Source organism: Papio anubis, chromosome X, assembly GCF_008728515.1.
Source record: "Papio anubis isolate 15944 chromosome X, Panubis1.0, whole genome shotgun sequence".
In the NCBI taxonomy this organism is placed as follows: domain Eukaryota; kingdom Metazoa; phylum Chordata; class Mammalia; order Primates; family Cercopithecidae; genus Papio; species Papio anubis.
Genome location: NC_044996.1, coordinates 70,472,319 through 70,544,407, shown reverse-complemented (window position 1 = coordinate 70,544,407; position 72,089 = coordinate 70,472,319).

Below are 72,089 nucleotides of genomic sequence, written 5' to 3'. Positions count from 1 at the left end.
TCCCCATCTTTTCAGATTGGCTTATGTAAGATATAAATCTGACCGATTATTTTGGCTATATATTCTAGGTGGCTTTTAAAACATTGAGCTTTTCCAAATCTGTGTTTTTATTTTTAGTGTACCCCAGGAAATTAAGCTGTGCCATGTTTTATCAATGCCTTAAGATAGGTGAGACATTAACCACTCACTTGAGATGCAGCTAGAAATTTTGGGGTGTTAGATATGTGTTCCATTTTTTGTCGAGCTTTATGTCAGTAAGTTAATCTGTGGTAAATTCCTGCACTTACACTCAGATGTCACACGCTTTCAACATGTTGCTTTGCTCTTTGTTGTTACCAAGAGCTTGGAATATGCCTTCTCTGTCTGATCTCAGAGACAAGAGAGTTAACTGGAGCCGTGGCTATCTCTGGCATGAAGTGGCATGAGGTATTGTGGGAGGTGCCCACATGCCAATTCAGGGTGATCTAGGACTTTTGCTTGACTATTCCCTTAGCTCCCAGATGTAGGATAATTAGTAGCCTGACTGATAGACAGCAGTTGAAAAAAAATTCGGTGTTTGGTGTGCAGTGAACCCCTTTCAGATTGAAATTGCAAATGGAGAATTTTTGCCTGTTTGTTTAGCATTGAGCCTAAGGGAGAGCTGCTAGAAGTACATCTATTTAAAAACTATCTTTTTGTGCTCTATAGTCTAGAAAGACTCATAAATGAAGATCCCTTTCCACTCCCAGAGGTAGGCAATAAAGGAGGCAGTTCTTCAGGTGAGAGTTATAAAACTTCGGGTCATAATGCATGCTACATTCTTTCTAAGGAGAATCTGCAGACTTGTTTTTAATCACCAATGAGAGTTGGAGGAGAAGGAATGAAAAGTGCCCACATGCCTTTTAAAAGACTCCCAGAGGTCTATTGTTTACCTCCCCTGTCTGCTACCAGATAAAGGCTAGTTAGAAACCTGACTATTCCCTAACACATGGAAAGGGTGCAGACAAAACCCTTCTAGGAAAAAACAAAACAAAACTGGGAGGTGAAATTATTTGCCTATTTTTTTCTGTGCTTTACCCTAAGGAATAGCCTCTGGCATTGTTAGTGTGTCCATTTAAAATCACATTATTCTCTAGGTCTATGGAGACTTGTAAATGCCAAGACTCTTTTGCCCCCAGAGCTAAGTGATTAAGGATCCAAACGGTCTGAAAGAAACTGTAAAAGTTGTGGCACTGTAAATATGTGCACTGAACTCTTTATTTCTAAGGAAAAAAGGAAACTGGGAATTGGAGATTTTTTTTTACAATAACGAGGCATTTTATCCAGGCTGGGGTTTGTGGCAAGAATGTGTCTCAGATTTTCTTATCTGTTTCAATATGGCTATTTTTTAATTTGCCTGGTGTGTAAGAGTGGAATTAGTTTCTGGTTTTCTCTCAGAGGTAATTAATCCACATGTAAATGTTTATTTGGTGCATCCATGGGGGCAGAAAATATCGGAAACCTCTTATTTTACCATCTTGATGACATCTCTCTCAACGTCAATTATTATTCAACTCTCTCGAAAAAAAAATTCTTCCAAGTACATGTAACAAGGTCAATATCACCTAATACTAAAGACACACACACACACACACACACAACATATTATAGGTCAATATTCCTGATAAAAATAGCTGAAAATGTTCTCAACAGAATATTAAACTATCAGATTCAATGGTACATCAAAAGAATTGCATACCATGATAAAGTAAGATTTATGCCTGGGATGGGAGTATGGCTCAACATAGGCAAGTCAATCATGTGAGACACCACAATAACAGAACAAAGAATAAAGTTCATATGCTTATCTCATTAGATGTTAAAAAAATACATTTGACAAAATTCAACACTTACTCAGCATAAAAACTCTTAGGAAATCAAGCATATAAAGAATTTACATCAACAAATAAAGACCACATATAAAACATTCACAGAAATATTAATATTCAATAATTATAAAAGCTTTTTCTATAACATCTGAATAAAGGCAAGAATGCCCACTCTCACCACTTCTATTCACTGTAGCACCAGAAGACCTAGCCAGAGCAATTATATTACATACAAATGCAGAAACAAACTATAAACTGTCTATAAGAAATGTGCTATAAATAAGAAGACATAGATATGTAAATATTCAACAAATGGCAAAGGCTACAAACAAAATGAAAGAAATCTGAAATATATACATTAATCACAGGTACACAGGCCTCAGAACAAGAAAGAATATGTGTGTAAAGTGAAACATTCAATAATAAGAGGGCCAATCTCTAAAATAACTGAATTATAAATGTGTATGGCTCTTAAAACAAATAAGCTTTGATACCAGAAGAGAAAAAAATACATCCAAAAATGCAAGAAATAAAATCTACAATTACAGGACCTGCATTACCTAATGTGCATACACCTTACCTCACTGCTATGGCTACTGGCATGTGCAAGGGAGAATGGATCCCACTGTCAGTGCCCTGATGAAGAGGTTTGACTGGAATCACCCATCAGAGTGTTGTGGCCAGTGGACTGGGGACATTTCAGCCTCTCTAGCACAACAGGTTTATAATCTCAAGAGGAGAATAAAAAAGTCAGGGGCCTGATAACAGCCCCCCAGTGTTAAAACATGTAGCCCACGAGTACTGCTGAGCTTTGGCACCTTAAAATCGTCAAGAAAAAAAGTCAGTTGACTGAACCCACATTATACCACAATCAAACCTCTAAGACCATCAAAGAAAATAGAAACAAACAAACAAAAAAGATCCAAAGGACAACAACTTCAAAATTGAAGAAACAAATGCCAACACAGATAAGAAAGAACCAGCACAAACACTCTGGCAACTCAAAAAGCCAGAGTATCCTCTTATATCCAAATTACCACCCTAGTTCCCCAGAAATGGTTCTAAACCAGGATGAAATGGCAGGCATAGAATTTAGTTTATGGATTAGAATGAAGATAATTGAGATTCAGGAGAAAGTTATAACCTAATTGAAGAAACCAGAAAAATACAATAAAATAATACAAGAGTTGAAAGATGAAATGACTCTTTTAAGAAAGAACCAAACTGAGCTAGTAGAGCTGAAAAACTTACTTTAAGAATTCCATATTACAATAGCAATTATTAACAGCAGAATAGACCAAGCTGAAGAAAGATTCTCAGAGCTTAAAGGCTAGTTCTCCAAATTAACTCAGTCAGAAAAACATGAAGAAAAAATGATAGAATAAACAAAATATCTGAGAAATATGGGATTATGGAAAGAGGCAAAATCTATGATTCATTGGCATCCCTTAAAGAGAGAAAGAGAAATAAAGCAACATAAAAACAACGTATTTGAGGATATCGCCCATGAAAATTTCTCCAACCCCACTAGAGAGGTCAATATTTAAATTCAGGAAGTAAAGTGAACCCCTGATAGGTACTGCACAAGATGGCCATCCCCAGGACACATAGTCATCAGATTCTCCAAGTCTGAAATGAAAGAGAAAAGGTTAAAGGCAGATAGAGAGAAGAAGTTGGTCATTTTCAAAGGGAATCCCATCATGCTAACAGTAGATTTTTCATTAGAAACCCTATAAGCAAAAATAAATTGGGGACCTATATTCAGCATTCATAAAGAAAATAAATTTCAGCCAAAATTTTTATATCCAGCCAGGCTATGCTTCATGTGTGAAAGGGAAAAAAGATCATTTTCAGTGAAGAAAGTGGCAAAGTAATTTTTAACCACTAGATTTGTCTTGCAAGAGACCCTAAAGAGAGTCCTAAACATGGAACGGTAAGACTATTACATTCCACCACAAAATCACACTTAAGTCCATAGACAATTGACATTCTAAAGCAACTAGACACTCACATCTATGAAATAACCAGCTCATAATGTGATGACAAGAGTAAATCCATACAAATCAATATAAACCTTGAATGTAAATAGGTTAAATTTTCCAATTAAAAGGTACTTGGATGAAGAAACAAGATGTAATTGAATGCTGTCTTCAAAAGATGCATTTCACACGTAATGGCATTCATAGACTCAAAATAGAGATAGACATAAATATTCCAAATATATGTGCACCTAACACAGGAGCACCTAGATTTATAAAACAAGTTGTAGAGCCATACAAGGAACTTAGATAACCATACAATGATAGTGGGAGAATTTACACCCCACTGACAATATTAGATGGATCATCTAGACAGAAAACTAACAGATATTCAGAACCTTAACCAAGTGGGTCTAACAGATGTCTACAGAATCCTTCACACAGAAACAATGAAACATACATTATTATCTTATATGTATGGCACATACTCCAAAATTAACCACATAATCAGTCATTAGCAATTCTCAGCAAATTTTTAAAAAGTAATAATAATAACAACCACACTCTTGGACTACAGTCCAATAAAAATAGTGATCAATACTAAGAAGTTGGCTAAAAAACATACAATTAAATGAAAGTTAAGCACCTGCTCCTTAATGACCTTTGAACAAACAATAATTAAGACAGAAATAAAAAAATTAAAATTAGTAGAACAAATGTACAACATACCAAAATTTCTGGAACACAGATAATTCAGTGTTAAAAGTTTACAGTGTTAAATGCCCACATCAAATAGTAAGTTAGAAAGATCTCAAATGAGCAATCTACCATCACACTTAGAGGAACTAGAAGAATAAAATAAAACAAATTCAAAGCTAGCAAAAGACGAGAAATAACCAAAATCAGAGCTGAGCTACCTGAAATAGAGATGCGAAGAAAAAATTTATAAAAGATCAATGAATCCTGGACTTGGTTCTTTGAAAGTATAAATAAGATTAATAGAGTGTTAACTAGACCACTAAAGAAAAAAAGTGAGAGGATCCAAATAAACACAATCAGAAACAACAAAGGGGACATTTGCTGTGACCCAACAAAAATACAAAAAAAGAAAACCCTCAGAGAATAATGCAAACACCTCAATGTGCAGAGAGTAGAAAAGCTACAAGAAGTGGATACTTTCCCGGAAACACAAAACTTCTCGAGATTGAAACGAATGAATTGAATCCCTGAATAGGCAAATAATAAGTTCTGAAATTGAATCACTAATAAAAAGCCTACCAACAAGAAAAAGCCAAGGACCAGAAGTTATCACAGGCGAATTCTACCAGATACATAAAGAAGAGTTGATACCACTCTTAGTAAAACTACTCCAAAGATTGAGGAGGAGAGACTCTTCTACAACTGGTTTTACAAGGTCAATATAATTGTGATACCACAAATTTGTAAAGCCAAAACAAAACAAACAACACATTAGGCCAATATCCTTGATAAACAGAGATGCAAAAATCTTCAGGAATATACTAAGAAATTGAATCCAGCAGTACATCAAAAAGCTAATTTACCTTGACCAGGTAGGCTTTATTCTTGGAAAGCAAGGTTGCTTCAACACAGGAAAATCAATAAGTGTGATTTATTACATAAATAGAACTTAAAAGCAAAAAATAGATGGTAATATCAATAGATGAAGAAAAAACCATTATGATAATTCAACATCCTTCATGTTAAAAACCCTCAAAATCTAAGTATCAAAGAAACATACCTCAAAATAATAAGGTAAGTCTATGACAAGCTCACAGCTAACATCATGCTGAATGGGCATAAGCTGGAAGCATTCCTCTTGAGAACTGAAACAAGACAAGGATGCCTACTCTCACCACTCTTACTCAACAAAGTACTGGAAGTTCCAGTTGGGACAATCAGGCAAGAGAAAGAAATAAAAGGTACCCAAATAGAAAAAGAGAAAGTAAAATTATCTCAATAGGCAGGTGATATGATTCCATACTTAGAAAATCTTATAGTCTCTGACCAAAAGCTCCTAGATCTGTTAAACAACTTTAGCAAAGTTTTAGGATACAAAATTAATGTATAAAAATCAGTAGTATTTTATACACCAATAATGTCCAAGCTGGGAGCCAAATCATGAATGGTATGCCATTCACAATAGCGACAAAAAGCGTAAAATACCTAGAAACGCACTAACAAGGGAGGTGTAAAATCTCTACAATCAGAATTACAAAACACTTCTTAAGGAAATCAGAGATGATACAAACAAATAAATAAACTTATCATGTTCATGGACAGAAAGAATTAATATTGTTAAAATGGACATACTACTGAAAGTAATTTACAGATTTAATGCTCTTCCTATTAAACTAGCGATGATATTCTTTGCAGAATTAGAAAAAAAAAAAAAAAAAACTATTCAAAACTTCGTATGAAACCAAAAAAAGCCTGAATAGCCAAGGTAATTCTAAGTAAGCATAAAGACCAAAGTTGGAGGCATAACATCATCAAAATTCCAACTTGTAGTACAAGGCAGCAGTATCCAATATAGCATGGTACTGGTACAAAAACAGACACATAGGGCAATAGAGCAGAATAGAGAACTCAGAAATAAAGCTGCACACCTACACCCATCTAATCTTTGATAATGTTGACACAAGCAATCAACGGGGAAAAACTCCCTGTTCAATGCCTGGTGCAGAGATAACTGGATAGCAATATGCAGAAGATTTACGCTGGATTCCTTTCTTACAACATATACAAAAATCAACTCAAGATAGATTAAAAACTTTAATACAAGACCTAAAACTATTAAAATCCTGGAAGGTAACCCAGGAAATACTATTCTGAAAACATAACCCGGCAAAGAATGTACAAAGACAGTGCCAAAAACAACAGCAACAAAACCAAAGATTGACAAGTGAGACCTAATTATACTAAACAGCTTCTGCACAGCAAAAGAAACTATCGATAGAGTAAACAACCTAAAGAATGGAAAAAAATATTTGCAAACTATGCATTCAACAATGTTCTAATATTCATAATTTATAAGAAACTTAAACAAATTAACAAGGAAAACCATACAACTCCATTAAATAGTGGACAAAGGACATGAACAGACACACATGCAGCCAACAAGCACATGAAAAAAAATACTCAATATTGTTAACCATCAAGGAAATGCAAATAAAAACACAATGAGATACCATCTCACACAAGTCAGAATGACTATTACTGAAAAGTCAAACAGTAACAGATGTTAGTGAGGTTGCAGAGAAAAGGGAACACTAATACACTGCTCATGGGAATGTAAATTAGTTCAGCTATTGTGGAAGGCAATTTGGTGATTTCTCAAAGAACTTAAAACAAGACTGCCATTTGACCCAGCAATCCCATTATTGGGTACATAACCAAACAATATAAATCACTCTGTTATACAGGCACATGCATTCTTGTATTCCTCTTAGTGCTGTTTACAATAGCAAAGACATGGACTCAAACTAAATGCCCATCAATAGTAAGCAGGATAAAGAAAATGTAGTACATATACACTATGAACTACTATGCAACCATAAAAAATGAACTTATGTATTTTGCAGCAACATAAATGGAATGAGCTTATGTATTTTGCAGCAACATGAATGGAGCTGGAAACCATTATTCTAAGTGAACTAAAGCAGAAACAGAAAATAAAATATCACATGTTCTCACTTATCATTTAGCCAGTATTTAGCTTCCACTTGGATGCAATTAACAGAACAACAGACACCATGTCCTACTTGAAGTTGGAGGGTGGGAGGACGATGAAGATCTAAAAAATCTACCTATCAGGTATTATGCTCATTACCCAGATTATGAAATAATGTGTACAACAAACCCTCCTGTCATGCGATTTACTATATATAAAACATGCACATATACCTATAAACTTAATATAAACATTTTAAAAAACTCTACGCCTATAGTTGAAGAGTTTAAAACTTCTCTCTCAGTAATTGATAAAACAAGTAGGTAGAACATAAGTAAGTATATAAATAAAATAAAAATACTATTAACAAATTTGATCTAATTTATATAATATTCCCTTCAATAGCAGAATGCATATTTTCCTCAAGTGTATATGGAATATTCACCAAAATAGACCATGTCATGATTGACAAGAAAAACCTAAACTTTTTAGATTAAAATTGTCTGATGTTCATTTTCAGACCTTAATAAAATTTAAAAATTAGTAACTGAATAAATTTGAAAACATGAAAATATTTGATAAGTAAACAATGCATTTGTAAATTATCTATGGGTCTAAAAGGAAGTCTAAAAAAATTTTAGAAAATATATTTTGACTAAATGAAAATAAAAACACTGTACATCAAAAATCAATGGAGGAAATATATACCATTAAGTATATATATTAGAAAAAATAAAGATATAATTTCAAGAACCTTGTCTAAATTTAAACGGAAATCAAAAACAAATTGTGTCAAATGCAAACAGAAACATAAAAATACAAATTAACACAGAAGTAAATGAAATTGAAATCATAAAACCAACAGAGAGAATTAATAAAACCAAAAGCTGATTTTCTGAAGAGATAAAATTAATAAACTTCTTTTCAGGCTAACCAAAAAGCAAAGAAAAAATGCACTTTACCAAAAACAGGAATTCAAGAGGGAACATTGCTGCTGATCTTACTGATATTAAATGAATAACAAGAGAATAAGGTTAATAACCTTATACTCATAAATTTGAAAACAGCAAAATATTATTGGTAAATTTCATGAAAAATTTAAACAATAAATTTATATAATATACCTATAAGTTTACATAATGTCATCTACAAAATAGAATAAGAAACAACACATGCTGATTTATTTTTTCAGTTTATATGTTTCTCATATCAAAGCCAGATAACTACACAAGAACAACAACAACAAAAAAACTATAGACCAACATCTCTTATGAAGAATTCCTAACAAATATTAAGTATTAGATTCAAAAATCCCTAACAAAATATTAGCAAAGAAAATCTGGCAATATACAAAATGCATAATACATCATAACCATGTGAGATTTAGCCTTAGAATCAAGCTTCATTCAATATTTAAAACACAATTGACATAATCTATCATATTAACTAAGAAATAACATATAATCAAATCAATAGATGTTGAATATATTGAACAAAATTCAGTACCTACTCATAACAACAATTCTAAGCAAAGAAATACAAGAGAGCTTTCTTAACCCAATAAAGGCTGTATTCAAAATATTATGGCTCACATTATACTTGATGACAGATGGGATGTATTCTTTTAAAATCTGCACCACGACAAAATGTCCTTGCTTCCCATTCCTATTTAACATTTTACTGGAAATCCTAAGTTGTGCAATAGAGAAAAAAATCTAATGTGTAGACTGCAATGTATAAAATAGTTTTCTTTATTAGCAGACTAAATGATTCTCTTGGTAGAATATGTTGAAGAATTTACAAACCACACAAATATACTTCCGGAGCTGGTAAGGAAGTTGAACAACTTTACGTAAGATGAAGTTAACATATACAAAATCAATCTTATTTATCCATGTCACCAATAAACAACTGGAATATGGTATTTAAGAGATAACATTTTTAGCAGCACCAATTAATAAATTCTTACAATTTTATACTGCTTCAATATTCATTTGAATATAAATTTAACTTTCTCCTATCACAAGGAGGGATTAGTCACCCGGCACACAGTATCCAGTTTTCTACCTCCTTCTCCACCCCCAGTTCTTTAATGCTGCTAATCCAGATATCTGCCTTATACAATTGCCTCCTGCTGATGCTCTCTCACTGGGAAGGCTGTATACAACCTACCTGATAAACCCCACTGATCCTTGACAACTTCCCATATATTGCACAGATATATCACCATAAGTATCTCTCACTCACATAGTAACCCTGTGGAATTCCTGCGTGCTTGCTTTAAACCCACCAATTAGAATTCCTGGCAAGAAACCTCCTTGGATAATGTCTCAGATACCAAAAAAGACCTCAGCCCACAAGTTCATCTCATTCTGACTTCTAACTCCTAGTTGGGCATGTTGCCCCTGTTACTTTCCCACCAGGTCTTGTCAGCACCCTTCTTCTCTCATGACCTGTAAACAATAAACTACTTTTGTAATTTTATGTATATTTTGTTCCATTGGCTCCTCTGTGTCTCAATCAATTGATTCAACTAGACCTAACCTTTCTCCCAGTCAAGGCTCTCCTAGGTAGTTACTTTATTGGCAGGAATAAACTGGACACATGTAAGACAAGATCCAAAAGGGCATCTGTCAGGAAAAATAAGTTTCCTGAGCTGGATATCTAGTCACAGATCAGACAATTGGGCATTACACTGTCTACCAGAATAAAAAAATTCAATGAAAGACATATTATAATACACACATAACCACAACCCTTTGAGCCTCATCAGGAAATGACTAGAGTTTGTGGCTACTCTCCAGAGAGAGACCTCAAAACCAAATGGAAACATACAGACACTGTGTGTGTGTGTGTGTGTGTGTGTACATATAAAGCCTGAAATATATATAAATTAAGAAAAATATAAAGCTACAATAGCAAAAAAAGCAACATTGATAAAAGATTAGACACATAAGTCAATGAATCAGAATAGAGAGCTCAGAAATAGGCCCACAACAATATAGTCAGTTGAATTTTTTTACAAAGATGCAAAAGCAATTCAATGGAGAAAGAATAGTCTTATAACCTTTGATGCTAAACAATTGGACTTTGATATACAAAATTATAAACCTTGACACGTACCTCACCCTTTATACAAAACATTACCAAAATGGATCATAGATCAAATTTAAAATTTTAAACTATAAACCTTTTAAAAGAAAAATACAAAAAAAAAAAAATCGCCATGATTTAAAGCTCTGTGATGTTTATCCATACAACAGCAAAACATAATTCATTAAAGAAATCTAATAAATTGGACTCCATCAAAATTAACATCTTTTGCTCCATGAACAAAATACCATAAAAGGAATAAAAGGACAAACCACAGACTACAATAAAATATTAGTAAATTATATTTCAAATTTATTTAAAGAGGAGTTAAAAAGAATGTATAAATAACATTTAAATGCTTCAATAATTATAAAAAGACAATGCAATAACAACTGAACAAAGTATTTGGACAAATCCCTCACCAAAGAATATATATGAGATAAATGGATGGCAAATAAGTATATGGAAAGATGTTCAACATTATTTATTATTAGGAAAATGGATATTAAAACATAGTGAGAAGCCACTCCTTACTTATTAAAGTAATTAAAATGTATAAAACTGGTCAAATCAATTGCTGGCAAGGATGTAGGGCAACAGGACCTCTCATTCCCTTTTGGTCAAAATGCAAAATAAAAACAGTACATACACTTTGGAAGATAGTTTGACTATTTTTTATAATTTAAACCTCGATTTACCATAGGTATTCATTGGCTTGGATCGCTGTAAAAAATACCAAAAACTGGGTGCTTAAATAATAGATATTTCTATCTCACAGTTCTGGAGACTGAGACATTCAAGATTTAGGTGCTGGAACATTTGGTTAATGGTGAGGACTCTCTTCCTGGCTTCCAGATGGCCACTTTCCATATTCTTGCTGTGTCCTCACATAACAGAGAAAGAGAGTCGCCGAGGAAAAGTGATCTTATCTCTCTCTTTTCATAAGGGCACTCATAAAAACTGCAACTTAGGGTACATGTGCATAACGTGCAGGTTTGTTACATATGTATACTTGTGCCATGTTGCTGTGCTGCACCCATCAACTCGTCAGCACCCATCAACTCACATAATATCAGGTGTAACTCCCAATGCAATCCCTCCCCCTCCCCCTTCCCATGATAGGCCCCGTGACGTTCCCCTTCCGAAACCAAGGATCTCAATTGTTCAGTTCCCACCTATGAGTGAGAACATGCGGTGTTTGGTTTTCTGTTCTTGTGATAGTCGCTAAGAATGATGGTTTCCAGCTGCATCCATGTCCCCGGCCAGCGACACAAACTCATCCTTTTATGGCTGCATAGTATTCATGGTGTGTATATGTGCCACATTTTCTTAATCCAGTCTGTCACCGATGGACATTTGGGTTGATTCCAAGTCTTTGCTATTGTGAATAGTGCTGCAATAAACATACGTGTGCATGTGTCTTTATAGCAGCATGATTTATAATCCTTTGGGTATATACCCAGTAATGGGATGGCTGGGTCATGTGGTACATCTAGAACTTAAAGTATAATAATAATAAAAAATAATAAAAAATTTAAAAAAAAAGTCACCCTGCCCAAACCTTAAATATGCTGTCATATCTTCAAAAAGATTAGAATATCTTACCTGAAAATCTCATGCTACACTAAACTCAATTTCCTACTAATGAACTGTTTGAAAAATACATTTTCGTTTTTACTATGAAAAAAAAAAAAAAAAAAAACAACCCTGCAACTTAATGAGCTCATCTAAATCTCTTTGTCTTCCAAAAGTCCCACATCCAAATACCATCTCATTGGGGAGTGGGGCTTTAATATATAGATTTTGGAGGAACACAAACATGGAGTCATTAACACTACACAACCTAATAACCACATTTCTAGAAATTTAACACCAGAAAAAGGAAAACGTGGTTCACACCAAAAACCTAAACAAAAGTTTATAGCAGTTTCATTCATAATAACTAAAATACGTGATATAGTTTGGCTGTGTACCCACCCAAATCTCATCTTGAATTGTAGTTCCCATAATCTCCACATATGATGGAAGGGACCCAGTGGGAGGTAATTGAATAAGGGGAGTGGTTATCCCCATGCTTTTCTCATGATAGTGAGTTCACAAGAGATCTGATGGTTTTATTAAGGGTTTTGCATCCTTTGCTCAGCACTTCTCCTTCCTGCTGCCTTGTGAAGAAAGTGCTTGCTTCCCCTTCACCTTTTGTCATGATGGTAAGTTTCCTGAGTCCTCCCCAGCCATGCTGAACTGTGAGTGAATTAAACCTTTTTCCTTCATAAACTACCCAGTCTTGTGTATGTCTTTATAGAAGCGTGAGAATAGACTAATACAATATGATAACCAAGGTAGCCTTCAAGAGGTGAGTTGATAAGCACACTTATCACATACAATAAAACACTATTCAGCAACAAAAAGGAATAGGTATTGATTAATAACAACAAAAAAAGATGACTCTTAAATGCATTTTCCTAAGTAAAATAATTCTCATCCCAAAGGCCATGAATGGTATTGTTTCATTCTTATGACACCCTAGAAATGGTAAAACTATAGGCATACCTTGGAGGTATTGTGGATTTGATTTCAGACCATGGCAATAAAGCAAATATTGGAGCTCAGCAAGTCACTTAATTTTGTTTTATTTCCTAGTGCATATGAAAATTATGATTATACTATACTATAGCCTATTAAGTGTGCAAATAGTATTTTGTCTAAAATGTACATACTTTAATTAAAATGTTTTATTGTTAAAATGCTAACAAAGTGAACACATGCAGTTAGAAAAATGATGCTGATAGACTTTTCAAAACAGACTTGCCACAAACTTTCTAATTGTTTAAAAAGAAAGAAAGAAAGAAAAAAAGCAGCATCTGCAAAGCACAATAAAGCAAACTACAATAAAACTAGGCATGCCTGTACAGGGACAACAGCAAAAACAATAACAGATCAGTGATTCCCTTGTTTGGATTGAGCAGCGAATAATTAGACTAAAAATGGTATAAGTGAGCAGAGGGAATTTTAGTGTGATGCCAAGTATTCTAATATATGGTACTAGGATGGAGAATACGTGATTTTATATATTAATTTTTGTCAAAACATGTAGCACTGTAGATCTTAAGTAATAATAAACTTTAATATGTGCAAATTACATAAAATTCCAACAAAATGTTGGAGAATCCCAGAACGGAATTCAGAATGTTGCAAATAAATCTGTCTTGCATATATATGATACAAGTTTACACCAAATAATCAAATTTTAGAAACACTCTGAAAGAAGTTGGGAAAATAAGAGTTGACATAACTTTGGAAAATGGTGTTTTGACTTGAAACTGCAAAAATAAAAACAAAAGGAACTATACAATAACATTGTACTTTACTTTGTAAATTTGTTTTTTATAGAGATACAGCTTAACAATTCTAAAATTGATTTACATATATACCGAGGTAGGACCAACAGGTAAATGAATTATGTATGAAGAAGCAAGTTTTCTCACTGAAACAGAGAATTTACAAGTAAAAAGAAAGCAGAAGACTAGAATAAACTCTGCAATACCGGTTTAGAGTCAGAGACATCAGTATGAGTTTCTACTTAGTTTAATAAATATACAAACACTAGATAACAAAACAATTATAAATTAATATATATATGTGAGTGTGTTTGTATGTAAGTAATATACATCTATATAAAGTCTAACACTGCTTGCTGAGGAGATTAACAAGTAATTACTCCCCAGAAACAGCAAACATCCTCTACTGCCCAGATCTCAATCTCTAAATGCCATTCTCTGATAAAAAGAACCACAGCTTCCTGTAAAAAATGGTTGATTCTAGGACTTAGTAAGGAAAATCAAAAGATACAACTAGGTTCTAGATTGTACTGCTAAAAACACAGAAGTAGTGAAAAAAAAAACTCGAAAGAATGTGGGCATTTTAAAAGCACACAGGAGCAAACTAAAAGAAATTTCAATGGCTAAAGCTAGAAAAAAGTTGATCCATAAAATACATAACACTGTATTGAATGACTACCTAAATTATAGAATAAACATATATGAATCCATATTTTTATAACAAAATGAGTAGGTAAACAAATAAGAGAGAAGAGACAAATTTTTCTTAAAAAAGAATTCCAAATTATATATACAGATATATTTCTGTAAAGGATATAGTTTACCTCTCTCACTTTGTTGTCTCAATTTAGTAATCTTCCAGTAACTTTATAGTGGAGATACATGGCAAACACCATTGTGTTAGTCCGTTCTAACACTGCTACAAGAACTACCTGAGACTGGGTAATTTATGAAGAAAAGATGTTTAATTGACTCACAGTTTGTCGGGCTGCACAGGAAGCATGACTGGGAGTCCTCAGTAAACTTTACAATTATAGTGGAAGGTGAAGGGGAAGCAAGCACATCTTACCATGGTGGAACAGAAGAGAGAGAGAGCAAAGGGGGAAGTAAGTGCTACACACTTTTAAACAAACAGATATCATAAGAACTCACTCACTGTCACTAGAACAGCAGAAGGGAAATCTGCCCCCATGATTCAATCACCTCCCACCAGGTGCATCCACCAACATTGGGAATTACAACTGGACATGAGCTTTGGATGGGGATGCAGAGTTAAACCATATCAACCATCTTAACCAGGTGGCCAATATTAACAATATGAGTAAAGTCACAAATATCATGCACCACTGATGTGATAAAAAGAGTACTTTGTCTATGTAATATCCATTCAAAAATAATTGTTTTAGCATGATAAAAATATTAAAAAATTCAATTCGAGTGATGTTACACCAAACACATAGCCAGTACTTCTCAATATATTAAAGGCTGTAATAAACAATAAAAAGAATACTGTGAAACGGTCACACACTAGAAGAAACTACAAATACATGAAAACTAAATTCAATGTGATATCCTGGATTGAATCCTGGAAAAGAATAATTGTATCAACGAAGAAATTGTACATTTAGATAAAGTCTGGACTTCAGTTAATAATAAAGTATAGGCCAGGCACGGTGGCTCACGCCTGTAATCCCAGCACTTTGGGAGGCCGAGGCGGGGGGATCACAAGGTCAGGAGATCAAGACCATCCTGGCGAACATGGTGAAACCCCGTTTCTACTAAAAATACAAAAAATTAGCCGGGCGTGGTGGCGGGCGCCTGTAGTCCCAGTTACTCGGGAGGCTGAGGCAGGAAAATGGTGTGAACCCGGGAGGCAGAGGTTGTAGTGAGCCGAGATCGTGCCACTGCACTCCAGCCTGGGCGACAGAGCCAGACTTTGTCTCAAAAAAAAAAAAAAAAAATAATAATAATAATAATAAAGTATAAACATTGAAATTTAAGTTTTGATAAATATACAACAGTAATGTGAAATGATAATTAAAAAACACATTGAGTGAGAGTATAAGAAAATTTTTCTATCTATATTTGAATTACTTGTAAAGCTATAGCTATTCCAAAATGAAAAGGTATTTTATAAACATTATTAAAAAGTGGTCAATATATAAAGTTTCTAAAATAAATCTGAAAATGTACTTTAGAATATTTCAAAGAAAAATAATAAAACTTTATTTAAAGACATTGTTACATGCTAATGAGTTTTATATGATTTTATTTGTTTTATAGGAAGATTCAGCATCTAAAATGTCTGTTACCTCCTTTTTAATATATAGGGATTTTTAATACATAAGATGTAAATCATACAGTCAACAACGTTTTTTATGAAACTTGTGGATTATAAAATCTATATTGAAGAATAAAGGCCTGAAAGCATTCAAGACAGTCCTTGAGGACAAAGTACAAAGTGGAGTCAAGTTTTAAAATCATGTAGCAAGTATTAAAATTAGGTCAATGTAAGTTTTCGACAATAATGATTAGAGCTGACCTATGTAATTATTGGTAATTGAATAATTAGATATGAATATTTAAAAAAGTATTTGAGCCTCCTTCATCACATATACAAACAACAAAATATATATAACATAATATATATGACATGAGGTATATTCATAATATATATTAGCATATGTAAGAAATTATTTACATATTAAAATATAAATGTAATAATATATAAAAGTTTTAGATGGCAATTTAAGAGATAATTTTATAAAGGTGGGATTGTCATTTTGAGCAAGAAACACAAATGTTAGAAGATATAAACTCTTTAATATTAAACATCTCTCTTCATCACAAAAACAATATAGTTAAGAGTAAGTCAAAAATTTATGAAAGATAGTTATATCACAACAAACACAAAAATATTACTATCCACTACAAATTGGTCAGTAAACTATAAACAATTCAACAGAAACATGGGTAAAGTGACAGGCATATAAAATTTAAAAAAGAAATGACACACGATGATTAAAACAATATAATTAGTAATCAAAACATAATTGATATATTCGTTTATATTTAACAGGTACAAATGCAGTTTTGTTAAAAGGATATATTGTTTCATGGTGAGGTCTAAGCTTTTATTGTAACTATTACCCAAATAATGTATCTTGTACTCATTAAAGAATTTCTCATCCCTCATCCTCTCTCAGCCTCTCACTCTTCTGAGTCTTCAGTGTTTATTATTTCACACTCTATGTCTATGTGTATATATTATTTAGATTCCACTTGTGAGAACATAAATATCTGACTATCTGTTTCCGAGTTGTTTCATTTAAGTTTATGGCCTTCAGTTTCATCCATGTTGCTGCAAAGTACATTACCTGTATCTTTTATATTGCAAAATAATATTTCATTGTGTTTATACAGCACATTTTCTTTGTCCATTCATCTGCTGATGGACACTTAGTTTTATTCTTTTGGGTAGATACACAGTAGTGGAATTAGTGGATTGAATGACAGTTGTATTTTTAGTTCTTTGAGAAATCTCCACACTGTCTTTTGTAGATGTGCTAATTTACATTCCCCAAAATAGTGTACTAGTGTTGCTTTAGGACAATGTACAGATTAATTTTGCTTAGGTCTTCATCCAGTATTTTATCAGTTTAAAATCTTATGTTTAAGTTTTAACCCATGTTGAGTTGATTTTTGTATATGGTGAGAGAAAGGGGTTCGGTTTCACTTTTTTGCATATCACAATCTAATTTTTCTAATTTTATTTATTTAAAATGGTGTACTTTCCCCAATATATAATTCTCTCAAATTTGTGAAAAGTTAGTTAGCTGTAGATATGTGGCTTTATTTTTGGGTTCCTGATATAGTTTGGATATTTGTCCCTGCCCAAATATCATACGTAATTATCATCTCCAAGGCTGGAGATAGGTCCTATTGGGAGATGCCTGGGTCATGGGAGGTGAATACCTCATGGCTTGGTGCTGTCTTTTTGATAATTAGCGGGTTCTTGTCTTTTAAAAGTGTGCAGCACCTCCTTCTTCTCTCTGTCTTGTTCTCACTCCCACCATACGCAATGACTACTCCCCCTTCAACTTCTGCCATTATGGTAAGCTTCTTGCGACCTCCCCAGAAGCCAAGAATATGTCTGCACCATACTTCTTGTAAAGCCTGCAGCACCATGAGTCAATTAAACCTCTTTTCTTTATAAATTACCCAATCTTAGGTATTTTATTATAGCAACACAAGAATGACCTAATACAGTTCCCTATTCTCGTCCATAATCCAAATGTCTATTTTCATGCCCGTACCATGCTGTTTTGGTCACAATAGAATTGCTATAGTAAATATATAGTTTGAGGTCAGATATATAATTTGAAGCTACATAATTTGAGGTCAGGTAATTTGAGTTCAAGTAATGTGATGCCTCCAGCTTTGTTCCTTTTGCTTAGCATTGCTTTGGTATTTGGTCTCTTTTTTGGCGCCATATACATTTTGTAATTTTGCTTTCCAATTCTGCAAAAGATGATGTTAGCATTTTGATGGGGTTGGATTGACATAGCTATGTCAATCTGTAGACAGCTTTGAACAGTATGATCATTGTAATGATATTAATTTATTTTATATATGATGATAAAATATTTTTCCATTTGTTTGTGTCATTTACAATTTCTTTCGTAAGTGAAATTTTATTTTATCTCCTTGGTTAACTGTTTTGCTGGCTATCTTTTCTTGTAACTATTGTAAATGGAATTGCCTTTTTAATTTGGTTTGCAGCTTGATCATTATTGGTATATAGTAACATTACTGATTTTTGCACATTGATTTTTATATCAGGAAATTTTACTGAATTCATTAGTAAAATCCACAAGTTTTTTGAGGAATCTAATATTTTCTCCATATGAGATTATATTGTAAATGAACAAAGATAATCTGATATCCCCTTTTCCAATTTACATGCTTTTTATTTCTTTTTTTTTTTTTTTTTTTTTTCTGATTGTTCTAGCTAAAGCTTCCAGTAAAATATTGAGTAACAGTTGTGGTAGTGGGCATCCTTGTCTTGTTTTAATTCTTAGTGGTACTGCCTTCAAATTTTTTTATTCATTATGATGCTGGCTGTGGGTTTGCCATATTTGGTATTTATTATTTTGAGGTATGTTCCTTCTATGTCTAGTTTATTAAGGGTTTTTATTATGGAGAGATGCTAAATTTTATCAAATGTTTTTTCTGCATCTCTAGAGGTGATCATATGGTTTTGTTTTTTATTTCTGTTTATGTGATGAATCATATTTATTGATTTGCATATGTTGAGACAACCTTGTATTCCTGGAATAAAACCCACTTGATCATGATACATTTTTGATATAATTTTGGATTCAGTTTGCTAGTATTTTCTTGAATATTTCTGCATCTATGTTTATCAGGGATACTGGTGTTTAGTTTTATACATTTTTTTTTTCCCTGCCTGTCTTTAGTATTAGAATGATACTGACTTCATAGAAGAAATTAGGTAGGATTATCTTCCCAGATTTTTGGAACAGATTGAAGAGCATAAGTACCAGTTTTTTAATACATTTGGTAGAATTCACCTGTGAATCCATCTGGTTCTGGGCTTTTTATTTATTGATAATTTTTTTATTGCTGATTAAATTTCATTGCTTATTATTGGTGGTTCAGAATATCTATTACTCCCTCATTTAATTTGATAGGAGATATGTTTGCAAGAAATTGTTCATTTTCTCATTTTTTTTTTTTGTGAGCATGGAGTTGTTTATAGTAGTCTCTGATAATATTTGGTATTTCCATGATATTGCTTGTAATGTTTATTTTTAATATTTCTATTTATGTTTATTTTGGCTATACTAATGAGTTGTTTATGTTTTCAAAGAACAAACTTTTCATTTTATTAACCTTTGTAAAATTGTTTTCTTATCACAATTCTATTTTGTTCTGCTCTGATACTTATTTCTTTTCTTCTGATAAATTTGGGTTTGGGCTGTTCTTGTTTTTATAATTTCTTTGGGTTTCATGTTAGATTGTAAATATACAAAGCAGTATGAGGTCAAGATGTGATCTTGGAAGTTAAAAATATAGCAACTGAAATTAAAAGAAAATAAATGAAAATCTTAGTATATAAATTATCACCCTAAATGTAGAACAGAAAGACAAAAATATAAAAATAGAAGATAAAACTCACATATAATTTAACATAAAGTTCAATATTTATACAATATTTTTATACATAATAAAGCTAATTATAAAACAAATATCTCTGTTTTCTGTTTACTTTTTCTCTCTCTTTTTTCCTCTCTCTCTTTCTCTCTCTCTCTAACACACACACACACACATAGCACATACAGGCACAGAATTTTGTAGAAATAAAATACATGATTTTCCTATTGAAAATGCCTAATATTTAAGCACAGTAACCATAACAGTTAAAGGAAAAGACTACAGCAATGTTCATCATCATTGCATTTTGAGTTAGAGAGAATTCTGTACACTTCCAGAAATGAGACAATAAAACCTATCCTTCAGAAAGACACAAACAGAGTGACATTGAATTTCTTAATAGTAGAAGCAAAAAACGATAGAGCAAAATCTTCCAAATTTAAGAGAGAAATTATTCATATTTTAAAGTTCAATGCTAAACAATTCACTTGTGAGAGTAGATCAAAACAAATTCTTCATTTGTAGATTCTCAAAAAATGAGTACTTTCTTACAAAGCACAGAGAGGATATGATATGTTCTTCCAAAATTAGGAGAAAATAAACGAAGTTGATGTCAGGGAGACAAGAGATTTATTACAGGAGAGAGGCAAAATGAATTTCTTTTTTTTTTTGTAAAGTATATCAAACCAAACATGAGATTGCTAATAGAGGTTTTAATGTTTAGGCAGCATCAATAGACAAGAAGTTATTAGTATTATTGGCAAGGATTGTATGGATATATATTTCAATTGCACACTGAGAGACAAGCCCTAAATGCTGTAAGCATTGGTGTCATGAGGACTAATAGGCACTTTCTTTTTTTTTTTAATTAGTATACTTTAAGTTCTAGGGTACATGTGCATAATGTGCAGGTTTGTTACATATGTATACTTGTGCCATGTTGGTGTGCTGCACCCATCAACTCGTCAGCACCCATCAACTCGTCATTTACATCAGGTATAACTCCCAATGCAATCCCTCCTCCATCCCCCTTCCCACAATAGGCCCCAGTGTGTGATGTTCCCCATCCCGAGTCCAAGTGATCTCATTGTTCAGTTCCCACCTATGAGTGAGAACATACGTGTTTGGTGTTCTGTTCTTGCAATAGTTTGCTGAGAATGATGGTTTCCAGCTGCATCCATGTCCCTCCAAAAGACGCAAACTCATCCTTTTTTATGGCTGCATAGTATTTCTCATGGTGTATATGTGCCACATTTTCTTAATCCAGTCTGTCACTGATGGACATTTGGGGTTGATTCCAAGTTCTGCTATTGTGAATAGTGCCACAATGAATATACGCGGTGCATGTGTTCTTTATAACAGCATGATTTTTAATCCTTTGGGTATAATTAATAATGCTATTGCTGGGTCATATGGTACTTCTAGTTCTAGATCCTGAGGAATCGCCATACTGTTTACCATAATGGTTGAATCCGTTTACAATCCCACCAACAGTGTGCAGTCTTATTTCTCCACATCCTCTCCAGCACCTGTTGTTTCCTCGACTTTAAATGATTGCCATTCTAACTGGTGTGAGATGGTATCTCATTGTGGCTTTGATTTGCATTTCTCTGATGGCAAGTGATGATGAGCATTTTTTTCATGTGTCTGTTGGCCTGCATGCACCTCTTCTTTGAGAAGGTCCACCATATCCTTTGCCCACTTTGATGGGGTTGTTTGTTTTTTCTGTAAATTTGTTTGAGTTCTTTGTAGGTTCTGGATATTAGCCCTTTGTCAGATGAGGATTGCAAAATTTTCTCCCATTCTGTAGGTTGCCTGTTCACTCTGGATGGTAGTTTCTTTTGCTGTGCAGAACCTCTTTAGCTTAATTAGATCCCATTTGTCAAATTTTGGCTTGCTGCCATTGTTTTTGGTGTTTTAGACATGAAGTACTTGCTCATGCCTATGTTCTAAATGGTATTACCTAGGTTTTTCTTCTAGATTTTATGGTATTAGTCTAACATTTAAGTCTCTAATCCATCTTGAATTAATGTTCATATAAGGAGTAAGGAAAGGATCCAGTTTGAAGCTTTATTTCTATACAGCCAATTTTCCCAGCACCATTTATTAAATAGGGTGTCCTTTTCCATTTCTTTGTTTTTTCTCAGGTTTGTCAAAGATCAGATGGCTGTAGATGTGTGGTATTATTTCTGAGGGCTCTCTGTTCCAGTGGTCTATATCTCTGTTTTGGTACCAGTACCATGTTGTTTTGTTACTGTAGCCTGTAGTATAGTTTGAAGTCAGGTAGTGTGATGCCTCCAGCTTTGTTCTTTGGGCTTAGGATGGTCTTGGCAATGCGGGTCGCTTTTTGGTTCCATGAACTTTTAAAGCAGTTTTTCCAATTCTGTGAAGAAACTCATTGGTAGCTTGATGGGATGGCATTGAATCTGTAAATTACCCGGCAGTATGGCTACTTCAATTTATATTAATTCTTCTTATCCACGAGCATGGTATGTTCTTCCATTTGTTTGTGTCCTCTTTTATTTCACTGAGCAGGTTTGTAGTTGTCCTTGAAGAGGTCCTTCACATCCTTGTAAGTTGAATTCTTGGTATTTATTTCCTTTGAAGCACTCAGGAATGGAGTTCGTTCTCATGATTTGGCCCTCTGTTTGTCTGTTATTGATGTATAAGAACACTTGTGGTTTTAACACGCTGGATTTTGGTGTCAGGATGATGTTGGCCTCTTACAAATGGTTTAGATATTTCATTCTTTGTACCTCTGGTAGACCAGCTGTGAATCCATCTGTCCTGGGCTTTTTTGGTTGGTAGGGTTATTAATTATTGCCTCAATTTCAGAGCTCTGCTATTGGTCTATTCAGGGATTCAATTTCTTCCTTCTGGTTTAGTCTTGAAGAGTGTAAGTGTCCAGGAAATTATCCATTTTTCTAGTTTTCTAGTTTATTTGCATAGAGTGTTTATAGTATTTTCTGATGGTAGTTTGTATTTCTGTGGGTCTGTGGTGATATTTCCTTTATCATTTTTTATTGCTTCATTTGATTCTTCTCTTTCTTTTTATTAGTCTTGTTAGTGGTCTATCAATTTTGTTGATGTTTCTCTTCCAAAACCAACTCCTGATTCATTGATTTTTGAGGGTTTCTTTGTGCCCTATCTCCTTTGCCCTGCTCTGGATCTTAGTTTATTTCTAATTCTGCTAGGTTTTGAATCGTGTTTGCTCTTGCTTCTCTAGTTCTTTAATTGTGATGTTAGAGCGTCAATTTTAGATCTTTTCCTGCTTTCTCTTGTGGGCATTTAGTGCTATAGTAAATTTCCTCCTCTACACACTGCTTTAAATTTGTCCCAGAGATTCTGGTATGTTGTATCTTTGTTCTCATTGGTTTCAAAGAGCATCTTTATTTCTGCCTTCATTTCATTATGTACCCAGTAGTTATTCGGGAGCAGGTTGTTTGGTTTCCATGTATTTCAGTGGTTTTGATTGAATCTCTTACTCCTGAGTTCTAGTTTGATTGCACTGTGGTCTGAGAGACAGTTTGTTAAAATTTCTGTTCTTTTATATTTGCTGAGGAGTGCTTCACTTCCAACTATTCGGTCAGTTTTGGAATAAGTATGACATGGTGCTGAGAAGAATGTGTATTCTATTGATTTGTGGTGGAGAGTTCTGTAGATGTCTATTAGGTCTGCTTGGTGCAGAGCTGAGTTCAATTCCTGGATATCCTTGTTAACTTTCTGTCTTGTTGATCTGTCTAATGTTGACAGTGGGGTATTGAAGTCTCCCATTATTATTGTAGGGGAGTCTAAGTCTCTTTTTAAGTCTCTAAGGACTTGCTTTATGAATCTGGGTGCTCCTGTATTGGGTGCATATATACTTAGGATAGTTAGCTCTTCCTGTTGAATTGATCCATTTACCACTATGTAACGGCCTTCTTTGTCACTTTTGATCTTTGATGGTTTAAAGTCTGTTTTATCAGAGACCAGAATTGCAAACCCTGCTTTTTTTTGTTCTCCATTTGCTTGGTAGATCTTCCTCCATCGCTTTATTTTGAGGCTATGTGTGTCTCTGCATGTGATATGGGTCTCCTGAATACAGCAAACTGATGAGTCTTGACTCTTTATCCACTTTGTCAGTCTGTGTCTTTTAATTGGACCATTTAGTCCATTTACATTTGAGGTTAATATTGTTATATGTGAACTTGATCCTGTCATTATGGTATTAACTGTTTGTTTTGCTTGTTCATGCAGTTTCTTCCTAACATCGATGGTCTTTACATTTTGGCATGTTTTTGCAATGGCTGGTACCAGTTGTCCCTTTCTATGTTTAGTGCTTCCTTCAAGATCTCTCATAAGGCAGGCCTGATGGTGACAAAATCTCTAAGTATTTGCTTATCTGTAAAGGATTTTATTTATCCGTCACTTATGAAACTTAGTTTGGCTGGATATGAAATTCTGGGTTTAAAATTCTTTTCTTTAAGAATGTTGATTATTGGCCCCCACTCTCTTCTGGCTTGGAGAGTTTCTGCCAAGAGATCTGCTGTTAGTCTGATGGGGTTCCCTTTGTGTGTATCCCGACCTTTCTCTCTGGGTGTCCTCAACAGTTTTTCCTTCATTTCAACTTTGGTGAATCTGGCAATTATGTGCCTTGGAGTTGCTCTTCTCGAGGAATATCTTTGTGGCATTCTCTGTTTTTCCTGAATTTGAATGTTGTCCTGCCTTACTAGGTTGGGGAAGTTCTCCTGGATGATATCCTGCAGAGTGTTTTCCAGCTTGGTTCCATTTTCCCCCTCACTTTCAGGTACCCCAATCAGATGTAGATTTGGTCTTTTCACATAATCCCATACTTCCTGAAGGCTTTGTTCATTTCTTTTTCCTCTTTTCCTTTAGACTTCTCTTCTCACTTCATTTCATTCATTTGATCCTCAATCACTGATACTCTTTCTTCCAGTTGATTGAGTCTGTTAGTGAAGCTTGTGCATTTGTCACATATTTCTCGTGTCATGGTTTTTATCTCTGTGAGTTCGTTTATGGCCTTCTCTGCATTGATTATTCTAGTTATCCATTCTTCCATTCTTTTTTCAAGATTTTTAGTTTCTTTGCACTGGTTACATAGTTCCTCCTTTAGCTCTGAGAAGTTTGATGGACTGAAGCCTTCTTCTCTCAACTTGTCAAAGTCATTCTCCGTCCAGCTTTAATCCGTTGCTGGCGATGAACTGCGTTCCTTTGGAGGGGGAGATGCGCTCTTATTTTTTGAATTTCCAGCTTTTCTGCCCTGCTTTTTCCCCATCTTTGTGGTTTTATCTGCCTCTGGTCTTTGATGATGGTGACGTACTGATGGGGTTTTGGTGTGGGTGTCCTTCCTGTTTGTTAGTTTTCCTTCTAACAGTCAGGACCCTCAGCTGTAGGTCTGTTGGAGATGGCTTGAGGTCCACTCCAGACTCTGTTTGCCTGGGTATCAGCAGCAGAAGCTGCAGAAGATAAAATATTGCTGAACAGCGAGTGTACCTGTCTGATTCTTGCTTTGGAAGCTTCCTCTCAGGGGTGTACCCCACTGTGTGAGGTGTGGAGTGTCAGTCTGCCCCTAGTGGGGGATGTCTCCCAGTTAGGCTACTCAGGGTCAGGGACCCACTTGAGCAGGCAGTCTGTCCATTCTCAGATCTCAACCTCCGTGTTGGGAGATCCACTGCTCTCTTCATAGCTGTCAGACAGGGTCGTTTTTGTCTGCAGAGGTTTCTGCTGCTTTGTTGTTGTTGTTGTTGTTGTTTTTAGCTGTGCCCTGTCCCCAGAGGTGGAGTCTATAGAGACAGGCAGGCCTCCCTGAGCTGCTGTGGGCTCCACCCAGTTGGAGCTTCCCAGCGGCTTTGTTTACCTACTTAAGCCTCAGCAATGGCAAGCGCCCCTCCCCCAGCCTCGCTGCTGCCTTGCTGTTAGATCACAGACTGCTGTGCTAGCAATGAGGGAGACTCCGTGGGCATGGGACACTCTGGGCCAGGGGTGGGATATAATCTCCTGGTGTGCCCTTTGCTAAGACCCTTGTTAAAGTGCAGTATTGGGGTGGGAGTTACCTGATTTTCCAGGTGTTGTGTGTCTCAGTTCCCCTGGCTAGGAAAAGGGATTCCCTTCCCCCTTGCATTTCCCAGGTGAGGCGATGCCTTGCCCTGCTTCAGCTCTCGCTGGTCAGGCTGCAGCAGCTGACCAGCACAGATTGTCTGGCACTTCCTAGTGAGATGAACCCAGTACCTCAGTTGAAAATGCAGAAATCACCCATCTTCTGTGTCACTCACACTGGGAGCTGGAGACTGGAGCTGTTCCTATTCAGCTGCAAAATGAATTTCTAAGATGCTGATGAAGGCATGCCATGTGATCATAACTGTGCAATAGACCTGTATTAGTCTGTTTACATCCTGCTGGTAAAGACATACCCAAAACTGAGAAAAAAAAAGGTTTAATTGGACTTGCAGTTGCATATTGTTGGGGAGGCCTCGGAATCATGTCTAGAGGCAAAAGGTACTTCTTACATGGTGGTCTCAATAGAAAATGAGGAAGATGCAAAAGCAGAAATCCCTGATAAAACCATCAGATCTCGTGAGACTTATTCACTACCATGAGAACAGTGTAGGGGAAACTGCCCCATGATTCGAATTTTCTCCCACCTGGTCCCTCCCATAACATATGGAAATTATGGGAGTACAATTCAAGAGGATATTTGGGTGAGGATACAGAGCCAAACCATGACATTCCATCCTGGTCCCTCCAAATCTCATGTCTTCACATTTCAAAACCAATCATGTCTTCCCAACAGTCCCCCAAAGTCTTAACTCATTTCAGCACTAACACAAAACTCCAGAGTCCAAAGTCTCATCTGAGACAAGGCAAGTTCCTTCCATCTATGAGCCTGTAAAATCAAAAGCAAGCTAGTTACTTCCTAGATACAATGTATGTACCAGTATTAGGTAAATGCAGCCATTCCAAATGGAAGGAATTGGCCAAAACAAAGAGGTTACAGGGCCCATGGAAGTCTGAAATCCAATGAGGTAATAAAATTTTTAAGCTCAAAAATAATCTCTTATGACTTTATATCTCACATTCAGGTCTTGCTGATGCAAAAGGAAGGCTCCTATATTCTTGGGCTGCTATGTCCTTTTTGCTTTGCAGGGTATATCCCCCTTCCTGGATGCTTTCATGGGCTGATGTTGAGTGTCTGTGACTTTCCAGGCACATAGTAAAAGCTGTAAGTGGATCTACCTTTCTGAGGTCTGGAGGACAGTAGCCCTCTTCTCACAGCTTCACTAGGTGGTGCCCCAGTGTGGACACTGTGTAGGGGCTTCCTACCCACATTTTCCATCTGCATTGCCCCAGCAGAGGTTCTGTATGAGGGCCCCGTCTCTGCAGCAAACTTTTGCCTGGGCATCCAGGCATTTCCATACACCTTCTGAAATCTAGGTGGAGGTTCCCAAACCTCAATTCTTGACTTCTGTGCACCTGCAGACTCAAAATCATGTGGCAGTTGCCAATGTTTGTGGCTTGCACCCTCTGAAATGATGGGCTGAGTTGTACCTTCGCTCCTTTTAGCAATAGCTGGAGTGTCTGGGATGCAGGGCACCAGGCTTCACAAAGCATCGAGACCCTGGGCCCAGCTCAGGAAACCATTTTTCTTCCTAGGCTTCCAGGTCTGTGATGGAAGGGCTGCCATGAAGACCTATGACATGCCCTGGAGACATTCTTCCTATTGTCTTAGGGATTAACACTCAGCTCCTCATTACTTATGCAAGTTTCAGCAGCCAGCTAGAACTTCTTCTCAAAAAAATCATTTATTTTTTCTTTTTTACTGCATCATCAGGCTGCAAATTTTCTGAAATTTTATGCTGTGTTTCTCTTTTAAAACTGAATGCTTTTAACAGCATCCAAGTCGGGCTTGGCAGAATCAGCAGGGAAAGAAGACCCTGTTGAACTTGACTCTAGTCTGGCATGGGGAAGAGACATGAGAGGTGTAGAATTCAAGATGGTTTAAGACATAAATGTTAGACCTAAAACCATCAAAACCCTAAAAGAAAACCTAGGCAATACCATTCAGGACATACGCATGGGCAAGGACTTCATGTCTAAAACACCAAAAGCAATGGCAACACAAGCCAAAATTGACAAATGGGATCTAATTAAACTAAAGAGTTTCTGCACAGCAAAAGAAACTGCCATCAGAGTGAACAGGCAACCTACAGAATGGGATAATGATTTTACAATCTACTCATCTGACGAGGGGCTGATGTCCAGAGTCTACAAAGAACTCAAACAAATTTATCAGAAGAAAACAATCCCATCAAAAACTGGGCAAGGGATATGAACAGACATTTCTCAAAAGAAGACATTTATGTAGCCAACAGACACATGAAAGAATGCTCATCATCACTGGCCATTGGAGAGATGCAGGTCGGAGCCATGGTGGGATACCATCTCACATCAGTTAGAATGGTGATCATGAAAAAGTCAGGAAACAATGAGTTCTAGAGAGGATGTGGAGAAATAGGAACACTTTTACACTGTTGGTGGGACTGTGAACTAGTTCAACCATTATGGAAGACAGTGTGATGATTCCTCAAGGATCTAGAACCAGAAATACCATTTGACCCAGCCATCCCATTACTGGGTATATACCCAAAGGATTAAAAATCATGCTGCTATAAAGACACATGCACACGTATGTTCATTGTGGCACTATTCACAATAGCAGAGACTTGGAACCAACCCAAATGTCCATCAGTGACAGACTGGATTAAGAAAATGTGGCACACATACACCATGGAATACTATGCAGTCATAAAAGAGGATGAGTTCATGTCCTTTGTAGGGACATGGATGAAGCTGGAAACCATCATTCTCAGCAAACTATTGCAAGGACAAAAAACCAAACACCGCCTGTTCTCACTCATAAGTGGGAATTGAATAATGAGAACACTTGGACACAGGAAGGGGAACATCATACACTGAGGCCTGTAGTGGGGTGGGGGGAGGGGAGAGGGATAGCATTAGGAGATGTACCTAATGCAAATGACTTGTTAATGGGTGCAGCACACCAACATGGCACATGTATACATATGTAACAAACCTGCATGTTGTGCACATATACCCTAGAACTTAAAGTATAATAAAAAACAAACAAACAAACAAACAACAACCAAAAAAAAAAAAAGAAACAGCATCCAAGTCAACCCTTGAATGCTTAGCTGCTTTGAAATTTCTTTCTCCAGATACCCTAAATTATCTCTCTGAAGTTCAAAGTTCCACAAATTTCCAGGGCAGGGGCAAAATGCCATCATTCTCCTTGCTAAAACAGAACAAGAGTCACTTATGCTCCAGTTCCCAACAACTTACACTTTTCCATCTGATACTACCTCAGCCTGGACCTTATTGTTCAAATCACTATCAGCAAGTTTGTGAAAGCCATTCAACAAGTCTCTCAGAGGTTCTAAACTTTCCCACATTTTCCTGTCTTCTTCTGAGCCCTCCAAACTGTTCCAAACACTGCCTGTTACCCAGTTCCAAAGTTGCTTCCACATTTTCAGTTATCTTTTAAGCAATGCCCGACTCTACTGGTACCAACTTACTGTATTGGTCCGTTTTGATACTGCTGATAAAGACATACTCGAGACTGGGAAGGAAAAGAGGTTTAATTGGACTTAAATTTCCATATGGCTGGGGAGCCCTCAGAATCATGGTGGAAGGTGAAAGGCACTTCTTACATGATGGCAGCAATAGAAAATGAGGAAGATGCAAGAGTGGAAACCCCTGATAAAACCATCAGATCACATGAGACTTATTCACTACCCCAAGAACAGTATGGGGGAAACTGCTCCCATGATTCAAATTATCTCCCACTGTGTCCCTCGCACAACACATGGGAATTATGGGAGTACAATTCAAGATGAGATTTGGGTAGGGACACAGAGTGAAGTCATATCAACAACTAAAGATTTAACAGATCAGATTGAAGTATAAATACATAGAATTCCAAGAGAAATACTTATCTATAACAACATATATTATTATATATAATAGCATTTATATAGTATGTTATAATATAACAACATTTGTAATAATATGATAATGTAATGTATTCTATCACACTGAAAATAATTGTAAAGTTCTTTTTAGTAATTAAGGGTGAATTAATGATAGGCTTATGCAATCATGTAAAAATAAAAGAGAAAGTAAAGAACCTGTTAGGGGTAGTGGCTAAGATGGTTGACTAGAAGCATTTAGTGTGTTTGGCTCTCACAAAAGGGAATTGAAAGGTGAGGAAACAAAAAATCTTCAGTTGAACCATCCAGGTGCTCCCATTGGGACTAATCAAGGAAACAACTTGATCTCTGGAGAATGAAGAAAAGCAATACAAGATAATGGCCCACCTGGGAATACCACAGAGCCAGGGGAACATCTCTTGCCCAGGGAAGCAGTAAGTGAATATGTGACCCCAGGAAACCACACTTCTCCCATGGATCTTTGCAATCCTTGGGTTAGGAGATCTCCTTATGAACCCACTCTACCAGGGCCTTCAGTCTGACAGACAGAGCTACATGGAGTCTCAGGAGAACAGTTGCGCATGCATGTATGGAGACCCTGGAGACTTACATACTCAGACTTTCTGGGAAAAGTAACTAGAGCTCTGGCAGAGTGGGAGGTTAGACCTCTGTACATACCCCTAGGAAAGAGGCTGATTCCAGCAGGTTGAGCAGTGACAGCCTTCAGGCCCCACTACCATGGAACCTCGCAAGATAAGAACACTGGCTTGGAATTCCAGCCAGTGACTGGTAGTGACATTGCACCTCCCTTAGAAGAAGTCCCCAAGAGGTTGAGTGGTGGGTGCCATCTTTGCTGGTTGGATGACTTAGCTAATCCTGGCTTCAGGCTTTGGAAAGTCTGAGCCAACTGGGGGCAGAAAATAATCCCCTAGCACAGCACAGCTGCTCTAACAAAATGTGGCCAGAGTGCTTCTTTGAGCAGGTCCCAGATATCACTACTTCTTGCTGGGTTGGACCTACCAGTGGGGGCCACAATCCACCATCACCTATGTTCTCTGGCCTAAGAGCTTTGGGTTCCCCCTGGGATGGTGCTCCCAGATGGAGGGGCAGGCCACCATCTTTGCTCTTTTGTCAACTGAGCCATTCCAGCCTTTGGGCTTTGGAGTGTCTGAGGCCACCAGAGACTGAAGTGGACCACCAGCACAGCAGCATAGCTTCTCTACCAAAATGTGGCCAGACTGCTTTTGTAAGTGGCTTTCCAATTCTGTTTCTCCTCACTGAGCAGGACCTCTGAACCGTGGTCTCCAGCCACTTCCTACAGGTGCCTTTGGACTAGCAACAGAACCATATCTCCCTTGGACTAAGCTCCCAGATGGAGGGAAAGGCTGCAATTTTGGTGTTTCACAGCCTTCACCGGTGAAACCTCCATGTACTGGAAAATCCAAAGTGATGAGGAACTAGAGTGGGTCTCTAGCATGCTGCAGCAGCCCTATGGAAAAGTGGCCAGACAGTTATGTGGGTGCCTGTTTCCATATCTCATCATCAGGAAAGCCCTCCATGCCTGGGCCTCCAGCCATTCCCTGCCAGAGCTATTGAGTCAGTAGCAGTAAAGCTGGAGATGAAAAAAAAAAAAAAAAAAAAAGGAAAAGAAAGAAAAACAAATTCTCTTTACTGGGCTGACTCACTCCAAGGCCCAGTGATAATCAGGGCACTGTCTGGGCTTTCACAGCACTATTAGTAGAGCTGGGGCCCAGAAGGAATGGGCTCCAGGAGCAGGGATGAGAGAAACAAGTTCTCCTTAACAGTTTCCCTCTTTGAAATTCTTACCCCTTACCCTTATTCTTTGTTCTCCTCTCATAACTATTTCTGCAAGCTTGTAAGGATTTTGTAACTTCCTGTTTTCCAGCTATGCAGTATGGCAAAGGTCACAAGACATGCCTGAGTTGTAAAACCTGTCACTCATATGCTGCCTTTGTTCTGCTTCTGTAAGCTTGCTTACCTGCATTACAGGTTTGTGCCCTTTTCAGATGTATGTATAAAAGTCAAGCCCTGTCTTTTCTTTGGGCTCAGCCTTTGGATCTTAATCTACTGAGTTGGTGGCCACCTAATAAAATCCTCCTGTCCTGTCCATTGGTATCTCCTGTCCCATGATTCCCAAAAGAGCAGCTCTGCAACTCCATGGACAGAACCCTGAGGGGCAACTGAAAGGCTCTCAGCCACTACCTCTGCAGTGGAACTGCCCTTACTACTCTCAGATTAACAAAAGATCAAAAACCTTAGATGCCTGTGATGCTTAATATGGAGTGTCAACTTGGTTAGATTGAAGGATGCAAAGTATTGATCTTGGATGTGTCTGTGAGGGTGTTGCCAATGAGATTAACATTTAAGTCAGTAGGCTGGAAAAGGCAGACCCACCCTTAATCTGGATAAGCACCATCTAATCAGCTGCCACTGTGACCTGAATATAAAGCAGACAGAAATACATGAAAAGTCTAGACTGGCTTAGCCTCCCAGTCTACATCTTTCTCCCATGCTGGCTGTTTCCTGCCCTCAAACACTGGACTCCAAGTTCTTCAGCTTTGGGACTGAGACTAGCTTTCTTGCTCCTCAGGTTGAGATGGACTATTGTGGGAACTTGTGATTGTGTGAGTTAATACTACTTAATAAACTCCCCTTTATATGTGTATATCTATCCTACTTGTTCTGTCACTCTAGAGAACCGACTAATTCAGTGCTTATTCACACATCCAATGAACTGCAGTTGACCCAAAGAAACAAGGCCAGTCCATCTTCCACTGGTACTACACACTCCGTAGTGCTCATCACTAGACAGAACCCCTGGCTTAGGACTGCAGCACAAACCTTCCATCCTAGGCTGATTGCACTGAGAGATTGCTGACCTGCATCTCTCCAGGAGACAGGCAAATTACCCTCAGCCACAACCTCTACTAAGATCCCTTCCTCGGTGGGGCGGTGGGGGAGGGGGACAGGGGCCAAGATGGCTGAATAGAAACAGCTCCAGGCTCCAGCTCCAAGTGTGAGTGACACAGAAGATGGATGATTTCTACATTTTCAACTGAGGTACTGGGTACATCTCACTGGGGGGTGTCGGACAGTCAATGCTGGTCCGTAGGTGAAGCCTGACCAGCAAGAGCTGAAGCGGGGTGAGGCATCGCCTCACCTGGGAAGTGCAAGGGGGAATGGAATTCCTTTCACCAGCCAAGGGAAATTGAGACACTCAACACATGGAAAATTGGGTAACTCCCACCCTAATACTGTACTTTACCAAGGGTCTTAGCAAACTGCACACTAGGAGATTATATCCCACACCTGGCCCAGAGGGTCCCACGCCCACAGAGCCTCCATCATTGCTAGCACAGCAGTCGGAGATCTAACTGCAAGGTGGCAGCGAGGCTGGGAGAGGGCCCCCACCATTGCTGTTGCTTAAGTAGGTAAACAAAGCCACTGGGAAGCTCAAATTGGGTGGAGCCCAATGAACCTCAAAGAGGTCTGCCTGCCTCTGTAGACTGCACCTCTGGGGACAGGGTATAGCTAAACAAAAACCAGCAGAAAACTCTGCAGATGTAAAAGTCCCTGTATGACAGCTTTGAAGAGAGCAGTGGTTCTCCCAGCATGGAGATCTAGATCTGAGAATGGACAGACTGCCTGTTCAAGTGTTTCCCTGATGCCTGAGTAGCCTAACTGGGAGACATCCACCACTAGGTGCAGACCGACACCTCACATCTCACATCGCTGCATACACCGCTGAGATGAAGCTTCCAGAGTAAGAATCAGACAGCAACACTCGCTGTTCAGCAATATTCTATCTTCTGCAGCCTCTGCTGCTGATACCTAGGCAAACAGGGACTGGAGTGGACCACAAGCAACTCCAACAGACCTGCAGCTGAGGTTCCTGACTGTTAGAAGGAAAACTAACAAACAGAAAGGACAACCACACCAAAACCCCATCAGTACATCACCATCGTCAAATACCAAAGGCAGATAAAACCACAAAGATAGGGAAAAAGCAGTGCAGAAAATCTGGAAATTCAAAAAATCAGAGCGCATCTCCCACTCCAAAGGAAAGGAGCTCATTGCTAGCAAAGGAACAAAGTTGGACGGAGAATGACTTTGATGAGTTGAGAGAAAAGGGCTTCAGTCAATCAAACTTCTCAGATCTAAAGGAGGAACTATGTATCCAGTGCAAAGAAACTAACAACCTTGAAAAAAGAATGGATGAATGGATAATTAGAATAATCAACGCAGAGAAGACCTTAAAAGAAGTGATAGAGATGAAAATCATGACATGAGAACTACGGGATAAATGTACAAGCTTCAGTAACCAACTCAATCAACTGGAAGAAAGAGTATCAGTGATTGAAGATCAAATAAATGAAATGAAGGTAGAAGAGAAGTGCAGAGAAAAAAGAGTAAAAAGAAATGAACAAAGCCTCCAAGAAATATGGGATTATGTGAAAAGGCCAAATCTACATCTGATTGGTGTGCCTGAATGTGAGAGGGAAAACAGAACCAAGTTGGAAAACACTCTTCAGGATATCATCCAGGAGAACTTCCCCAACCTAGTAATGCAGGCAAACATTCAAATTCAGGAAATAGAGAGAACGCTACAATGATACTCCTCGAGAAGAGCAACTCCAAGACACATAATTGTCAGATTCACCGAAGTTGAAATGAAGGAAAAAATGTTAAGGGCAGCCAGAGAGAAAGGTCAGGTTACCCATAAAGGGAAGCCCATCAGACTAACAGCAGATGTCTCGGCAGAAACTTTACAAACCAGAAGAGAGTGGGGGCCAATATTCAACATTCTTAAAGAAAAGAATTTTCAACCCAGAATTTCATATCCAGCCAAACTAGTTTCATACGTGAAGGAGAAACAAAATCCTTTACAGACAAGCAAATGCTTAGAGATTTTGTCACCACCAGGCCTGCCCTACAAGAAATCCTGAAGGAAGCACTAAACATGGAAAGGAACAACCAGTACCAGCCATTGCAAAAACATACCAAAATGTAAAGTCCATCGATGCTAGGAAGAAACTGCATCAACTGACAAGCAAAATAACCAGCTAATATCATAATGACAGGATAAAGTTCACAAATAACAATATTAACCTTAAATGTAAATGGACTAAATGGTTCAATCAAAAGACACAGACTGGCAAATTGGATAAAGAGTCAAGACCCATCAGTTTGCTGTATTCAGGAGAACCAACTCACATGCAGAGACACACATAGGCTCAATGTAAAGGGATGGAGGAAGATCTACCAAGCAAATGGAGAACAAAAAAAGCAGGGTTTGCAATCTTAGTCTCTGATAAAACAGACTTCAAACCATCAAAGATCAAAAGAGACAAAGGCCATTACATAATGGTAAAGGGATCAATTCAACAGGAAGAACTAACTATCCTAAATATATATGCACCCAATACAGGAGCACCCAGATTCATAAAGCAAGTCCTTCGAGACCTAAAAAGAGACTTAGACTTCCATACAATAATAATAGGAGACTTTAACACACCACTGTCAACGTTAGACAGATCAGCGAAACAGAAAGTTAACAAGGATATCCAGGAATTGAACTCAACTCTGCACCAAGCGGACCTAATAGATATCTACAGAACTCTCCACCCATAATCAACAGAATATACATTCTTCTCAGCACCACATCGCACTTATTCCAAAATTGACCACATAATTGGAAGTAAAGCACTCCTCAGCAAATGTACAAGAACAGAAATTATAACAAACTGTCTCTCAGACCACAGTGCAATCAAACTAGAACTCAGGACTAAGAAACTCAATCAAAACTGCTCAACTACGTGGAAACTGATCAACCTGCTCTTGAATGACTACTGGGTACATAACGAAATGAAGGCAGAAATAAAGATGTTCTTTGAAACCAATGAGAACAAAGATACAACATATCAGAATCTTTGTGACATATTTAAAGCAGTGTGTAGAGGGAAATTTATAGCACTAAATGCCCACAAGAGAAAGCAGGAAAGATCTAAAATTGACACCCTAACATCACCATTGTAAGAACTAGGGAAGCAAGAGCAAACACATTCAAAAGCTAGCAGAAGGCAAGAAATAACTAAGATCAGAACAGAACTGAAGGAGATAGAGACACAAAAAACTCTCCAAAAAATCAATGAATCCAGGAGTTGGTTTTTGGAAAAGATCAACGAAATTGATAGACCACGAGCAAGAGTAATAAAGAAGAAAAGAGGGAAGAATCAGATAGACACAATAAAAAATGATAAAGGGGATATCACCACCAACCCCACAGAAATATAAAATATCATCAGAGAATACTATAAACACCTCTACACAAATAAACTAGAAAACCTAGAAGAAATAGAAAATTTCCTGCACACTTACACTCTCCCAAGACTAAACCAGAAAGAAGTTGAATCCCTGAACAGACTAACAGCAGGCTCTGAAATTGAGGCAATAATTAATAGCCTACCAACCAAAAAAAGTCCAGGACCAGACGGATTCACAATCGAATTCTACCAAAGGAACAAGTAGGAGCTGGTACCATTCTTTCTGAAACTATTCCAATCAACAGAAAAAGAGGGAATCCACCCTAACTCATTTTACAAGGCCGACATCATCCTGACACCAAAGCCTGGCAGAGACACAACAAAAAAAGAGAATTTTAGACCAATATCCCTGATGAACATCGATGCAAATACTCTCAAAAAAATACTGGCAAACCGAATCCAGCAGCACATCAAAAAGCTTATCCGCTTATCCACCATGATCAAGTGGGCTTCATCCCTGGGATGCAAGGCTGGTTTGACATACACAAATCAATAAAGGTAACCCAGTATATAAACAGAACCAAAGACAAAAACCACATGTTTATCTCAATAGATGCAGAAAAGGCCTTTGACAAAATTCAACAGCCCTCATGCTAAAACTTTCAATAAATTTGGTATTGATGGAACATATCTCAAAATAATGTATTATTATGACAAAACCCACAGCCAATATACTGAATGGGCAAAAATGGAAGCATTCCCTTGAAAACTGGTATAATAAGACAGGATGCCTCTCACCACTCCTATTCAACATAGTAAGGAAGTTCTGCTAGGGCAATCAGGCAAGAGAAAGAAATCATGTATTCAGTTAGGAAAAGAAGTTAAATTGTCCCTGTTTGCAGATGACATGATTGTATATATTGAAAACCCCTATTGTCTCAGCTGATAATCTCCTTAAGTTTATGAGCAACTTCAACAAAGTCTCTCAGGAATATTAAAAATCAATGCATCACAAGCATTTCGCACACCAGTAACAGACAAACAGAGAACCAAATCATCAATGAACTTCATTCACAATAGCTTGAAAAGAATAAAATATCTAGGCACTAACTTACAAGGGACGAAAGGACCTCTTCTGTCGAGAGCTACAAACCACTGCTCAGTGAAATAAAAGAGGACACTGGAAGAACATACCCATGCTCATGGATAGGAAGAATCGACATTGTGAAAATAACCATACTGCCTAAGGTAATTTATAGATTCAATGCCATCCCATCAAGCTACCAATTACTTCTTCAGAATTGGAAAACTAAGCCAAAAGTCTTATATGGAACCAAAACGACCCCTTTGATTGCCAAGACCATCCTCAGCCCAAAGAACAAAGCTGGAGGCATCACGCCACCGACCAAACTAATATACCACAGCTACAGTAAACAAAACAGCATGGTACTGGTACCAAAAACAGAGATGTAGACCAATGAACAGAACAGAGCCCCAGAAATAATAACGCATCTACAGCCACCATCTCTTTGACAAACCTGAGAAAATGCTGAAATAAGGATTCTATTTAATAAATGGTGCTGGGAAAATTGGCTAGCCATAAGTAGAAAGCTGAAACTGGATCCTTTCCTTACTCCTTATATGAAAATTAATTCAAGATGGATTAGAGACTTAAATGTTAGACCTAATACCATAAAATCCCTCTAAAAGAAAAACCTAGGTAATATCATTCAGGACATAGGCATAAGTATGACTTCATGTCTAAAACACCAAAAGCAACAGCAACAAAAGCCAAAATTAACAAATGGGATCTAATTAAACTAAAGAGCTTCTGCACAGCCAAATTACGATCAGAGTGAACAGGAAACCTACAGAATGGGAGAAAAATTTTGCAATCTACTCATCTGACAAAGAGCTAATATCCAGAACCTACAATGAACACAAACAAATTTACAAGAAAAAAAACAAACAACCCCATCAAAAAGTGGGCAAAGGATATGAATAGACCCTTCTCAAAAGAAGACATTCATACAGCGAACAGACACATGAAAAAATGTTCACAATCACTTGCCATTAGAGAAATGCAAATCAAAACCACAATGAGATACCATCTCACACCAGTTAGAATGGCAATCATTAAAAAGTCAGGAAACAACAGGTGCTGGAGAGGATGTGGAGAAATAGGAACACTGTTACACTGTTGGTGGGATTGTAAACTAGTTCAACCATTATGGAAAACAGTATGGCGATTCCTCAAGCATCTAGAACTAGAAATACCATTTCACCCAGCCATCCCATTACTGGATATATAACCAAAGGATTAAAAATCATGCTGCTATAAAGACACATGCACATGTATGTTTATTGTGGCACTATTCACAGTAGCAAAGACTTGGAACCAACCCAAATGTCCATCAGTGACAGACTGGATTAAGAAAATGTGGCACATATACACCATGGAATACTATGCAGCCATGAATACTCTGTGTCCTTTGTAGGGACATGGATGCAGCTGGAAACCATCATTCTCAGCAAACTATCGCAAGAACAGAAAAGGAAACACCGCATGTTCTCACTCATAGGTGGGAACTGAACAATGAAATCACTTGGACTCGGGAAGGGGAACATCACACACTGGGGCCTATTGTGGAGAGGGGGGAGTGGGTAGGGATAGCATTAGGAGATATATCTAACGTAAATGACAGGTTAATAGGTGCAGCACACCAACATGGCACTTGTATACATATGTCACAAACCTGCACATTGTGCACATGTACCCTAGAACTTTATATATATATATATGTATAAAACTTTATATATATATATATATATATATATATATATATATATATATATATATCCCTTCCTCTGCTGCCTCCAAGTTGGGGAAAGAAGAAAAACACTGATAGCACACCAGAGCTGCAGTGGGCAGCCTAGGAGTGTCAAGTCATGATTTACAACCAGCCCTCAAGGGGGAGAGAAACCCTCACTTTTTGAGGCGAGTCTCACTTGTCGCCCAGGCTGGAGTGTGTGTACTCTGGATCTCGCTCACTGCAAGCTCCGCCTCCCGGGTTTACTTCATTCTCCTGACTCAGCCTCCCCAGTAGCTGGGACTGGCTACAGGCCGCCACCACCGCTAATTTTTTAGATATTTTTAGAGACGGGTTTCACTGTGTTGGGGCCAGATGGTCTCGATCTCTCCTGGACTCGGATCCGGCCTGCCTCGGGCACTCTCCCAGTGCTGGGATTACAGGCTTGAGCCACTGGCTACCGCCTCAAACCCTCACTTTCATAGCATTAAGAGAAAACATGACTGCAACTGTGAGGAAACACAAGAGAGCCACACAACCAAGAAAAGTCTATCAACTGACAGACAAGCCTAATTGCCACCTGCTGGATTACACCCCAATGCTTTAACACCAAAAATAACACCACTAACATACCTCCCTCTGAAACCAGAGACAAGGAGGAAGACTCAAATAAAACCCTGTACAAAGCCTTGACCCTGTGAAAACATCTAGAAAAGAAGTCTATTGACTGTACTGAATCTACACTGCAGTTAAAGGAACACCCAACATCGAGATGTGAATAAACCAATGAAAGAACTCTGGTAACTCAAATGGACAGAATGGTTTATGTCCTCCAAGCAACTGCACCTGTTCTCCAACAAGAGTTCTTATCCAGGCTAAACTGACTGGAATGACATAAATGTAGGTCAGAATATGGATATGAATAAAGATAATGGAGATTCAGGAGGATGACAAAACCCAGCCAAAGGAAAATAAGAATCACAACTAAGTGATACAGTAGTTGAATGATGAATTATTCAGCCCAAAGGAACCTAAAAGGTCTTACAGAGCTAAATGACACAACACAAGAATTTCACAATGCAATCACACGTGTTATCAACAGAATAAACCAAGTTGAGGAAAGAATCTCAGAATCTGAAAAACGATGTTCTGAAATAAAACAGTAAAAATGAAATAAAGATAAAAGAATAAAAAGGGATGAACAAAACCCAGAGAAGCATGGGATTATATAAAGAGGCAAAATCTATGAATCATTGGCATCCCTGAAAAGGAGGGTGAGAAAGCAAACAACTTAGAAAACTAATTTCTGGATATCATGAATGAAAACTTCCCCAAACTTCATAGAGAGGTCAACAATCAAATTCAGGAAATACAGAGAGTTCCTTCAAGATTGTAAACAATAAATCTTCCCCAAGACACAAAATCATCAGACACATAATTTATGGCTAAGACCTCAAAAGCAAATATAACAAAAACAAATGTAAACAAGGGTGTCTCAGTTAAACTAAAGATTCTTCACAACAGCAGCAAAAGTATAATCAACTGAGTGCATGAAGAACCTGAGAATGAGAGAAAATATTTGCAAACTATGTGTCTGTCAAGGAACTAATAATCAGATTCTGTATGAATCACAAACAAATAACTGTTAGAAAAGAAAATAACAAAGGAAAGAAAGTAACAAATATTTCATTTAAAAGTGGGCAAAGATCATAAACAGATTATTAGCTCACTTACAATTTCTAGACACTTTGATGTACTCATTGTAAGTATGGAGTTCATGAGTGACATAGACAACTCTTGGCTAAATTTTACATCAAGTGTCCTTCAGAATGGTCTACCTTACCAATCACATTAGTAAATGATATCCACTTCCTTCAAGCCTTGAGGCTAGGGAAGATATTTAGTCTGTACTTTTTAGACCTGAAAGATGTTTAAACCTAATATAAAACTGAGAAGCCCTTATGGATCATAGGGTAATTTTTAAAGTTCTTCAGGAATTCCCTCCCTTTCTTTTCTGTTTTAATATCACTTGACGTTCCCTTGACTCAGGAAAATGCAATTAACTTCAGCAGTCAATCACTTGATCATCAGATCCTAGAAATCCATCTTCAAAGATAAATATTTAACTTCATCAATGCTATTTATCAATGAACAAAATCTAAGTTTCTTCACATTGTTGCTTGCTGTATGCTTCAACAAACTCTAGTGACACAGGTCACCAAACATTGGCCATCTCCCTCAAAATTGTTTTAAAAGCAGCTCTATACTAGATTTTATTATCATAATTTTCCAGCAAGATTCAAACATTAGTCAACTTCGTTCCTGTCACTGCCAGAGAGAATGACAAATTTCCCAACATTATCTCATTAAAGCCCTCCAATCTTGACTTGAGGTGGGCTAAATGTTTGTGTCCTCCCAAAATTTATATATGGAGACCCTAATCCCACTTAGATGGTGTTAGGACATAGAGCCTTTTGAAGGTGATTAGGTAATGTGAGTGGAGGCTTCATAAATGGAATTCATGTCTTTATAAAAGAGAACCCTGGAAACTCTCCCACCATGTGAGAACACAGGGAGAAGTGGACAGTCTCAAACCCAGAAGATAGCCCTTCTTTGAATCCAAACACCTGGCACTATAATCTTGGGCTTCTCAGTCTCCAAAAATGTGAGAAATAAATGTTTGTTGTTTAAGTCATCCAAATGATGGTATTTTTTGTAGCAACCTAAATCGACTAAGTTGTTTGTAGTAGTATCACCAAGCTCACCTTTTGAAAACAGAATTCACAACTCAACTCTCTCCAAAAAAATCCTATTCACAAATTCTCCAGTTATCATCAAATGTCATGCAATCAATATTTGCTTAAGTGTTTTTAAAATCTTTCAAAATTGTCATTCTCAAAACTCGTTTTGGCATATGCTATTTATGTTTCTTCAAGATCCTTCAAAATCAAGGGAAAGAAGAATCTCATTTTCACTGGTTACAATAATTTTACCTGTTCTAAGAATTAAACTAGCATAGTAATGATTTTTTTCCTTAAATTCATGAATTCAATCAAAAAGATAATACTTTACAGAATTTTTATATATTTGTTCATTTTCTATCCTCATACACAAAACAACCACTACCTAAGTACTAGCCCAGGCAGAAAATACATACACATATATATATGTACACACACACATATATACACATATATACACACACCCACACATATATATATACTTTATGCCATGCATAAAATAAATTACATATGTATTCTCTCCTTAATGTGAAAGATAATATGACAAATATTTTAGAGAATAACATGATACAGCATTTTTGAGCCCTCAGAGAAAGAAAAAAAAGTGTGTACGAAACAAGACAGAAAAAATATTGATTATAAAGGAAAAATATATAAACTCTACTATATTAAAAAGTAAGCCCTTTTGAGTTTCCCTTTTGTAATGACAACATAAGGAGTTCTAGGTACTCACTCTTCAGTGAAACAAGAAAAATTGATAGAAATGATGTTTTTAAATAGTCTCTGAATATTATTTTAAAGGAATTTAGTAAGTGAATAAATAGTTATTAAAAAAGAATTCTACCAAACTTCTGTAAGAACAGCAAAAATTTATGGATCTTGAGCCATGACCTGATCTTTCTCTCCTCTTTCCCATAGCTCAGCTGGATAAAAGCCACACTATGGGTAAGTGTGGCAAATCAGACAGGGCTGCCTCTTACCTCAGGTCCCAATCAAGGGATGCAGTATCTTACTTGAAGGTCCAGGAAACCATTGCTTCTCATCTCTTTCAATTCCAATTTTAAGAGGCTGAATAACTAGCTGGTGAATTTAATAGGACAGGGGCTTCCTTTCTCTATCTAACCCACACCTCCTCTACCCCAAGGTTGGCACGCTGAGAATATTGAGATCCTAATTTATCTTACCCTAGGTCAATGGTAATGAAGATATTACACACACACAAAAAGATGAGACAAGAAGACCAAAGGCTACCCTTCTGCCTACTGTTTGGTGTATAGCTCAGTGACTTCCCCAGAAGAAAAAATCAGTCCATAAGAAATAAAAGCTCTCAAATGTACCCAAATCAGTTGACTTTATTTGAAACAAAATGTGGAAAAGTTAAAGACTGAGGATGCACTTGCAAATAATAGCTCATCTGAATTAATAGCAAAAAGCTAAACCATTGGCCAGCTAATTCAACAGAAAAAGAAAAAACAGGGCATGCGATAGCCAAAATGAGTCCTTCTGGGGTCACACACACACACACACACACCCTTCAAAAATGGTTTAAACAACTATTCCCGCAAAGGGCTCAAAATATAATAAAATCGTATGTGGAACGATTTATGCCACAGAGAATTGTCAAAAGTAATAAAATAACCAGCCAGTAATTAGTTGATTAAACACACCAATATACATGTAATATAAGTATCAGAAAGGAGAGTTTAAAAAGGGCAGGATAACATTGTAATGAAAGGAACCTAAGCACTGGGCATTGCTTTCAACCCCAATCCTAAGCCTTCTACACTAAAACTGTAGGGAGGCCCCAAGGCCCCTGACTCCAGGCCAGTACCTCCAGATGGAGCATCCAGTCCTGTCCTAGAACCAGATGGGATCCCACAGCCTCATGCTCCAGACTTGCTTGGCAGACTCAGTCCCTGGGCCTACCCCACTGTCGAGCGGACCGCAGAATCCCTGGGCATTGAATTGGTTTCAGGGTCAATCCAGCCCCAGTAGATCTGGACTTCTGGCTTGCCTGTATGCCAAGCCATCCTGCATAATCTCAGAATCTAAGTTTATCTCACAGGTTCAATCTCCAGGCTCACATCAGAGCCAAGCACCCTCCAGTGGCCCTGGGGTCTGACCCATCCCCAGTACTGTACTGGATTTTATTGCCTGAGACTTTGGGTTTGCCTGAGCACCAGGACAGCCCCCCGTATTTCCAGTCGTCAGGCAATCACTTACGAATCTAGCCTCCAGGATGGTCCATAGTTACAAGCTCCCAGGCCTTGCTGCCCCAGGCTCAAGGCAAACTACATATTCTAAACCAGCCCAGACTTGGGTTGGCCCACTCTGCAATAGGCTTCCAGTTTGACCAAGTGCCAGATCAGCAACGGGGCTGACTTCCAAGGACCCAAGCTCCAGGACCACCCCTTAGGGGCCAGTTTCCAACCTGGCCCTTATAGTCACAGGAACCAGGCCAGCCCTCATGGACTTAGCCTCCAAACCAGCATCTGCATACCTAGCCTCCAGGTTGGTCTCCATGGAACCAGGGTACAGACCGGTGCCCATAAGGCCATGATTCATACATTTTTTAGTATAAGCCCAGTCCCAGGATTCAAGTTGGTTCCAGTGGCCCCAGGCTCCTGTGGACCAAGGTTCCAGGCCTACTCAACAGATCCAGGGTCCAAGCCCATTTTAGTAGACCCCAGTGTCAGGCTAGAACCATGTACAGAGGCTCAAAAATGACACAAGCAGACTCAGTAATCTCCAGGCCAGTACCCATGGACTCAGGACTCAAAGATCAGGTCCATTACCTCCATGGAACCAGGCATTAGGCCCATCCTAGCACCTGGTTGGCCCCTGTACTCAGGCTCAAAGCTCATCCACATACTTTGGCCACAAGGTCTGCCCTTGTGAACACAAGGGTTAGGGAGGCCCCACGGACACAAGCTTTATGTCAACCATTGTGGGTCCAAAATTTATATTCACTCTATGAATCCGTACAACAAGTTCACCCCAGTCGATGGAGGCTCCCAGTACAACCCTGCAGACATAAGCACCAGGCCTGGTCACTTAGTTACCCAGGAAATGGTCTAGCCTGTTCAAAGACTTTATTAGTAAGTCCGTTCATGAACCATTCAAGATGGCCTACCCAGAATCTCTGGACAACCGGATTGGTGAATGCCTTTCTCAGACAAAGCCAATGTATAAAGATTATAATAAATCCCTACTTTTTCAAATGCACAGACACCAGTGCACAGCCACAAGAATCAAGAGCAATCAGGGATATGTCATAGATGGCTCTTATTATTCATGGATGGCTCTTATTATTTTGAGTTGTGTTTCTTCAATGTATAGTTGATTGATGATTTTTATCATGAAGGGATGTTGGATTTTATTGAAAGCTTTTTCTGGATCTATTGAGATAATCAGACTTTTTTGGTTTCAATTCTATTCATGCAGTAAATCACATTTATTAATTTGCATATGTTGAACCAGTCTTGTATCCCAGGAATAAAGCTTATTTGATCATGGCGTATTAACTTTTTCATGTGTTGCTGGATCTGGATTTAGTTTGCAGGTAATTTGTTGAGGATTTTTGCATCTATGTTGATCACAGATACTGGCCTGAAGGTTTTTTTGTTTTGTTTTGTTTTGTTTTCATTTTGTTCTGCCAGATATTGCTACTTGGTTGATGCTGGCTTCATAGAATGAGTTAGGGAAGAGTCACTCCTCAAATTTTTGGAATAGTTTCAGTATAATTCAGCCAGTTCTTTATATATCTGGTAGAATTCACCTCTGAATTCATCTGATCCAGGGCTTTAGTTGGTTGATAGGCTTTTTGTTACTGATTTAATAGTAGAGATATTAAATATTGGACTACTCAGTGTTTCAATCTCTCCCTGAATCAATCTTGAGAGATTGTGCATTTCCAGGAATTTATCTATTTACCATAGATTTTCTAATTTGTTCACACAGAGTTCTTCATAGTATTCTTTGGGAATCTTAAGTATTTCTGTGGGGTCACATGTAATGTCATTTTTGTCATTTCTAATACTTATTTGAATCCTCTGTTCTTTTTATTTGTTAATTTTGCTAGTGGCTTATCAACCTTGTTTATTTTTTCCTAAGAACTAACTCTTGGTTTCATTGATCTTTGGCATGGATTTTTGCACCTCAATATTATCTGAGTCTTCTCTAATTTTAATTATGTTTAACTTTCTGCTAGCTTTAAGGTTGGCTTGTTCTTCGTTTTCTAGTTCCTTTATATGCAAAAATTAGATTATTAATTAGAGATCTATCTACATTCACTATGAAGATATTTAATGCTATATACTTTATTCGTAACACTGCTTTAACTGCATCCCAAATATTTTGGTAAGTTGTGTCCTTAGTTTCATTAATTTCAAAGAATTTTTTGATTTTTGCTTTACTTTTTGTGTTCACTCAGGAGTTATACAGAAACAAGTTATTTTATATATATATATATATATATATATATATATATATATATATATATATGAGTTGTTAAGACTTCTTATTAAACTGTATGCTTTATCATTATACAATGCCCCCTTTCTCCTTAATTTTTATAGGTTTAAAATCTGTTTTATCTGATATAAGAATAGAGACTCCTGCAGTTTTTTTTTTTTTCTTATATTTACATACCATCACACTGAATAGGCAAAATCTGGAAACATTCCCCTTGAGAATTGAAACAAGGCAGGGATGCACACTGGCTACTTTTACTCAATATAGTATTGGAAGTCCTAGCCAGAGCAATCAGGAAATAGAAATAAATAAAAGTAATGCAAATAGGAAAAGAAGAAGTCAAATTACCTTTATTGATAATATAATTTTATAACTAGAAAACCCCAAACGCTCCAGGGTAAGGATCTCAGAAATGAAAAATGCTTCAGGATACAAAACCAATGAACAAAAGGATAATGTTTTAGGATAAAAAAACGATGAAAAAATTTAGTAGCATTGCTATACACAAACAATGTTCAGTCTGAGAGTGCAATTAACAATACAATACCATATACAATAGCCACAAAGAAAATGAAATACCTAGAAATAGTGCTAACCAAGAAGGTGAAATATCTATGCAAGGAGAATTACAAAATCTTGCTGAAAGAAATAAAAGATGACTGAAGTAAGTTGAAAAACATTCCATGCTCATGGATTAGAAGAATCAATATAATTAAAATGGCCACACCATCCAAAGCAATATACAAATTTAACCCTACTTGTAAAAAACTACAAATGTCATTCTTCAAGAATTAGTAAAAATAACAATTCTAAAACTTATATGGAAACATAAAGGAGCTCAAGTAGCCACAGCAATCCTAAGCAAAAAGAACAAAATCATAAACATCACACTCTTTTACTTCATACTATACTATAAGGCTATAGTAACCAAAAGAGCATGGTACTGGTACAAAAAGAGACACTGAGTAATGGAATAGAATTGAAAACTCAGAAATAAACCTATACACTTACAACCATCTGATCTTCAACAAGGCTGACAAAAACAAGAAATGGGAAAAGGACTCCCTTTTCAAATGGTGCTGGGTTAACTGGCTAGCTATATGCAGCAGAATGAAACTAGACACTTACAATAAACAAAAATTAACTCAAATGTATTAAATATTTAAGTGTAACACCTGCAACCATAAGAATCTTAGAAGACAAAGCAGGAAATAACTTTCTAAGCATTGGCCTTTGAAAAGAATTTGTTTGTAAGTCCCCCAAAGCAATTGCAGCAAAAACAAAAATTGATGAGTGGAACCTAATTAAACTAATGAGTTTGCACATAGCAAGAAAAAATATATATTGAGTAAACAGACAACCTGAAAAATAGGAGAAAATATTCACAAACTGTGCATCTGACAGAGGTCTTATATCCAGAATCTATATGGAATTTAAACAAATAAACAAGCAAAACACAAATAACTCCATTAAAAATAGACAAAAGATATTAACAGACACTTCTCAAAAGATGATATACAAGCAGCCAACAGACATATGAAAAAAATGTTCATCACATCTAATCATCACAGAAATGCAACTCAAAACCACATTGAGATGACATTTTGAACCTGTCAGAATGGCAATTATTAAAGAGTCAAAAATGAACAGATGCTGGTGAGGCTGTGGATAAAAAGGAGTGCTTACACACTGTTTGTGGGAATGTAAATTAGTTCACAAGCTGTGGAAAGCAGTTTGGAGATTTCTCACAATTAGATTCAACTCAAATAAGACTATACCAATACATAAAGAAACCATCAGAAATCAAAGATAAAGTGAATCCTGAAAGCAACAAAAAAAAAGAAACAAATTACAAATAATACAATTCCAATAACCATAGTGGCAAGCTTCTCAGCAGAAATATTACAGGCCCCATGAGAGTTGAGTGATATAATCAAAGTACTAAAGCCAAAAAAAAAAAAAAAAAAAAAAAAAGCCTGCCAGCCAAAAATACTTCACCAAGCAAAGCTGTCCAGAAGTAAATAAAATAAAAGACTTTCTCAAACACTAGCTGAGAGAGTTTAGTACCACCAAAGGTATCATAGAAGAAATGCTAAGGAAAGTTCTTCAAGCTGAAGAGAAGAATGCTAATTAGAAACACAAAACAGTGACATTATAAAACACATGAGTAAAAGTAAGTATAAGGTAAAATTCTGTAGGTTGCCTGTTCACTCTGATGGTAGTATGGGAGAAAATTTTTGCAATCTACTCATCTGACAAAGGGCTAATATCCTGAACCTACAAAGAACTCAAACAAATTTACAAGAAAAAAACAAACAACCCCATCAAAAAGTGGGCAAAGGATAAAACAGACATTTCTCAAAAGAAGACATTCATACAGCCAACAGACACATGAAAAAATGCTCATCATCACTGGCCATCAGAGAAATGCAAATCAAAACCACAATGAGATACCATCTCACACCAGTTAGAATGGCAATCATTAAAAAGTCAGGAAACAACAGGTGCTGGAGAGGATGTGGAGAAATAGGAACACTTTTACACTGTTGGTGGGATTGTAAACTAGTTCAACCATTATGGAAAACACTATGGCGATTCCTCAAGGATCTAGAACTAGAAGTACCATATGACCCAGCCATCCCATTACTGGGTATATACCCAAAGGATTATAGATCTTGCTGCTATAAAGACACATGCACATGTATGTTCAATGCGGCACTATTCACAATAGCAAAGACTTGGAATCAACCCAAATGTCCATCAGTGACAGACTGGATTAAGAAAATGTGGCACATATACACCATGAAATACTATGCAGCCATAAAAAAGGATGAGTTTGTGTCCTTTGTAGGGACATGGATGCAGCTGGAAGCCATCATTCTCAGCAAACTATCACAAGAACAGAAAACCAAACACCACATGTTCTCACTCATAGGTAGGAACTGAACAATGAGATCACTTGGACTCGGGAAGAGGAACATCACACACTGGGGCCTATTGTGGGGAGAGGGGAGGGAGGAGGGATTGCATTGGGAGTTATACCTGATGTAAATGACGAGTTGATGAGTGCTGACGAGTTGATGGGTGCAGCACACCAACATAGCACAAGTATACATATGTAACAAACCTGCACGTTATGCACATGTACCCTAGAACTTAAAGTATAATAATAAAAAAAAAAGAAAAAAAGAAAAAAAATGTATAAAGTAAAATTCAAAATACTTTGTTAGTGTAATGGTGGTTTGTAAATCACTTCTATATTCAGTATATAGGTTAAAATACAAAACTATTAAAAATAGTAACTATAATAATTCAATAAAGGATATACTATATAAAGATGTACGTTGTGACACCAAAAAATATAAAATGTTTCATGAAATGGAGTAGAATTGCTGAGGTTTTCTTCTGTGAATAAATTTAAGCTGTTATCAGCTTAAAATAGCCTGTTATATACATGTGCCATATTGGTGTGCTGCACCCATTAACTCATCATTTACTTTAGGTATATCTCCTAATGCCATGACTCCCCCCTACCCCCTCCCCACAATAGGGCCCGGTGTGTGATGCTCCCCTTCCTGTGTCCAAGTGATCTCACAAACCTGCACGTTGTGCACATGTACCCTAGAACTTAAAGTATATATAAAAAAAATAGCCTGTTATAACTATCAGGTGTTCTATGAAACCTCAAGAAACCACAAAGCACAATCCTGTAGTATATAGGGAGAAGATAAAAATAAGAAATCAAAAATTATTTCTAGGGAAAATCACCTAATCACATAGAAGATAGTAAAAGAAAAAAAAAGGATAAAACAATCAACAAACAATTAACACAATGGTAGTAGTCTTTAAATATCAATAAACAAATTAAATCTAAATGTATTAAATTCTCTAATTAAAAGTCAAAGAGTGGCTGAATGGATTAAATACAAAATAAAACTAGACCCTATGGTATTCTGCCTACAAAAAAAACTCACTTCATATTTAAGGACACACCTGGATTGGGAACAATAAACATGAATGTGAAAAAAAAATACTCCACACCAATATAATGAAGTACAAGTAGCTCTACCTATGTCAGTTAAAATAGAAGTCGAGTCACAAACTGCAAAAGAAACAAAGCAAGTCATCATACAAAGATAAGGGAGTCTATTCATCAAAATATTAAAATAATTGTAAATACACTTGTGTAAAACATTAGCACACATAAATATATAATGGAAATATTAATAACTCTGAAGTGACAGACAGATGGTGACACCATAGTAGTAGAAAACTTTAATACCCCACTTTCAACAATGGATACATCATTCAGACAGAGAATAAATAAGATCCCAGTAGAAACGAACAAAATAGTAGACCAAATGAAATAGACATATACAGAACATTCCATCCTACAATAGCAGAATGTACATTTATTGCAAGAACACATGGAACATTCTCCAGGATAGATTCAATGTTAGCCTGGAAAAAACATGTTAACTAATTGAAAAATATTGCAATATATCAAATATGTTTTCTGATACTGATGATATTAAACTGGAAATCAGTAACAGAAGGAATTTAATAAAATACAAATAGAAATCCCTGAAACATAATCCTACAAAAGAGCCAATGGATAAAAAAAAAAAAAAGAAAGGAATGTTAAAAATATATTAAGAAAACATAAAATGGAAATATAACATATAAAAAAAAAACAAATAAGATTCATTAAAAGTAGCTTTAAGAGAAAAGATTATGGCAACAAATGTCTACATTGAAAAAGAAGAAAGATCTCAAATAAACAACCTGCTATTATACCTCAAGGAACTAAAAAGAGAAAACCAAACTAGGCCAAACTTAATTGAAGAAAATAAATAATAAAGAGCAGAGAATAAATCAATAAAATGAAGATAAAAAAATAGAAAAATCAATAAAGCAGATTTTTTTTTGAAATGATGAAAAAAAACTTAGGTAGATGAAGATAAAAAGAGATAAAACATAAATAAAAATAATTAAAAGGAAAGAGAAGACATTACAACTGATATTACAAAAAGTAAAAAGGAACATAAGACTTTTGTGTGGACAATTATATCAGAAAAAATGGATAACCTAAAAGAAATGACTGTATTCTGAGAAACAATACAACCCACCAAGACCAAATCCTGAAGAAAGAAAATCTGAACAGACCAATAATGAGTATAAAAACTGAATCAGTAATAAATGTCTCTTTAAAGAAAAGTGCAGGACTTTGTGGTTTCACTGGTGAATTCTTCCAAACATTAAAGAAAGATTAATACCAAACCTTCTCAAACTTTTCTAAAAATTAAGACAGCAGGAATACTTCCAAACTGATTTTGCAAAGCCAGCATGACCCTGATGCCCAAACCAGATAGTAACATTATAAGGAAAGAAAGTTACAGTTCAATATCCCTGATGAACATAGATGCCAAAATTCTCAACAAAATTCTAGTAAATGGAGTTCAACAGCATATTGAAAAAATAATTTACCATAACCAAGTAAAATTTATCCCAAGGATTCAAGAATGGTCTAACATACACAAATTTAGAGATGAGATATACTGTGCATTAAGGAATAATGACCAAAAAATATGATCTTAATAGATGCAGAAAAAGCATTTGTTAAATGTTCAAGATTCCTTCATATAAAAACTCTAAAAAATTTAGGTGTGGAAGGAATGTGCCTCAATACAATAATGGCCATATATGACAAACACACAGTTAACATAGTCAATGATAAAAAGTTGAAAACATTTCTTTTAAGTTCAGAAAAGAGACAAAGGTGTCTACTCTCAACATTTTTATTTGAATACTGGCAGTAATAGCCAAAGAAATTAGGAGGAGAAATAAAAAACATTCAATTGAAAAGAAAAGGGGCCTATCATGGGGAGGGGGGAGGGGGGAGGGATTGCACTGGGAGTTATACCTGATGTAAATGACGAGTTGATGGGTGCAGCAGACCAACATGGCACAAGTATACATATGTAACAAACCTGCACGTTATGCACATGTACCCTACAACTTAAAGTATAATAATAATAAATAAATTTAAAAAAAAATTAAAGTATTGCCTTTTTAATATGATATGATATTTTATACAAAATTATTAAAATTGTTGAAACTAAGAAATTACTTCAGTAAATTTGGAGTTTGTAAAGTAAACGTATAAAAAAGGGTAGAATTTTTGTACACTAACCTTGAACTATTAAACAGTAGAAGCAAAAAGAAAATTACATTTACAATAGCCACAAACATTAAAATACTTGGAAATAAATTTATGCAAAGTGGTGAAAGACCTACACACTGAAACTGTAAAACAATGAAGAAATTAATGAAAGAAGGCATGAATAAATGAAAATATATCCTGCGTGTTTGTGTATAGGAATAATTAATATTGTTAACGTGCCCATACTACCCAAATGCTATCTACAGATTCAATGTAATTCCTATCAAAATATAAATACTATTTTTATCAGAGGTAGAAAAAAACAATTCTAAAATTCATTTAAAACTACAAATGACCCTGAATAGCTAAAGCAATCTGGAGTAATAAGAACAAAGCTGAAGACATCTCCCTATCTGACTTTAAAATATACTACAAAGCTATAGTAACCAAAGCAGCATAGTATTAGTATAAACAAAGACACCTAGAAGAATGGAATAAAGTAGTAAGCCAACAAATAAATCCAGGCATTGACAGTCCATTGATTTTTAAGAAATTTACTATAAGTGCACATTGGAGAAAAGACAGTTTCTTTAAGAAATAGTGCTGGGAAAAGTGGATATTCACATGCAGAGGAATTAAATTAGGCCCCTATATCACACTGTATTAAAAAAATCAACTAAAAATGGTCGAAAGACTTAAATGTTAAGACTTAAAACTGTAAAACTACTAGAAGAAAACAGGGGAAATGTTTCACGACATTGGAGTGGGCAACGATTATTTTAATGTTCCCCAAAAACACAGGTAAAAAAGTAAAAATAGACAAATGGGATTACATCAAACTGAAAAGCTTCTGGACAGCTAAGGAAACAATAAACATAGCAAAGGAAACCTACAAAATCAGAGAAGATATTTTCAAGTACTTCATGTGAGTAGGGGTTAATATTCAGACATATAAGGAACTCCTGCAACTCAATAGCAAAAATATAAATAACCTGATTAAACCGTAAGGAAATGATCTAAATAGAAATTTCTCTAAAGAAGACATGCAAATGACCAACAGGTATGTAAAAACATTGTTCGACATTGCTAAACAAAGCTGAGAGCAAACTAAAACCACAATGAGATATTACCTCACACCTGTTAGAAGGGCTACTACAAAAAAGATGAATAAGTGTTGGTGAGTATGTGAAGAAAAGGGAAATTTTGAACACTATTGATTGAAATTTGAATTAGTACAGCTATTAAAAAAATAGAGTCAAGGGAGGGAAAACGGTCAACTAGAAGTTGCTAGTGTTTTCTGCTCTCATAGAAAGAAATATAAGAGGCAAGTGAATACTACACCTTTCACTGTAACATTCAGGTATATATATGCATTGAAATTTATCCAGGAAAAAACTTGACCCATGGATAACAGAGAAAAGAAAGACAGGATGACTCTGCCCCACCCCTACCCCGCCCCGTGGGAATAACATGGAGACAGGGGAGACTTTCCTGCCCAGGGAAACAGTGAGTGAGAAACCCCAAGAGCCTACATTTCTTTCATGAATCCTTGCAACCCTGATGTCAGGAGAGCCTCTTGTGAACCCGCTCCACCAGGGCCTTCAGTCTGGCATGCAGAGCTAGGTGGAGTCTTGGCAGAGCCATCACTCAGGCACACATTGAGTTCTGGGAGCCTTGGGTCCCTGGGCATTGTGGCAATAGCAGCTGCATCTCCAGCAAAGGGGCAGGTTAGCATCCCTTACACGCCCCGAGGCTGAATCCAGGGGCTGAGCAACAGTGGCAACCAGGCTTTACTTTCATGAAAGCTTTCAGGAAAAGACCCACTGCCTGGGACTCCAGCCACCCACAGCCAATGTTCTTGGGCTGACAGCAGCTACACAACTCCCTGAAATGAAACTCTCAGAGGAAAACTTGGGCTAGCATATTTGCGGCTTTGCAGCCTTTACTGCTGTTGCCTTAAGGCTCTGGAAAATCCAAGGTGACTAGGTACTGGAGCAGATCCCCAGTACAGCACAGCCACTCTTCAGAGAACTGGCCAGACTGTTTATTATGCAGGTCTCAGATCCCATTTTTCCTCATTCAGCAGGAGGTCTCAACCAGAGACTCCACCCAATACCGGTTGGAAATATCAGGCCCTTAGCAGCTCCACACCCCCCTGGGACAGAGCTTCCACAGAGAGAAGTGAGGTGTCATCTTTGCTTTCTTGAAGCCCTTGCTTTAGCTGCCTTCAGACTCTGTAGAGTCTGTGAGAATAAGGGACTGGTGCCCAACCCCAGAACAATTCAACTACTTAATGGAAAAGTGGCCAGCCTGTCTTCCATACAGGTCTCAGACATTACTTTTCCTCATTGGGAGAGGCTGCATGAACTGTGACTCCAGGATAACCACTTTGCTCCCAACTGATCACTTCAATAAAATGTGCTCAGTTTTTCTCTGAAGAGAATATCCCAGAGTCAACCCACAACTCCTCCAGCATTGCAGCTGCAGCGGTACCTTTTTAAGCTCCCTCAGGCAGGGGAAGGAACAAAGGGCCTAGTTGCTATGCTGGCACCCCCAGTGCACAGCAGCCAACGTATACAGAGAACTCCAGTCTCTCTACTATGGGAACTCCCATCTCCCACTCTTCACCAGGCAGGGACCCCAGCTCAGGACTGCAGAACAGCTACCAAACTCATGACTGAGAAAGCCCACTTGCTGTGGTTCTGAAATTTCCTGGGGAGAGGTTCCCAGAGGCAACCAACCGCTCCTCTGCCACTGCTACAGCAGTGGTTCTGCCCCTGCCGCCCTTGCTCTGAGGAAGAAATAAAGAGCCTGAGGGCTACACCCAAGTGTACAGCATGCCACAATCACCACATTAATAAGAGACCTGTCTCTCCTACTTGTGAGCCCTTGACCGCTTGCTCCACAACAACCAGAACCCCCAGCTCAGGCCAGCAGTGCAGTCACACCACCCTCTGGTTGAATACTCCCAGTAGTAACAGCTCTATGTTTCTTGGAGGTGGAGTTCCCAGTGGCAACTGAAAGCCCATCTGCCATTGCCTCTGCAGTGATACTGCCCCTGCTCCCCTCAAACTGAGGAAAGTGCAAAGACCCTAAGTGCCTTATCAACACTTCCAGCAAGCTGCAATTACCCTAAGTAGAGGAGGCCAATCTATCTCCCACAGGTCCCATCTACCATCCCTGCTCATTGCCAGGCAGAGATGCCCTGGTTTGGGCCCACAGTGAAACCCCTTCCTTCTGGGATGGCCACACTGATTGATTGCAGCTCCACATCTCTCCGGAGTGTAGCTCCAGAAGAAAAGTGAAAGATCCTCAGGCACAATTACTGTCAGAGGATCTTTTCCTAGAGGTCTCTTCCCCTACTGCCTCCAAGTTGAGGAGGGAAGATGAGATCTGAGATCAACCCAGAGCTGTGGTGTGCAGCCTGGGTTTGCCAAGTCATGATCTGCAGCCAGCATTCAAGTGGGAGAGAAGCCTATGCTTTCAGAGCACTGAAAGAAAGCACAGCTGTAACTGGGAAGAAATACAGAGAAGTCACATGATTGAGCAAGAGTCTACATACTGACAATTATGCTTAAGTGCCACATACCGGATCATATCTAAAATGTTTAACAACAAAAATACTTTGTTTAAGTACTACCCTGTGAAATCAAAGATAAGAAGTTAGCTTCAAATCAAGACCCTGTGCAAAGTGTTTACTCTCTGGAAACACTGGGAAAAGAATTTTGCTGAATGTACTCAATCTACACTGCAGTTAAAGGAACACTCATACAGAGAAATAAGAAAGAACCAGCAAAAGAAATCTGGCAATTCAAATGGCCAGAGTGTCTTCTGTCCTTGAAGTAACCACTCTAATTCTCAAGCAAGAGTTCTTAATAGGGATGAGATGCCTGTGATGAAATAAATAGAACTCAGAATATGGATAGGAATGAACATCATTGAGATTCAGGAGAATATCAAAACTCAATCAATGCAAGGAATCTAAGAATTACAAGAAGATGATACAGCAGCTGACATATGAAATAGCCAGGATAAAAAAGATCCTAACTGATCTCATAGAGCTAAAAAAATTTACAAGAATTTCTTAATGCAATCACAAGTGTTAACAGAAGAATAGACCAAGCCAAGAAAAGAATCTCAGAATTTGAAGACTGCCTCTCTTATTTCAGAGGATGAAATAAGATGGAGGAAGAAAAATCTGCCTCTCTGAAATAAGAGAGGCAAACAAAAGCTTTCTTTTTTAATGAAACTGAATGAAAAAAAAAAAAAACCTCTGAGAAATATGGGATTATGTAAATGGACCAAATCTACAAATCACTGGCATTCCTGAAGGAGACAGGGAGAAGGTAAGCAACATTAAAATCTTATTTCAGGATATCTTGCATGAAAACTTTCTCAACCTTGCTAGAGAGGCCAATATTCAAATTAAGAAAATGCAGAGAACCTCTGTGAGATACTACACAGCAAGATCTTCCCAGGACAAATAATCATTAGACGTTCGAAGGTCAAAATGAAAGAAAAGTTGTAAATGACAGCTAGAGAGAAAAAGCAAGCCACCTTCAAAAGGGAACACCATTAGGCTAACAGCAGAACTTTCAGCAGAAACCCTACAAGCCAGAAGAGATTGGGGGCCTATATTCAACATTCTTAAAGAAAAAAAATATCCAACCAAGAATTTCATATCCAGCCAAACTAAGACTCATAAGTAAAGAATAAATAAAATTATTTTCAGACAAACAAATGCTTGTTACCAGCAGACCTTTCTTACAAGAGCTGCTGAAAGAAACACTAAATATGGAAAGGCACTACAAAAACACAGTTAAGTACACAAGCGAGTGACACTTTAAAGCAACCACACAAACAGGTTCATATAATAACAAGCTAAGAATACGATGACAGGACCAAATCCACACATATCAATATTAACCTAGAGAGTAAATGGTCTAAATGCCCCAATTAAAAGGCACAGAGTGACAAGCTGGATAAACAAGCAAGATCCAATCATATGCTGTTTTTAATCTCATGTACAGACACACATAGGTTCAAAATCGAAGGATGAAGAATAATCTGCCAAGCAAGTGGAAAAGAGAGAAAAGCAGGAGTTGCAATCCTAACTTCAGACAATACAAATGTTAAAACAAAATTAAACCAACAAATATCAAGAAGGACAAGGGAGAGCATTATATGATGGTAATAGTTTAAATTGAAAAAGAAGGCCTAACTATTCTAAACATATATGCATCTAACTCAGGAGCACCTAGATTCATAGAGCAAGTTTGTAGAGACCTACAAACAGAATTAGACTCCTGCACAATAATAGTGGAAGACTTCAGTACCCCACTAAATGTTCTAAACAAATCATTGAGGCATAAAACTAACAAATATATTCGGGACCTAAAATAAACACTGGACCAAATGGACCTGATAGATTTCTAGAGAATTTGCCAGCCCCAGAAAGCAGAATATACATTCTTCTCATTGCCACATGGCACATATCACCCCCTGTCTGAACACTTCTAGGAGTAATGGCTACTCTAAACTCTAAATGGAACTCTAAATTGGAAAACACAATAGAACGTAAAACAATTCTCAGCAAATGCAAAAGAACTAACATCAAACCAACCACTCTCAGACTACAGCAAAATAAAATTAGAAATCAAGGCTAAAAATATTGCTCAAAGCCATACAATTATATAAAAATTAAACAACCTGCTCATGAATGACTTTGGGTAAGAAATGAAATTAAGGGAGAAATCAAGAAGTCTTTGAAACAAATGAGAACAGAATCTCTGGAACATAGCTAAGTGTTAAGAGGAAAAATTATAGCACTAAACACCCACATAGAAAAGTATGAGAGTTCTCAAGTTTACAACATAATATAACATCTAAAAGAACTAAGGAACCAAGAGCAAACCAACTCCAAAGCTAGCAGAAGACAATAATCCAAATCAGAGCTAAACTAAAGGAAAGTAAAAAACAAACAAACAACAACAGACAACAACAAAAAAAAACATTTAAAAGATCAACAAATCCAGGAATTGGTTTTCTGAAAAATTTAATTAAATAGATAGACCACCAGCTAGAAAAATAAAGAAGGTAAGACAGAACACTCAAATAAACACAATTAGAAATGACAATGGTGATGCTATCACTGATGCCAAGGAAATACAAATAAACATCCCAGAATATTATGAACACCTCTATGCACACCAACTAGACAATTTAGAAGAAATTGATAAATTACTGGATACATACACCTTCCCAAGACTGAAGCAAAAATAAATTGAATCCTTGAACAGTCCAATAACAAGCTCCAAAATTGAATCAGTAATAAATAGATTAACAACCAAATACAAGCCCAGGACCAGATAAATTTATGGCCATATTTTACTAGATGTACAAAAAGGAGTTGATAAAATTTCTACAGAAACTATTTCAAGTAATTGAGAAAAAGAAATTCCTCCCTAATTTATTCTATGAGGCCAACATCATCTTGAAACCAAAACCTTGGAAAGATACAATAACAACAACAAAAAGAAAATGTTAGGCAAATATCCTGAATGAATATCAATGCAAAAATCCTCAACAAAAAACAGGCTAACCAAATCCAGTAGCACATTAAAAAGCGTATTCGCCATGATAAAGTAGGCTTTATTCCTGGTATGCAAGGTTGGTTCAACTTGTGCAAATCAATAAATGTGATTATTCACATAAACAGAACTAAAGACAAAAATCACATGATTATCTCAATAGATTAAGAAAAGGTTTTTGATAAAATTCAATATCCTCTATGTTAAAAACTCTCAACAAACTATGTATTGAAGTAACAAATCTCAAAACAATGAGTCATCCATAACAAACCCACAGCTAATATCATACTGAATGGGCAAAAGCTGGAAGCACTATCATTGAAAACTGGCACAAGACAAGGATGCCCTCTCTTACCACTACTATTCAAAATAGTATTGGAAGTCCTGTCCAGAGCAATCAGGTAAGAAAATGAAATAAAAAACATCCAAATAGAAGGAGAGGAAGTCAAAGTATCTCTCTTTGCACTTAACATGATTTTATACCTAGAAAACGCTATAGTCTCAGTCCAAAAGCTGCTTTAAGCTGATAAAAACAACTTCAGGAGAGTCTCAGGATACAAAATCCATGTACAAATATCATTACCATTCCAAAACACCAACAACATTAAAGACAAGAGCCAAATCTGCAATGTAATTTGATTCACAATCACCCCAAAAATAATAAAATTCCTAAAAATTGAACCAGAGAAACGAAAGATATATTCAAGGAAAACTACAAAACAGTGCTCAAAAAAAAAAAAAAAAAAAAAAAAAAAATTCAGAGATGACACAAGTAAGTGGAAAAACATTCCATGCTCATGGATAGGAAGAATCAATATCATTAAAATGGTCATCCTGCCCAAAGCAATTTAGAGATTCAACGTTAGTCCTATTGAACAATCAATTACATTTTTCACAGAACTAAACAAAAAAAAAGTTTCAAAATTCATATGGAACAACAACAAAAAAGTGCTCGAATAGCCAAAGCAATCATAAGCAAAATGAAAAAAGCTAGAAGTATCACACTACCTGACTTCAAATTATCCTGCAAGCCTAAAGTAACCAAAACAGCATAGTACTAGCACAAATACAGACACATAGGCCAATGGAACAGAATAGAGAGCCCAAAACAGGGCCATACACCTACAACCATCTGATCTTTCCCAAAGCTGACAAAAAAAAAGCAATGCGGAAAGGGCTCCCTATTCAATAAATGGTGTTGGAAAACTGGCTGGTCACATGCAGAATATTGAAACTGGACCCCTTCCTTACAATATATCGAAAAATTAAAGATGGATTAAAGACTTAAATGTAAACCCCAACACTATAGAAACTCTAGAAGACAACCTAGGCAATATCTTTTGGGCATAGGAACAAGGAAAGATTTCATGAAGAAGCCAAAAGCAATTGCAACAAAAGCAAAAATTGATAAATGGGATCTAATTAAACTAAAGAGCTTCTGCAGAGCAAAGAAACTATCAACAGAGTAAACAAACAACCTTCAGAATTGGAGAAAACGTTTGCAAATTATGTATCTGACAAAGGTCTAATATCCAGCATCTATAAGGAACTTAAATTAGCAAGAAAAAAAATAAACCTATTAAAAATTGAACAAAGGACAAGAAAAAAATCACTTTTAAAGAGGAGACACACCTGAAGCCAAATATGTGGAAAAAAAGAAGCTCAACAACACTGATCATTAGAGAAATGCAAATCAAAATCACAAGGAGATACCATCTCACACTATTCAGAATGGCGATTATTAAAAAGTCAAGAAACAGCAGATGGTTGTAATGTTGCAGGGAAAAAGGAATGCTTTTACACTGTTGGTGAGAATGTAAATTAGTTCGACCATTGTGAAATACAGTGTGGCCATTCCACAAAGATCTAGAAGCAGAAATACCATTTGACTCTACAATACCAATACTGTGCAAATACCCAAAGGAATATAAATAGTTCTGTTGTAAAGACGCATGTATAGGTATGTTCATTGCAGCACTATTCACAATAGCGAAGACATGGAATCAACCTAACTGCCTATTTATGGGAAACTGGATAAAGAAAATGTGGGTATGTATACACCACAGAATAGTATGCAGCTATAATGAAGAACAAGATCATGTTCTTTGCAGGAACATGGATGGAGCTGGAGACCATTAACCTTACCAACTAATACAGGAACAGAAAACCAAACACTTCATATTCTCACTTATAAGTGGGAGCTAAATGAGGAGAATACATGGACACAAAGAAGGGAACAACAGACACTGGGGCCTACCAGAGGGAGGAGGGAGAGGACCCGGAAAAGTAACTAATGAGTACTAGGCTTACTAAGCTTAATACCTGGGTGACAAAATAATCTGTACAACACACTCCTGTGACACAAGTTTACCCATATAACGAACATGCACATGTACCATTGACTTTAAAAATTAAAGAAATATATATATATTATATATATAAAAACTAAAGAAATATATATATTTACTTTATATATATAAATATATATATATTTACATTAGGATTGATGGCAGTATAGTCTGAGACTGTATACTCTCTTTTTTTACAACCCTATTCATGTATTATTTGATAAATTATTAAAAGAAATTAAATTTTCAAAAAACATAAAAGAAAATAAATACAAATATTCTTTGGTTCTTAACTCCCTGTATGTAGAATCTGTCATACAGACTTTAAACATCAGCTGTTTTATATTCATTAATTTATTGATTTATTCAAATACATTTGTTAAACTCCTACTATTTGTCACTATCCTAGAAATTGAAGATAATTAGCGAAAAGAGATCCATGGTGAAAAAAGAGCTGGAATATTTATCAATACAAAAAGTTTTGTATAAATTGTTTTATGTCCATACTATGGAATAAAGTGTGTGAACCTATTTGACTCTTCAATAGTTTTGGAAGGACATCTATGCCAAACTGTTGACAGTTGTATAATAAAGCAGAACACAGAAACCTTGGGTACTTCTATCCCTAATAAAATTATTTGTAATTTACCTTTTCAAATTTATTGGTTTCCATTTTAAACTATAAACTTTGTTCTCAAAATTTCAAAGGAAGGCCAGGTGTGGTGGCTCACACCTGTAAACTCAGTACTTTAGGAAGTTGAGGTGGGTGGATCACCTGAGGTCAGGAGTTCAAAACCAGCCTGGCCAACATGGTGAAACCCCGTCTAAAAATAAAAAAAAATTGCTGGGCATGGTTGCACATGCCTGGAGTCCCGGCTACTTGGGAGGCTGAGGCAGGAGAATTGCTGGAAGCTGGGAGGTGGAGGTTGCAGTGAGCTGAGATCACGCCATTGCATTCCAGCCTGGGCAACAAGAGTGAAACTCTGTCTCCAAAAAAATAAAAATAAATAAAAATAAAACATCAAAGGAACATCTTTGGGCTTATATTCTGAACTTTATGCTTTGCTTTCCTAATGCTTTATTCTCTGTGTCCTTTTAGTAACCAGAGGCTTATTAATATACAATATTTTTAGATGGCATATTGTGTTTCTAACCTATATATAATGTAAATTGGGTAACTAATTTCTAGTAAAAGGAAACATTTCATTTATGTATTATTAATTGACAAAATTACAAGTATTTGTGGTATACAATGTGATATTTTAATATACATATTGTAAAAAAAAATTACCCAAGGTGAGAACTGAATAGTAATACATAAAAGTAGTATTTCTGCTAAGTTTATTTTAAAAAAAGATCTGTTTATTAAACACATATATTATTTAGATAGTTTTTTTCTAATCATAGGCCACATCTATATTATGCAACTATACAGAGAAACAGGAAAATGGAAAAATTGTAACCACATGCCCAGGTGTAAGGCTACCCAATGTCAAACAGCTGGAAATAGCTGGAAGCCTGACCAAAATGTTCAGTTTTTATCCAGATGTTTGGAATCACATAGTGGCAACCAAAGATGACATCCAAAGTCTAATTATTTTATCTCTTTATGAGGAAAAGCATGTCTACACCAAATGAATTACTCTACATTGATGGTATTTTGACAACTACCCTGTCACCACGGTAAAAAAAAAAAAAAAAAAAAAACCAGATTATTTGTGTTTGCTTAAGAACTACTTATCCTACAATAAGTTTTTATTTCAGACCATAATGAATGTAATCAACCCTATGCTCTTCTCACAAACTACTTCTGATACTCATGGATTTACATGGTCTAGGCATAGTCCAGGACATCTTCTAACCTACTTCTCTATGAGAAACTAATAATGCCTTCCCAGAATACCGTGTTTGAACCATTTCACAACTGTGAGTCATTTTCTTTAACATGAAAATCCCCTTCAGTGGGGACTATTATCCTTTGTCCTTTACAGTAATTAATATATATTTTGTCAGTAGCCATTCATCGTATTTTTCCCAGCATCCAGTCCCTGTCCCAACCCTCATTGCCAGTCATTTTCTGGAAACTTAGCTGCTTTGTTTTTAGAATGGACTATAACCAACCAAGGACCCAAAATCTCTCCTATGGTCTTTTTCCAAACTTTAGGCCTTGGAAAACCTTCAACTCAAATATACACATCATTGGGCTTATGTCGAAGTACTCACCACTTCAGTGTACCCCTCCATGTCACCTCAGATACAAAATTATTTTACCTGTAACCCATAATATAAAATAAACTCTTAAAAGTCTTAGCATAAAACACTTAAAAATAGTAAATTTGCTTGAATTTTATACCAGCATAGAGATAAGTTTCATTCCTAGTTAAATTTTCCTGAAGAACTACAGTAAAAGTGAGCTGGCACATGTTTACAGATACATTTCTATAATAGACAAGCAGGACAATTGTTGAGGAAAAATTAGGTCATTTAGGAAGACACTTAATGAGGAAGATAAAGTATTTTGAGAGTAGGACTATTTTGTATGTGTAAAATAATAAAACCTTTGAATAATCAGTTAGTGGTCTTGAAATTATTAATCAATAGGAGATTTTGCTGATTGATACCATTAGTTGAATCTGATGTTTTTGTTGATATAGTTATTTCATTTGAAAATCTTATCTATAATTCTAAAAAATAATTAACAGTAATTAAATTGGAGTTTTCAAAATAGGTTGGCTATTTTTATTCTCCTTAATAGAAAAGATTATTAAATCAATACCACATGTACCATAATATGCCCTCCACACATACAATCCATTTAAAGGGATAAATGTAGCTTTGTGTATACTATAGTGTTTGATGGCATTTAATTTTAGTTTTCTTTCAACTGTTGTTTTAGAAAGAAGATATAATCTTTTAAAAATCTGTTGAAAGTGATTTTATAACATAGCAAACTATATTTTTTATATTCAATATTTTGCTCCCTTCATTTTTCCCCTGTATTTTACTATAGCTGTTTTTATTCTTTGGTAACATTTATGTTATACTTTATTTTTTTACTTTATTTTTATTTTTGATTTATGTTACATACAAAGAAATTTGGTTATTAATGCTTTCTATATCTGATACTTTATTCTGGCATTTGAAACCAGTATTTTAAATTACATTTATTTAGAAGCCTTTGTGTAAACTATTATTTACTTTTTATTTCTTGTCTATATTTACAAGTGACAGTTCAGTGATGTTTACTTTCATTAGTTAATATGTTAAGAATATTTCAAATATGACTATAGCTTGGACATCCTTAAGTATGTGACTATAAAACTAAATACAGAATTAAAGTGATTATCTTGATACTTTGCATAGCACATTCTGTGATCTTCATTATCTGAATTTTTCAAAGTCTTGAATCAAAGTGGTTTAATCCTAAATGCTCTAATTGCATCAATTCTCCACTTGACTTCATATAAGCAGACAATTTTTATGTCATAAAATATAAACCTCATAGAAACATATTTTCACTCTGCAAAATATGCAGGAATGTACATGTACTTTGCTCTCCATTTACCAAAGTCATTTACAGCCATATGCATTAGGTAAAAACAGGCATGCATATATTCATAATTATGTCTGTGCTCTTCCAATTTCTTCCATTTTCTTCCAGCATAACAGTGCATTAGATTTTTTGGTAGTAATTGAATTGAGGACTTCTTTCAATCATTCCACATCATTTAATATTAATCTAGGCACCATAGTCTGTATCCCTTTTAATGCTGATTTTCAAAAATACTTAAGAGAAATGAAATTTTAAAATTTCTAAGTCATTGTTCAATTTACACATTTTTAAAATATCAGTCCACTTACCAGTGATGTACATAAATGTTTCCTATGAACAGAATTAATTTTTAATTTTACTGAATCAATGTTAACCAGGAAAAAGGTAATTGTTGTCAAGAGTATTCAAATTGTCAGAATATCCTTCAATCTAAAAGCTGTTAGAATCTGTGCAAAAGTAATTACTGAAACTCTATTCAACTGTAATAATAACCTGCCACTGATGACAGCAATTACTGGGAAAGCGTAATAGAAATCAAAGGCACATTTTTCTCTGACAAGTGCATTTCTAACTAAGGTTTACATTGGCTGAATAGTGTTGACAATGATGATGTGCTGTATCATTCTTAATCACCGCTGGCATGATGTTACAGTTTGAACTGCTTACTGTTAGAAAGAGACTAATTGCTTGTTTCATTTGACACTGTCCAGGCTCTCTGTACATAGGAATATATATTTTAGATGAATAGCGGTTAAATGCTATCTTCCTTTGCCTGTTTTACATCCTTTTAATGTGTGAGTTTTAAGTACATTTTACCTCAAATAAAAGAAACTGATTGCAGTAAAACCAACTGGCAAGACAAATTTCTAAGATTTTTCAAAAGTTTGTTAACCCATAATTATGTCAAATTATGAATGCTTCTTTTAATTCTTACCTTTAGTAGTGGTCATCTTCACTATCAGCCCTCCTGGACATCCTCCCTACCATATCTTGAAGTGACATAACAAGCATCCACTTTCAAGGATTGTCTGTTATTATCACTAGTAACAACAACAACAAAACCTGAAGGAGGTATAAGATGGCCTATTGTCTTGAATGAATCTGAAGGTAAAACACTGTAGATAATGTGTTTTTTTTCCCTCAAAAATAGAATAGATACGAGAGAATTAAAAGAAAAGAAATATAATCCAGTTTCACAGAAGAAACAAGGAAAAGGTATCAAAATTTAAGGGTCTTCAATATAAATTAATATTTAACATTTTTATACTGTTCAACTGAGTTGAATTTTCTTCATTAGTTGACTTCTAAAGGAACTGTATAGCAATTTTCCCTAACACAATTGTGAGAAAAACATAAATATGTTATAGGGAAAAATCATGTGGCCCTCCTGTTTGGTGCCCAGGACACAAAACAATATTTTGGATAAAGATATTTACATCTTGGGTTTTAGACTAGGTTCATTTTCTAGGACAAAGTTTTAAAACCAAGCTAAGTACATTGCTGCATGTTGTTATTTTTCTTTGTTCTAGACTCGACTCTGGAATATTCTCAGTGAATTAAGTTAGCTCAGTTCTTGTTAACAGTTTAATCAGGAACACTCAATTCAAGTGATTTAACAACTCTGGTATGTGAAACTATACAATATAGGCTGTAGAGGCTGTGAAGAAAATATAATCTGCAACTTCTGTAGACACAGCCAGTAAATAAGCCATCCCTTAAACTGTTATGGGGACAAATTATGAGGATATACGCATTCACTCTAATAACATTAGTTTCCATACATTTATTCACTGTGAATTAGAACAAGCAAAATAAACATTGGATGAAAAGAATCAGTTTATTTTAGGACTCCAGGTTTTCAAAGAGGAAAATTTAATAAAATGTAAAGTTAGTCTCGCTGCAGTGGCTCATTCCTGTAATCTCAGCACTTTGGGATCAAGTAGATCACTTGAGGTCAGGTGTTCACGACCAGCCTGGCCAACAGGGTGAAACCCTGTCTTTACTAAAAATACAAAAATTAGCTGTGCGTGCTGTTGATGCCTGTAATTTCAACTACTCGGGAGGCTGAGGCAAGAGAATTGCTTGAACCAGGGAGGTTAAGGTTGCAGTGAGCTGAGATTGTGATGCTGCACTCCAATTTGTGTGACAGAGGGAGACTGTCCCAAAAAATAAAATAAAATAAAATAAAAATGTTGCGTTATATCTTATTTCCTTGAGCAGTGGTTTGTAGTTCTCCTTGAATAGGTCCTTCACATCCTTTGTTAGCTGTATTCCTAGGTATTTTATCCTCTTTGTAGCGATTGTGAGTGGGAGTTCATTCACGATTTGGCTCTCTGCTTGCCTATTGTTGCTGTACAGGAATGCTTGTGATTTTTGCAAATTGATTTTATATCCTGTGACTTTGCTGCAGTTGCTTATAAGTTCAAAAAGTTTTTGGGCTGAGATTATGGGGTTTTCTGAATATAAAATCATGTCACCTGCAAACAGAGACAACTTGACTTGCTCTCTTCCTATTTGAATATCCTTTATTTATTTCTCGTGCCTGATTGCTCTGGCCAGAACTTTCAGTACTATGTTGAACAGGTATGATGAGAGAGGGCATCCTTGTCTTGTACTGATTTTCAAAGGTAATGCTTCCAGCTGTTGCCCATTCAATATGATATTGGCTGTGGATTTGTCAAAAATAGCCATTATTATTTTGAGATATGTTCAACCAATACCTAGTTTATTGAGAGTTTTTAACATGAGGGATGTCGAATGTTATCAAAGGACTTTTCTGCATCTATTAAGATAATCATATGGTTTTTGTCTTTAGTTCTGTTTATGTGATGGATTATGTTTATTGATTAGTGTATGTTAAACCAGCCCTGCATCCCAGGGATGAAGCCAACTCGATAGTGTTACGTAAGTTTTTTTGATGTGTTGCTAGATTCGGTTTGCCAATATTTTACTGGGGATTTTCACATTGATGTTCACCAGGGATATTGACCTGAATTTTTCTTTTTTTGTTGTGTCTCTTCCCGATTTTGGTATCAGGATGATGCTGGCTTCAAAAAAAATGACTTGGGGAGGATACCCTCCTTTTTAATTGTTTGGAGTAGTGCCAGAAAGAGTGGTACCAGCTCCTCTTTGTGTTTCTGGTAAAATTTACCTGTGAATATGTCTGGTCTTAGTATTTTTTTTTTTTTTTTGGTTGGTAGTCTATGAATTTCTGTCTCAATTTCAGAGCTTGTCATTGGTCTACTCAGGGATTCAACTTCTTCCTGATTTAGTCTTGGTAGGATGTGTGTGTCCAGGAATCGCTGCATTTCTTCAAGATTTTTGTAGTTTATTTGCGTAGAGGTGTTTATAGTATTCTCTGATGGTAGTTTGTATTTCTGTGGGGTCAGTGGTGATAGTCCTTTTATCATTTTTTATTGTGTTTATCTGATTCTTCTCTCTCTCCTCTATTAGTCTAGCTAGTGGTCTATCTATTTTGTTAACTTTTTTAAAAAAACTAGGTCCCCCAATCAGACGTAGATTTGGTCTTTTCACATAATCCCATATTTCTTGGAGGCTTTGTTCATGTCTTTTTACTCTTTTTTCTCTACAATTCTCTTCTTGCTTCATTTCATTCATTTGATCTTCAATCGCTGATATTCTTTCTTCCAGTTGATCGAGTTGGTTACTGAAGCTTGTGCATTTGTCACATAGTTCTCGTGTTATGGTTTTCATCTCTATCAGTTCTTTTAAGGTCTTCTCTACATTGATTATTCTAGTTATACATTCATCCATTCTTTTTTCAAGGTTTTTAGTTTCTTTGTGCTGGTTACATAGTTTCTCCTTTAGCTCTGAGAAGTTTGATCAACTGAAGCCTTCTTCTCTCAACTCATCAAAGTCATTCTCCATCTAGCTTTGTTCCATGGCTGGTGATGACCTGCAATCCTTTGGAGGGGGAAATGCACTCTGATTTTTGAATTTCCAGCTTTTCTGCACTGCTTTTTCCCCATCTTTGTGGTTTTATCTGCCTTTGGTCTTTGATGATGGTGATGTACTGATGGGGTTTTTCTGTGGGTGTCCTTTCTGTTTGTTAGTTTTCCTTCTAACAGTCAGGACCCTCAGGTGTAGGCCTGTTGGAGTTTGCTTGAGGTCGACTCCAGACCCTGTTTGCCTGGATATCAGCAGCGGAGGTTGCAGAAGATAGAATATTGCTGAAGAGCGAGTGTTGCTCTCTGATTCTTGCTCTGGAAGCTTTGTCTCAAGTGATGGGGAAAATGGAAACAAGTTGGAAAACATTCTGCAAGATATCATCCAGGAGAACTTCCCCAACTTAGTAAGGCAGGCCAACATTAAAATTCAGGAAATACAGAGAATGCCACAGAGATACTTCTCGAGAAGAGCAACTCCAAGACGCATAATTTTCAGATTCACCAAAGTTGAAATGCAGGAAAAAATGTTAAGGGCAGCCAGAGAAAAAGGTCTGGTTACACACAAAGGAAAGCCCATCAGACTAACAGCAGATCTCTCAGCAGAAACTCTCCAAGCCAGAAGAGAGTAGGAGCCAATATTCAACATTCTTAAAGAAAAGAATTTTCAAACAAGAATTTCATATCCAGCCAAACTAAGTCTCATAAGTGAAGGAGAAATAAAATCCTTTACAGATAAGCAAATGCTTAGAGATGTTGTCACCACCAGGCCTGCCCTACAAGGGCTAAACATGGAAAAGAACAACAGGTACCAGTCATTGCAAAAACATGTCAAAATGTAAAATCCATTGATGCTAGGAAGAAACTGCATCAACTAGCGAGCAAAATAGCCAGCTAACATCACAATGACAGGATCAAGTTCACACATAACAATATTAACCTCAAATGTAAATGGACTAAATGGTTCAATTAAAAGACACAGACTGGCAAATTGGATAAAGAGTCAAGACCCATCAGTTTGCTCTATTCAGGAGACCAATCTCACATGCAGATACACACAGGCTCAAAATAAAGGGATGGCGGAAGATCTACCAAGCAAATGGAAAACAAAACAAACAAACAAAAAAGCAGGGATTGCAATCCTAGTCTCTGATAAAACAGATTTTAAACCATCAAAGATCCAAAGAGACAAACAAGGCCATTACCTAATGATAAAGGGATCAATTCATCAGGAAGAGCTAACTATCCTAAATATATATGCACACAATACAGGAGCACCCTGACTCATAAAGCAAGTCCTTAGAGACTTACAAAGAGACTTAGACTCCCCTACAATAATAATGGGAGACTTTAACACCCCACTGTCAACATTAGACAGATCAACAAGATAGAAAGTTAACAAGGATATCCAGAAAATTGAACTCAACTTTGCACCAAGCAGACCTAATAGACATCTACAGAATTCTCCACCCCAAGTCAATAGAATACACATTCTTCTCAGCATCATGTCACACTTATTCCAAAATTGACCAAATAGTTGGAAGTGAAGCACTCCTCAGCAAATATAAAAGAACAGAAATTTTAACAAACTGTCTCTCAGACCACAGTGCAATCAAACTAGAACTCAGGAGTAAGAGATTCAATCAAAACCACTCAACTACATGGAAACCGAACAACCTGCTCCCGAATAACTACTGGGTACATAACGAAATGAAGGCAGAAATAAACATGTTCTTTGAAACCAATGAGAACAGAGATACAACATACCAGAATCTCTGGGACACATTTAAAGCAGTGTGTAGAGGGAAATTTATAGCACTAAATGCCCACAAGAGAAAGCAGGAAAGATCTAAAATTGACACCCTAACATCACAATTAAAAGAACAAGAGAAGCAAGAGCAAACACATTCAAAAGCTAGCAGAAAGCAGGAAATAATTAAGATCAGAGCAGAACTAAAGGAGATAGAGACACAAAAACCCTCCATTAAATCAACGAATCCTGGAGCTGGTTTTTTGAAAAGATCAACAAAATTGATAGAGCACTAGCAAGACTAATAAAGAAGAAAAGGAAGAAGAATTAAATAGACGCAATAAAACATGATAAACAGGATATCAATACTGACCCCACAGAAATACAAACTACCATCAGAGAATACTATAAACACCTCTACACAAATAAACTAGAAAACCTAGAAGAAATGGATAATTTCCTGGACACTTACACTCTCCCAACACTAAACAGGGAAGAAGTTGAATCCCTGAATACAACAATAGTAGGCTCTGAAATTGAGGCAATAATTAATAGCCTACCAACCAAAAAAAGTCCAGGACCAGATGGATTCACAGCTGAATTCTACCAGAGGTACAAGGAGGAGCTGGTACCATTCCTTCTGAAACTATTCCAACCAATAGAAAAATAGGGAATCCTCCCTAACTGATTTTATGAGGCGAACATCATCCTGATACCAAAGCCTGACAGAGACACAACAAAAAAAGAGAATTTTAGACCAATGTCCCTAATGAATATCAATGTAAAAATCCTCAGTAAAATACTGGCAAACCAAATTCTGCGGCACATCAAAAAGCTTATCCACCATGATCAAGTGGGCTTCATCCCTAGGATGCAAGGCTGGTTTGACATACACAAATCAACAAATGTAATCCAGCATATAAACAGAACCAAAGACAAAAAACACATGATTATCTCAATAGATGCAGAAAAGGCCTTTGACAAAATTCAACAGCCCTTCATGCTAAAAACTCTCAATAAATTTGGTATTGATGGAACATATCTCAAAATAATAAGTTATTTATGACAAATCCACAGCCAATATCATACTGAATGGGCAAAAAATGGAAGCATTTCCTTTGGAAACTGGCACAAGACAGGGATGCCCTCTCTCACCACTCCTATTCAACATAGTGTTGGAAGTTCTGGCTAGGGCAATCAGGCAAGAGAAAGAAATAAAGAGTATTCAGTTAGGAAAAGAAGAAGTCAAACTGTCCCTGTTTGCAGATGACATAATTGTATATTTAGAAAATCCCATTGTCTCAGCCCAAAATCTCCTTCAGCTGATAAGCAACTTCAGCAAA